At 44.8% G+C, this 72089-nt stretch overlaps 3 protein-coding genes across 11 annotated transcripts in view; 2 read left to right on the top strand and 1 right to left on the bottom strand.

Moving 5' to 3' along the window:
* The window catches only part of LOC147009888 (uncharacterized), a 46553-nt gene extending 44951 nt beyond the window's left edge, over nt 1-1602 (top strand). For all 3 annotated transcript variants that reach the window (XM_085861517.1, XM_085861518.1, XM_085861519.1), the window contains one exon: nt 163-1602. In XM_085861517.1, the coding sequence (XP_085717643.1) occupies nt 163-243 (81 nt within the window). In that variant the 3' untranslated portion in view covers nt 244-1602. The remainder of the gene's footprint in view (nt 1-162) is intronic.
* Nucleotides 1603-13617: 12015 nt separating this feature from the next.
* On the top strand, nt 13618-26853 carry MED30 (mediator complex subunit 30). 7 transcript variants are annotated; one of them, XM_085862491.1, is made up of 6 exons: nt 13663-13755; nt 15991-16036; nt 23669-23737; nt 24681-24830; nt 25127-25231; nt 25589-26853. In XM_085862491.1, coding segments are annotated over exons 1-6 (468 nt in total). In that variant the 5' UTR covers nt 13663-13753; the 3' UTR covers nt 25685-26853. The 7 variants fall into 7 exon arrangements, with proteins under 7 accessions (XP_085718610.1, XP_085718614.1, XP_085718612.1 ...); XM_085862489.1 differs by having other exon boundaries at nt 24678-24830; XM_085862487.1 differs by having other exon boundaries at nt 13670-13755; nt 23669-23892; nt 24678-24830.
* Nucleotides 25978-57598, bottom strand: LOC147009886 (exostosin-1-like). The gene is made up of 11 exons (XM_085862483.1): nt 56325-57598; nt 35862-35955; nt 35559-35666; nt 34891-35010; nt 34570-34702; nt 34184-34302; nt 33667-33756; nt 32398-32487; nt 29990-30150; nt 29448-29619; nt 25978-28963 (listed from the first exon to the last, which is right to left on the bottom strand). The coding sequence occupies exons 1-11, from the start codon at nt 57317-57319 to the stop codon at nt 28778-28780; spliced, it is 2268 nt and encodes a 755-aa protein (XP_085718609.1). The 5' UTR covers nt 57320-57598; the 3' UTR covers nt 25978-28777.
* Nucleotides 57599-72089: the final 14491 nt, after the last annotated feature.

Below are 72089 nucleotides of genomic sequence, written 5' to 3'. Positions count from 1 at the left end.
CGATCCGTCAAAAACTGTATGACTAGTTTGCAATTATATAGCGACCACCCATGTCACCTACCGGCTTGTACTCATCTGAGTTGCTTCTGGCCATTTACTACTGTGTAATTATATTACAAAGAAATCGCTTTTTTAATACATAAAATTTTCTTTCTTTTCCAGGCAAGACATCGGGTAAAGAACTGCAAGAACGGAGGAATTATATTTATCATCATGTATACCCAAAGGATCGATGGTCGATGAAACTGATGACAGGCTGTCGAAAAGCCATGGATAACAGTTGCGTTTTGAGCCGGATTATGGAAAAGACTTTCCAAAAAAAGACATTTATTGCTTGAACACACATGACTTTGTGGATATGGTGGACTTTTTCCTTTGATAATTTCTGAACTTATGGACCTAGCGTTTTACTTTGAACAAAGCAAAGGCTCATGGAGGAGTAAAACGATGGAAAATGAGCGGGTGAGCACTCAGGACAGAAGGGAACAAGCTGACAATTGATGGACATTGCAGGCGTGATATGGATGAAAAGGTGACATGGCAGGAGGTTAGTGGGAATATAAAGGATCTTCAATAGACATGGGAGAGTGAGTGCATGACATGAAGGTGAGCTGCAACTGCGAAGCAGTGGAGGGAGGAATGTGATTGGACAGACACAGGGAGGTAGGAAAAAGAAGACAGACACAAGGAGGTAGATTCCTGAGGTGGGGAAAACGAGAGGGACAAACAAATGCAGGTAAGGAGAAGCCTGCATTTTGAAATGATGACAAGGAAGGGTTAATGTTGAGATTTGCTCAGTTTCAGGTTGAATTTCCTGAGTTATCATGTGGATTATCATGAATGGAGGCTAGACTATTGGAACTGATGGTTTGCTACGTGAATGAAATAGTCTGTTACTTTACGAAACAGACATTCACACCTATACCGATAATATTCACCCTTGACCTGTCAGGGTAGTGCCAAGACAGGTAGCTTTGAGTTGCGGCAAGTTATTTCTGACTGGAAACAACTGGGATTCAAAAGTTCGTATTCAGAAAATGTATGTTTGTCATGAATAATTATTACTTATTGCGGTTGTCAATCAACCAACATGTATCGTGCACCACTCAAGGTAATTGTACATATGAAATTGTCAACATAATGCACTGTGGTGGCAGGATAGCTGAGACCTACGTGTACTCACCTCTGAGCCGGCTCATCTGGGATCAAATCTCGACGTAGCTATAAACGCTTACCCTGGTGTTTTGCAGGCAGCGTGAGGCCTCAATGTGTGTGCCGTCCTTTGGATGGGTGATAAACTGGGTGTCCCATCTGCCACAATTCTTTGGTGGACGTTAAAGATCCTTTGCAAAGAGCAAGCAAGATATTGCCGGCATCCTGGCCAAATGACTAATTCCTACCCGAAACGACAAGAGGAACAGGATTCGCCACAATGCTGCTTCCCCAGCAAAGATGCCACTCACAGCCATGTGCTGCATACAAAAGAAGAATATAATCCATCCTATAACGCTGTTTATACGTACGGCTGTATTTATTGCAACATTTTTCTACCAATTTATTTTTATGTATTGTCGAATTTATAAAGTGGGCTCAAGTTTTTAATTTTATCTTTGTGTCTAGCTTTCTTTAGAGGTTAAGGCTCTTGGAATAGATGAACAGCATAAGGTGGAAAGTTGATGAATCAACAGGAGCAGGGGAACAGATGGACGAAGGAAACACAAAAACATACATATACACGTACACACGAGGGAAAGATTAGATGAGATGAGAGGCAGGTTAACGAAGGGGACAGGTTCAGCGAGGATAGAGGAGTTCACGAGTGGGGTATGAAGACAAAATGAGCTGGTGATGGACCGCTTTATGGACACTGGCAGTACTAAAAGTGCCTGGGTTTCCTCGTCTTCGATCTAAACCTGATGGAATAGGACTTAGCTATAAAATGCTGTCCTGATGTTTTGTAGGCAGGAAGTTGTAACAGGTGCAAGCCTTCAGAAGGGGAATGAAGTGGTTCACCCCATCCGGTAGCATTCACTTCTGAATTTTAAAGACACTTATTTAAAAATCATTTTAAAATCGAACCATCGAGTCTACAATGCCATTTGTAACTGAGAATACATACTGAATAAAGCAAGAAAGCAAGACGAGAGCAAGGTTGAATGCCCCTCCTGGTGGACAGCTTCTCTCTCATCTGTTGTTTCCAAGGAACACTCAGTTCGTCCTTGTTACATACCCAACCTGTCCACAAAATTTCATCCGGATCCGTCCACAACTTTTTGAGATATCCTGTACACAGACAAACAGACAGAAAGGGCTGAAAACACCGCCTCCGGTGGCAGAGGTGAAAAAAACAAAAACAAATATATATGTATATATTTTCTTGTACTGCAATTGTTTGCCGCATTGTGAAAAAGCTTGATGGGCAAATGGCACAAGCAGAAACTTCCTGTGAACGGCAGAGTGAGAGGTTTCGAAGGCCATCTGTGTGATTTGAATCTCGCCGCAGGAAGCTGAGTCTCAGGGTCTGCATCTTGCTCATTGTAGGCAGATCGGTGGCCTTTCACTTTTATAGTGGCTCTGGTCTGGCTTCTGCTACCCTCTCACCACTTCGGCTAGCAAAAACCCTTCCAGCTTCACGTGGATTCCAACCACAAACTATTCTCTTGTTAGTCTTCCCAAGTCTAAACTCAACGCTCACTTCCATTCACTCATACCACTCATTTCTTGCCTGTGTAACTGCCCTCCTGAGTGTGTTGTCTCAAGTTCTCCCCGACGGGATTTCAGGTTAGCTGCCCATCATAACCTCATGTTCTCTCCCATTTCTAGTCCTGAGTTCTGCTACAGCTGCTGAGCCGTTGTTCTCACCCTTCTCTTACAATACTCCTCTCTTTGTGTTTTGGCACACCAATTTGATGTGTATGTGTGTGTTTTACAGGCTGTGTTTAGATGCATGCAGAGCATGCTTTCATTAACTGCTTAAATGCAGTCACATATGGCTCTTAATTCCCCCAAAACGGCGATATTGTTATGGAATGCCAATAATGTATTCACTCTCACCTGACTTCTGCAACTATGCTCGGTACCTGGATACCTGAAGTCTTTCCCCACTGCTTGTTCTGCAGGTTTCTGTATATTTACATTCAAAGCCAAACAGCACAGTCGAAACACGTAACAACATGTTTTTCCTGGGCAATCCCCATATTACATATTAAAAATGGTGGCATTCCCTTCAAAATACACTTTTTAAAATTGTATCTGAACAAAACTCCATTTGGGATGGCATGATAGCCGAGAGGTATGCACACTCACCTCTGAGCTGTCGAGGCTGAGTTAAAATCTCGACCCAGCTACAAACTGCCATCGCAGTGTTTTACATGCAGAGCAAGGGAGGGATCAATGTGTACCCCGTCCCTCGGATGGACGTCAAACTGGGCGTCCACCTGCCGGCTTTAGTTTGTGGATGTCAAAGGTCCCACGGTGTCCTTTCGTGAATGGTAGGCGAGTTATTGCCATGTGCAGCTCAGCGTGCTTGTGTTCACCAGTGCGCTTGCAGCTGTGATCCGAGAATGAAGGTCCTGCAGGTTTTCCACCTTGGTGTTGTAGACAACATCTTTGACAAATCTCCACAGAAAAAAAAATCAAGGGGGTTAATGCTGGGCATCGTGGGGGCCCGGCGGTTGGTCCATCTCGGCCAATCCAGCGACCTGGAAAATTTTCATTCAGGACGGCTCGAATGACTAAGTCCCAATGAGGGGGAGCACCGTCCTGTTGAAAAATCATATCGGGTTGCAGGTCTTCACTCTGTGGGAAGGCGAATCCTTCCAACATGTTCATGTAAATTGTTGAGGTCACTGTTTCCTCCACAAAGAAAAACAGACCCACCAAGCAGTCATGGGGAAGGCCACACCACACATTGACCTTTGGACTATCACGTATGTGTTCAACGACCACGTGGGGGATTTCTGAGCCACAGATACTCACATTGTGCCGGTTGACTTTCCTTGATACAAGAAAGCAAGCTTGGTCTGTGGACATGACCTTTTTTAGGTAATCTTCATTATGCTCTATGCGACTGAGCATTTCCAAGTCAAACTCCTTGTGTTTGTGTCCGTCATTTGGTTTGAGTTCTTGCAGAATCTGCATCTTATAGGGATAAAGCTTCGGTCTTTTATGCAAAATCCTGTGTACAATGGTGATTGGTTGTCCCAAATCTCTGGATGGACATCAAATAGATTTTCTGGGACTTTGGTGAAATGATTCACCGACTCGTTCAATGTCTGCTGCACTTGTACTTGGTCGACCGGTACTTTTCTGTTTCTGACAACTTCCAGTCTCCGTAAACCTCTTGTACCACTCTCTGAGATTAGTCCACAATGGCAGATTCCTTCCACACCTTGTATGGAAATTACGCTGAACTTGTGTGTCGGATCTCGTCTCGATGAACCATTTGATGCATTGAGCTTTCTCCTGTGGAGTCGCCATTTTATTTTACATTCAGCCACCAGACCTGAAATGTAGAAAACACAATGAATTTCTGTATCATACAAAACAAAGGCTATCATTGTATCATTTGTGGTAGTAAATATATTAACAACCAAAATTGTCCACGTCTTTTTGGAATTCATGATTCTAACTCTCGAAACTCGAAACAGCAATTCATATTTCACGCTCATGATTCAAAAAAGAAACTGATTGTTGCTTTGGAATTTTTTAAAATCTTTTTTTCAGGATTAAAGGACAATTTCTCAAAAAAATTACATTTTTGCATTTTTCACAAAATTATATCTTTCCTTTAATTCAAGATAAATTCATGTTTTACACTTTGAAAGATTAAAACAGAGAGTTAATCAGCAGATTCCGAGCCAAACATGCAACTACAAAACAAGGATGGATTAAACGACAAAGGTTGATTGTTTAAAAAAAATTAAAAATTTGCAAAACAACTATTTTTTTAAAAATTGCTAAAAAAAATTCAAAAGTAGATAAACGACTTTGGTGTGTGTGTGTGTGTGTGTGTGTGTGTGTGTGTGTGTGTGTGTGTGTGTGTGTGTGTGTGTGTGTGTGTGTATATATATATATATATATATATATATATATATATATATATATATATATGTATATATATATATATATATATATATATATATATATATATATGTATATATATATATATATATATATATATATATATATATATATATATATATATATATATATATATATATATATATATATATATATATATATATATATATATATATATATATATATATATATATATACACACACATACACACATACACACACAATCTTAGAACCCATGAAGATGAAACTTTCCACTATTTCCACATGATCTTCACAGTTGAGAAGATATAAAATCTTATTTTTTAGTTTTAAAGAAAGAACAGCTTTTTCGTTTTCCTTCTTCACTGTCTGCAGCAGTATCATCAAGTCTTTATTTTCTGCCAATATCAGCATACTTTAAATTGTTGATACATCTTCCTCCAATCCTGACTCCAACCTCTTTGTCACCCAAGTTTGATTTCCTCATGATGTACTCAATATACAAATTTAACAAGCAAGGGGAAAGAATGCACACCTCTGTCTGACCCCTTTTCCAATTCAAAACTATTCTGTCTCTCCATACCCTGTTCTTACTGTTGGCTTCTTGTTTTGTGTACTGGTTTCTTTATCAGACATATCAGGTGATCCAAAATCCTTATTTCTCCCAGCATAATCAATGTGGGAGCGTTGATAGCAGAGGGGGTAGTGATCATATTCAGGAAAGTATTTGGGGGAAGTGATCAGATTCAGGATACTTGCATAGATTGGGCAAAAGATTGGCAGGTGTGTCCTCTTCATCGATAAAATAAAACCAATGGATTCCCAAGGCCTTCAAGTCTCGGCGTTCGGCTTTACAGCTCGGTTTGTTTTTAAAGTATGGGTTTTTTTTTCTTTTTCTCTTCCATTGTATACACTGTCGAGGCTCGTATGAGAGCTGACACAAAGAAATGCACAACAAGCGGAGCAGGAGATAAGAGGGGCAGGAGAGGGAAGGAAAAAACAGTGGGGAACAGAGACATGAGGAGATCTGTGGAATGGAGAGGGATGGGATAGTGTACACAGAGTAAACAAGATGGACACGACAGGGACTTTCAGGAAAGAAAGCAGGGAATTTGAAGGGGGTGGGGGTTTGGGGTGGATTAGCGGGGATAGAAAAGATCATAGCTTAGGATGGGGGAAGATAAGAGATGGTCGTGAACAGCTGTTTTGAAGACCTGGAGGGAAGAGTGGGATTGAAGAGAGGTTGGGAGTTTGTTCCAAAGGCGGGGAAAAAAGAGGAATGAAAGAGTGAAGGTGAGCAGTGATGCTTGATTTTGGTAGTTTTAACAGAAGGGGGTTGCTGGCAGACCTTGAGCACCCTGAGGAAAAATGGGAGGGGGATGTATCTCAGACAGAGCAGGGGGGCGAGGCTAGAGAGGAGACGGTAGAAGACAGAAAGACCACTGACCTGCCTGCGGTGAAAGAGTGAGAGACCCAAAGACTCAGCCTCATCACAGGAGATACCAATGATCCTAAATGCCTTGGTTTCCACAGCATGAAGCCGAGAAAGGTGAGAGGCAGGAACACCAGCCCAGAGGGGAGAACAGTACTCCATCAGGCTGCGGACGAAAGCTTTGTGTGTGGTCAGGAGCTCAGCTCTGCCAAGGAGCTCAGGTGTGTCTTGCATGTTATGTTACAGCTTAATCTTACTTAAATGAGACAATTAAAATGAACAAAAACTCACTCTGCCATGCTGCACACTGGGCTGGTATCGCTTTGGGAACTGAAGTTGCGGCTTTCTGCTGTTACAGGGTTGAAAACGCAGTTCCCTCACACCTCAAGGACAGTCCCCGTGCACAAGGCACACGCTGCAAACCCCTTATTTTCCCCTCATTTTCTTGGAAAAAAAGTTTGCCTTATGCATGGGGATTAATGGTACACTGAACCGCCCCATGTCTTACCTTAAAATAGCTTGAATTTGAAGAAAGGTTCAAGTTTTGGCAAGCTGATGAGACCAGATGAACATGTGCTGCGTCTCATACTCAGTGTTCCACTGAGGAACCTCAACCACATGTGAGTGCATACAACGGTAAAAGCACACGTCATGAACTGCAGAAGTAAACTTATACTGACGCTCTTAGGCCTTGTCGAAATGGGGCAAAAAGATATCTTTGCCCCAACTTTTTATGATTGGTGGGGCGACTGCTGCCCCCACAGAATCGATGCCCATGAGTAGGGGATAAATTAGAAATCTGAAGAGGTGGTTTTCACACTGTAAAATAATTTAGTGAGGCCCCATCTAAATTACTGTACTGTGTGCCGTTTTGGTCACCACAGCTCATGAAGGACATAGCTCCCACCGGGAGGGTTCATTCAGCGCAGGACTACGAGATTAATTTTGGGCTTAGCGAGCTCGACTCAGCTATGAGGAGCAGCTGAAAGGGACAAGACTTTATACATTAGAAAGGAGGCGGTTACGAGGAGATATGATAGAGATGTTTAAGTTGATGAATGGTAGAGGCAAAATAAGTGCAGATGAATTATTCATCAGAGTTGACAGTGATATGACCAGGGGCCATAGCCTGACAGTAAAGAAGACGAGAGTTAAGACAGCAGTAAGCTAGGGGCCTTTTACTCAGAGAGTAGTTATGCATGGAATGGTCTCCCTGGAAAGGTAGTGGCAGCAGAAACAGAAGATAAGTTTAAATTGGAATTAGATAGGTACCTGGAAATATTGGAGAAAGAGGGGTATAGGGATGTTGGCAGGATTTTTATGTATCTCGAGTATGGATTGTGTACATCTGTGTGTCGTGTTGTGTCTGTTGACGTCTCGTCAATGGGTGGTGTGTGATTGATTTGTTTCTCCCCGAAGAACCGCCTTTGCCAACTTCCCCCCCAACCCTGGAAAAAACTACAAAAAAACATTTTGCCTTTTTTATACAAATTGGTTCGGTGTTGATATGGCAGAGGCATGATGGGCCGATTGGGTCTAATTCTCTTGTGTGTCCTTGTAACTGAATGGACAGGCCTGACGTTCAACTGGAGCCCGTTTGAGCAGGAATGTCATTTGTTCAGGGTGTCGACAATACCTCACCTCGTCTTCCCGGTAAACATGTGGGATCTTTGACATGACCAATCAAGTATACAGCATAATGAGCTTAACGTCCATCAGAGGTACAGCACACTTTGGGATATCTGTGAATCATCAATCCAACAATTCATAGTCGAGTCAGGAATCAAACCCACACCAGACAGTTCAAAGGTAAGTCCTCTGCAACTAATGGGAAGTAATAGCACCGTCGTGTTGGACCCAGGTGAAATTGCAACCACCCTCATAAAATTCCTGAACATGTGATTCCCATTAAACAATGTTCTCCAAAAGAATCCAACTCCAAAAAGTTTTCCCCAAGAATGATGTGTTGAGTCTTTCGATATCGCAAATACTCTGCATGTTGTTTGGATCATTTCAAATCGTGTTAAAGAAAAACAAACACGACTTACATTGTTATTGGAAACCAATAAAACTGTTTGTTTGTTTCCATGTTGCCATGGAGATAACCTAAATCAGACATTTGTCATAGTTCCACAAACTTTACTCTGCCCATTGCCGTAGATGTAGTCACGTGGTTTTGGGGAACTGACACCTCCACTGTTGCACGTCATAGGTCGCTTTAGTTATTTACACTGCACATTACATACATAATATAATTACATACACAACAAAACACGAGTCACCAGTGCACTTTCACCTGAAATACAAGGGCAACAGTAAACCATGGACAAGCACATATGGGACTAGAACCTGGTCCCTGTTCCTGCATCGTGAACCAGGGATTCATAATGGAACATGAGCAGGCCAATTACATTTGATTTTTTTTTTTGTGAACAAAGTCAATTGGCCAGTGGAAGAATGAGAACACTGAACGGAGGAGGATGCAACAGAACAAAAGGAACATTAGAGAGAGGGGCTGGGGGAGAGAGAGAGGGAGAGGGAGAGACTGGGTGGAAAGGGGCACCAACAGCTGGTTTGAGGAGCAAAATAGAGGGAGACAGAGAAACAATTGGGATGTGGGGAAGAATGAGGGGTGGATGGGGACATGCCAGATGGACAAGAGGGATACAGAAGCAAACTCTCAGGAAGAAAACTGGACAATTGGAAGGATGTGTACTTAGGGTCGGCTTAGGGAAGGGAGTGTGGTTTGGGAGGGAGGGAGGGGGGGTAGCAAGGGTAGAAAATATCATGGTTTTGGATGCGGATGATCTGAGATGGTGGTGAACAGCTGTCTTGAAGACCTGAGGGAAGAATTTGATTGAAGACAATATCGAAGTTGGTTCCACAAGTGGGGGAAAAGAGGAATGAATAAGTGGAGGTGAGCAGTGATCCTGGATTTCGGTAGTTTCACCAGGAGGGGGTTGTTGGTGGACCGTGTACACGCTGCAGAAACCTGGGGGTAGGGAGGACAAGGCACGGAAAGAGCAGAGGGTGCAAGACCAGTAAGGAGGTGGTATAATACAGAGACCACCGACTTTTATGTGACGGCAAAGTGATAAACTCAGCTTTATCGTGGGAGATTCCAATAATCTTGAAGGCCTTGGTTTCCACAGTGTCAAGCCGAGTAAGATGTGAGGCAGGGGAGCAAGCCCAGAGGGGAGAGCAGTACTCCATCAACCTGTGGATGAAAGCCTTGTCGGTGGACAGGAGCATTTGTACGATGGAGGATGCCCATTCGGAAGCTGTCTTTGGAAGCCAACTTTGAAATGTGGTTTGAAAAGATCATGGCTGATAGTTCTGTTCTGTTCTTGCGTATGGCAGCTTGGCTGCCGGGTAGCTATCATTTATTGGAAGTGCAGCTGTGCCAGTGATGCTGTGCCCCTCTACCAGGGAATTGGTACTAATTTCACCGACCTCGGAAGGATGACGGGCAGAGTCAACCCCACCTCGTGTTAATTCAACAGCCATCCATCATGACCATACTCTGTGTAGAGCGTTGGTGCTGCCTAAGCAGTCTCCTTGGCTATTGGACACAATCCTGGACAGGTCGCCACTCCGACACAGGATACCAGCAAGCTAGCACTCATTTTGCCGACCTCAGGATGACAGGCAGAGTCAACCCCACCTGGTATTAATTCAACAGCCGAGTGGGATTTGAACTCAGGATCCTCAGCAGCCCCGCCAGCAGCCAACGGGGCTCAAACTCAAGACCCTAAGCCAGCCACCCTAGCCACTAAGTCAACACTAGGCCTGTGGCTGACAGTGAGAGAGAGTGAGAGTGAGAGTGAGAGTGAGAGTGAGAGTGAGAGTGAGAGTGAGAGTGAGAGTGAGAGTGAGAGTGAGAGTGAGAGTGAGAGTGAGAGTGAGAGTGAGAGTGAGAGTGAGAGTGAGAGTGAGAGTGAGAGTGAGAGTGAGAGTGAGAGTGAGAGTGAGAGTGAGAGTGAGAGTGAGAGTGAGAGTGAGAGTGAGAGTGAGAGTGAGAGTGAGAGTGAGAGAGAGAGTGAGAGAGAGAGAGAGAGAGAGAGTGAGAGCCAGAGAGAGACAGAGAGTGAGAGCGAGAGAGAGAGAGAGAGAGAGAGAGAGAGAGAGAGAGAGAGAGAGAGAGAGAGAGAGAGAGAGAGAGAGAGAGAGAGAGAGAGAGAGAGAGAGAGAGAGAGAGAGAGAGAGAGAGAGAGAGAGAGAGAGAGAGAGAGAGAGAGAGAGAGAGAGAGAGAGAGAGAGAGAGAGAGAGAGAGAGAGAGAGAGAGAGAGAGAGAGAGAGAGAGAGAGAGAGAGAGAGAGAGAGAGAGAGAGAGAGAGATTTGTTAGGATTGAAAAACATATTCCAAGTGTTGAGCAATTAACTGCTGTTCGAGGAGCATGCTGCAGCGTCAAGGTAGAGATCATCACGTGATCAAGTGAGCACGACGTGAACTCAAACTCAAGACCCCAAGTCCTAAGATCTTCAGCCTGCCACCTTAATCGTTACGAATGGCTTTACGATTTTACAAATGATACAGACTTCATTCCGAATGATTAAAAAAAAAAAAAAGAATTTCCAGAGAGGAATTGGTGCCAAAAGCTTGCAGTGTGTTTCTCGCCATCTGGCGGAATCTTTTTACAATCATCTCTCGAAAATTCCAGCAATCTCTGCCTCTGTCTGTCTGTGACCGCTGTTTCTCGACAACCACTGGTCCGATCTGATTGAAACTTGCCAGGTATATTGCTGGGGACCCGAGGATGTGCCTTTTCAAGGTTTGATATTGTTGCGAATTCGCGCCCGCCGGCGTGCGGACGGCCACATGACTGAAATCGTGGCACGTCGCCCACCGGACGGACAATTCAGTCGTGACCCTCTCGGACCAACGCCGGGAGCTAGTCACGGGTGGGGGTTTAACCTCACCACGATCGTGCCAATTGCCCACCCGCGCAGGATAGGGTTGCTCGCCAAATTCGATCGACCAAAGTACCTAATTCGCCAAAGTACCTGCGTGAATGGTCGACCGGGCGATCGCACCACGCCACAGGCCGATTCCGGACACGAACCGCTTAAGCGGTCCGTTCCGTGCTACAGTGATAACCGAGCGGTGTTATCATCGGCCTCGACGGTTCCGATTAATTATCGGGCATATGAAGCCCACTACGAACCCTTTACGTGAAGCAGGATGGAAGGTCAATAAAGAAAAGACGAAGCGAAACGGGAAAACAGTTCACACAATGCACATTTATTACACACGGAAAGCACACATATACAGCCAAACAGTCAAAATGCACATATAGCAGTTAAAACAAAAGAAACAATGACGCAGAGTTACTACCGAATATGCGTACACACGGCAACACTTATACAGTTCTACTTTACAGACGGCGCCAACAACATTCATTCGAAAGCAAAAGAAAAGGCCACCCTCATAGACAAGGGGGCAGACGGGGCCCGTGGGCCTTTATGGCGTGGGACTTGGCAGACCAAACGAGTCCCACGAGACCGTTGCAGGTTACCTGCACCCTCGCGGTGCGATGGTGGGCGAGCTCTCTCCGGCGCTCCTTGTACGAACGCGCAGGTCTGCGCGACACAGCTGGCAGAGCGGCACCTCCAGTCCGCGTCCCTCCGCGACGTCCGGACTCTACACCGACTGCAAGCTCCAACAAGTGGGTCGCTCTACGGACCGCTTCTCCAAGACCCAGACGGGCAGAAGACCATGAACCGCCGACTGACATTGACACTCTCACCGACCACCCTGACCTGACCTCTTCTTAGCGGCGCCTCCGTGCACCCTTTTATTTCCCTAGCACTCCGCCCCTCCCTTCGCGGCCCGCGGGGGGGGGGACATTCCACCAGAGAAAATCGGGGCGGGAGTTGAGTTCCAACCGTCATTCTTGTTTACCAGGTAAATCGGGGTGGGAGTTGTTGCTGTTCCCCTTTTGTGTTCGTGGAGATGTTGACCGTTGCTGGAAGAGTGGTGAGGATGGCATGGTTGTTGAGAGGCAGGTGTGGTTGTGGTTGTTGTGAAGCGGCGTTGTGGTTGGTGGTTGTTGTGTGATGGCGGTTGAGACGTGGTTGGTTCAACATAAAGATAGAACAGAAAAACGCCTAACTCAAAGCGTCACAGCCCGAATGAATCACATAAATTCCCTCTAGACAACGGATTTGGGGCTAATTACACATGTACTTAGAGATATCTCACCTACGGGCCCTTCATGGTGTAATGCGAATTTCCAAAGCCGTAACAATATTAATCGGACAACTGGTTCCCAAGTTATGGCTATTTATTTACCAAACCAATAACAGGACACGGTGCTATGACGTCACAATTCTTGTTCTTTATTTATTTATTATTATTAATTTTTTTTAATTTTTTTTTTTGCACGTACGGCACGCACTATAGAGGGGCAACTTAGCATAGCAATTGTTCATTTTGGGAGGAAAGCACCAAAATTTGGCACACTAGTAGCCTAACATATTATGAACAGATTTGGATATTGGGCCATCTCAAAATTTTTGATGGTAGTGGAAAATGGCTGCCACAGCCATCAGCAGCTGAATTTGAGATGACCCAATATCCAAATCTGTTCATAATATGATAGGCTACTAGTGTGCCAAATTTGGTGCTTTCCTCACAAAATGCACAATTGTTATTCTATATTTAGCTAAGTTGCCCCACTACTAGTACAATCAAACACCGTCCCTCCCTACACCTACACCTGCCATAAGATGAACCTTTCAACAACTTACATTACCACATAAATACATTATATATGACGACGAAATAAACATTAACTTCACACACGTTTCTTTCAGAATAATGTTAAAAAGACAATGCGTGTGTGAATCGAGTGAAAATGTGTATTTTTTTGTTGTTGATTACCCGACCTCAGACGTTCACACATTCCGACATTTGTTTTTGCATCCTGTTTCTCCGCAGTACGGACATATATATATATATATATATATATATATATATATATATATATATATATATATATATATATATATATATATATATATATATATATATCATAGTGATGTGACGCACTAAACATGAAATTAAAGTAGCACCAATAAATAAATCAATAAAATAACGATAACCATGACAACCAGCCATTAACGTTATCTCGCGAGAAGATGAATGTATCTCACGAGATTCATCACACGCTGAAATGTCGCGAGATTACAGCATTGTGCAACATGGAAGAAGGCTAATATCGCGAGATTAGACACGAACGAGTCAGCGTCTGCCGCAGATGTAAGTTTTACTTATGTTTTTTCACCGGTTCGTTCGTGCAGGTCATTGATTGAATCCAAAATTTGTACTGTCGTTACTCGGTGAGGTAAAGATAAAGGATACATTGAGACTTAAAAAAAAAACCATCCCGCTGTTTGCGCTCGTCCTGAATGAGGCACGTGCACCCACTTGATACCTGCTTCACCAGCACACGGTCTCGTGGCTTTAAAATCCACATTTTCTCCTCAAGGGTGTTCTTTCCGCACCAGTTATCGTCCTTTTTCTTTCAGCTTGGCTTCAGGTTTAGATGTGCTCGCCGCTCGGCCATTAAACATTCGAGGCCGGCGTTGCATGAGAAACTCGAACGGGCACTCGGTAGAGCGCATACCTTCGCCGCCGCAACTTTTTTCCGGGCACATTTGAAAAACGTCAATTTAAAACGTCCATGACGTCACAACCGTCTGTGGTGGAGTCTGCGGGCCTATGGGGAAGGGCATGGTGATGATGCATGGTGGGCGTGGTGATGAGAGGGGTGGCCGTGGACGTCCGATTGACGTCAAATTTGGTGTGTAACCTCCTTGAAGGCAGTCCAACAAAATGGAATGATAAACACTGAAAAGTTGAAAAATGACGTCATCTTTTGACGTCATTTTGACGCACTTCCAGGGACATCACGTCCAATCGGGGACTACCATTCTGAAAGCTCGTAGTTCACTGAACGTTGTAACGTTGGTTTCATGTCAATAGCTCTATTAGATCTGAAGCTATGCCTACAAGTATATTTTGACCTTGAGTGTGACCTTGACCTTGACTACAGAGTTAATTGGCAAAACCTGTACATCAATAAACAGATATTTTGGTACTGATCCTAATGCCTGGATTTGGGAGACTTTGCTTTATAAATTATATAGATATTTGAATGTAAAATATCAGGACATTTGAGCCACAATTGAAAAACGTCATGTTCAAACGTCAATGACGTCATAACGGTCAGTCCGATCGAAGTAAAATTTGGTGGGTGACGTCCTTTAGGTAAGTCCTACAAAACGGTATGATCAAAACTGATGAGATCGAAAATTGAAAATTGACGTCATCTTGTGACGTCATTTAGACGCACTTCCGATGACGTTACGTCAAATCCGACACTACATATCCGAAAGGTATCTCGTCATGGAACAATATGGCGGTGGTTTCATGTCGATAGCTGTATTATGAAGGAAGTTATGCTCAAAAGTGTTTTTGACCTTTTCATGACCTTGACCTTTGACCCGATCGCTCCCAAAATCTAATCAAATCGTCCTTGGATACTCACGAATCATCCCACCAAATTTCATGCAATTCAGTTTTATACTTTCTGAGTTATGCGAATAACAAACAAACACACATATTCACAAATAAGTAAATACACAGCGACCAAAACATAACCTTTCGCAGAATGCGAAGGTAACTAGAGGGGGAGCACTCGGAAGAGTCTGGCTCTGCCACCTCTGCCACCAATACTGCTGAGTCACTTAAGTGAACCTGATATCCTATTCATTGTAGGTCAAAACGGATCAGACTCTAGTGAACCACGATTGAATAAACTAAACTAGATTGACGTGCATGTAGAAATACCCAAAAAAATCGAAATTTTTTTTTTCTCTAACAATTTTTTTGGGGGGGTTGGAAATCACTTAGAACATGTAGAAATGCAAAAATAAAAAAAATTCAAATAAAATCGAAAAAATTTTTTTCTCTAACATTAATTTTTTTGGTTGGAAATCACTTAAAACATGTAGAAATGCAAAAACAAAATTCAAATAATTTTTCAAAATGGCCGCCATAGCGGCTATATTAGACTTTGGACCAAGTCCAAAATCTAATTGCATGGTCCTTGGACCATACCTAATCCTCCCACCAAGTTTCGTCGAAATCCGTCCAGGAGTTTTTCCGTAATACTGTTCACAAACAAACAAACAGACGGGTGAAAACAGTAACCTCCATCCATCTTCGATGGCGGAGGTTAACCAGGGGCTTCACCAATTATTTGCTTCGTTGTGAGGACAACGGGCATCGTGAGGGTAGAACTAACCTGTCTCACGTTTTGACGTCACAATGGCCGCTCAACCATCGCGAGGCAGTTATGTCTTTGATAACTTTTCTGACACCTCTTGAAAACCTCAAAAGTCTAAAAGATCGTCAGGCCATGCTTTCACTGTCTATACTTTCACTGAAAAAATCTACTTCAAGCAATCTTTTTGTGTTTATGCTTTACAGGTCAGTTGTGTCTACCTTGAGATTTGGAGCATCTTCCACCCGCAAGGTGATCCATTACGTAAAACCCCGACCTTTACCACGTGGACTTCATTAGGGGGGGGGGGTTCTGTTAGCAGGCAGCTCACTATCGCTTTACAAGCGAGTCGTTCCGTATCATCTGCTTTGCAAGACGCTCACCTAGCCGCTCGGCAAGTGGAGCAAGCGATGAAGAGAGGTGCTTCGTTATGTTCGCAAAATGGCTGCAATAGTCGGGTTCAAAACGATGTTCAGAAGCATTCCCCTGTTACGTATTCTTGAAATATTCTTGAAACTTGCATTTCATAATTCTTCAAGATATACAAACATCCAAAACCCCTTCCTGCCCCCCTTCAAAAAAAATGCACAGTCGTAGGGTCCAGAGATGAGCTTGGCGGAAGGAACCTCCTCCTAATCCCCCATTTCTTTATCTTTCTTTCCCTCTTTAGCTCCTCATACTCTGTAGCCTCTACTAAGGCAATACATTCGTTTTAGTCCATGAGCTAGACCCCAAAATTTCATGGATTGGTACCACCTGGGGGAGTAAAGGCCACGATGATTTTCTGAAAGTACATGTTCTATAGTTTCAGAAAATCCCATAAGCCAAGGCTGGATCCACAGCTTAATTGTAAAAATCGGCCTTTGAACGCAGGCGTGTGCGTTCGAATTTGTTGACAATTGAGGTCAAAATTTTGGGGTAGGGGAAATCAAAAATGCAATAACTCAATAAGTAGAAGGAATAATTTAACAAATGACCACTCATTTTTGCTAATCAAATGTTTTTAATTAAAATTAGTTTTATGCAAATTAGGTCATTCTCAAGGTCACCAGAGGTCAAAAGGTCATCACTTTTGGCGGGTGCCTAAAATCTGGATACCCATTTAAGAAATCACCATAAAAACATCCAAACATGGTATTTCCTGATTCAAAATGAGTCTTATTATAGCTGAAGGAGCTCAAAACCATTTAAAGAAAACAAAATGCGGTTATCCCTCTCAACAGAGATAGGACATGGAATAATTGCGGACATAAATTTCAAAAGAGGAAAAAATGTGCGATTTGGGGTGGAGAAAATGAAAAATGCAATAACTCTACTAATGTATAGAATTATGATCCAAAAGACCTTTTATTTTGCTGATTATTGTGGCTTCTGTTGCACAAACAATGTTTTATGCAAATTAGGTCATTACCAAGGTCACCAGAGGTCACTTTTGCATACAGCATGTGTCGCAGGTCATCATAGGTCATTGCTCAAAATACATGTATAATTTGCTAGTAGGACCAGTTTCAGTCAGGTGGTTTTTTTTTGTTTTTACTTTTGTTGCCAACTCCATCTACAGGTTTCTAAGTGAATTAATTGGTACTTTTGTTTTCTAGCTCATTAGCAAAAGAAACCACTTGACATTTTGACTTGACACCTGTCATTGTAATGTAAAGCAATGATTAAATAATTTCTGGTGTACAAGACATGAAAGCAATGATTGCTGGAATTATTCGGAGGATGTAGTCAAGGTAAGTGAGTTAACCTGGTGAAATAGATGTAGAAATGTCAACGCAGTTGAGATTAGGGCCAACTTCCTAGGTCAAGAACACATCCATGTACATTGTACATGTATTACAATGTACATTTCTCAGTCTCCAGTCTAAATCTTGCAGATTGCAGGATGTTAATTCAGGAATTTGATATCAATATGCCACAAGATTATGATGATTCTTCTCAGCATGCATCTTTTAACCCTTTAGGTGCCACACATAATTGAGCTTTTTACAGGTTTTCACAGATTCTGTCATTTTTGACCGTGGTTAGGTTTTTCCTCGAATGAGATATAAAAAGTTGAAGATGATGTGCTACAAGTGTTATTATTTTTGTTCCTTAGGTCTTTCTCGATAGGGTTACAGTAGAAAATTTACCACAATTGTGCAGATAATGGAAATTAAATTAACCCCTCCCGACTTGGACTATGACCAAAATCAATTAAATTCAATTTTGAGGCCCCTGTTGCTGTATTGGCAAGGAACCTGGGGGAATAGTTGGAAACACCATTATATAAGATAGCAAACTCACCTGATGAAGGTTTGTGAAGTTTTGCAAAAAATTGGGTGGGGGGGGGGGTGTCATTTTTCGTTTGTCCCAGAGGGGCACCTAAATATGAGGGCGGGCTTCGGTGATATGGAATGATGCATGCGTGGGCGGGTTAGGGTGATACGGTTCCTAAAGGGTTAACATTACATTTGATATAAAATCAATAAGATGCTTTTAAAATTACATCTCTATGAGGATGCTTCCTTTGGTTTTTCAGGGTCGCGAAGTGCATTTGAGCGAACCCTACTTCATGATGGATGAGGATGAACAGGGTGTTCCTGCTGAAAGACGAGCTGGTGCTGACCAGGGGAACATTGAAGTACAGAGGAAAAAGTTGTGCAAGTCTTGTATTTTTGATTGCAATGATCGTAACCCTGAACTCAGTTCACCAAAGGGTTGGGACTCGTGGACAAGACGTGTTCAAGCTGCTGAAATTAGGGATAATCATCATATTCTCATGATTGCTGCGAAAGCTGAATCTGGTCGTGTTCCAGAGGTGTTTTATCATAACCAGTGTCGAAATCGTTTCATTAAAAAGAGAGACTTGGATGACATAAGTGAGAGCAAGAATACAGAGGATCCACCTGACGCCACTGCTAAGCCAAAGATCTTTAATAGGAGAGAATCATCGGCTCCATTTGCATCTACTGTGTACGAACCTGTCTGCATATTCTGTCTGAAAAGTAGCAAATACTTGAAAGGGACAAATACAAGAGACCAACTGGTTAAATGTGTAGATCTCCATGCCAACGGGACAGTCAGAGAGGCAGCTATACGTAAAGAAGATGGTCGTATAATCGCAATCCTTTCAAGGGAATTAGTGGGCGCTGAAGGACACTATCATGGGCAGTGCTATCGTGCATTCACAAGGCCACGAAAGAAAGTGACAACTGATGACAATAACAATTGTACAACGGAAACTGAGCCTGATCCTGATGTAATTTATGGCAGAGCTGAAAAAAGGACTTATGAAGAACTGTTTAAGTATATCAGCAATGATCTGTTTCAGAAACCTAATGTTGTTAGACTTACTGAACTAACAAAGAAACTGACAGATACCTTGTTATCTATGGGTGTAACTGAGGTAAAAAGTTCCACAAAAAAACATATTCAGAGAAAACTTGTTGCTGAGTTTGGTGAAAGCCGACACATGAATCCTGATGATAAAGGTAAAATCTTAGTGTTCCCAGATAATCTTTCACTAGGTGAGGTTATTAAGGAAAATGTAAGGTTGAAAGAAGAACTGCAGGTTTTCAAAGAGAACATGAGTCATCCTTGACTTGCAATTGCACTGTTTTCCACTTATATTTTGGTAGATGTGTGAAAGTTGCGAGCCTCGTAATATGCACTTTTTTCATGGGTTGGGGTTAAAATAAATGTTGTACATATATTGGCCTGACTTACTGTCCCAGGAATAAAACGTTTCGCTTGTCAATTTTATGATTTGTGGTTTACAGAACATGTGGAAAACGCTCAATGGCTAGGTTCATGGTAATCCCAAGACTATAACATTTTGACCTCTGATGACCTTGATAAAAGTATTATGAGCATAACATACATTCCAAGTGATAGAACTATTTACACAACAGAATAAGTGGTCAGTTTTGACTCACTAAATTCCATGTTTGTCATTTTTACGGTGATTTCTTCAATGGGTATCCATATTTTAGGTACCTGCCACAATGATTACCTTTTGACCTCTGGTGACCTTGGTAATGACCTAATTTGCATAAAACATTATTTGTGCAACAGAATCCACAATTCTCAGCAAGATAAGTGGTCATTTGGCTAATAATTCTATATAATAGTAGTGTAATTGCATTTTTCATTTTCCCCATCCCAAATCGCAAATATTTTCATCTTTTGATATATATATAATATGTCTGCAATTATTCCACGTCCTACCTCGGTTGATAGGTATAACCTCATATTGTTTCCTTTAAATGGTTTTGAGCTCCTTCAGCTTTCATAAGACCCATTTTGAATCAGGAAATACCATGTTTGGATATTTTTACGGTAATTTATTAAATGGGTATCCAGATTTTAGGCACCCACCAAAAATGGTGACCTTCTGACGTCTGGTGACCTTGAGAATGACCTAATTTGCATAAAAATAATTATAATAAATAAAACTTTTGATTAGCAAAAATATGAGTGGTTATTTGTTTAATTATTCCTTCTACTTATTGAGATATTGCATTTTTGATTTCCCTACCCCAAAATTTTGTCCTCGAATTCGAACGCACATGCCAACATTCAAAGGCCGATTTTTACAATTAAGCTGTGGATCCAGCCTTGGCTTATGGGATTTTCTGAAACTATATACCTAGTACTTTCAGAAAATCATAGTGGCATTTACTCCCCCCAGGTGGTACCAATATCTTGTCGAGCTCATGGACTATTTGGGGAAGTTGTCACAAGAGGATCGAGTAAAACTGAAAACGACGGCCCGGACAGCATTTGCTCGAGTACCACAATGGCATTGTTTCTATGGAGACTGCCATGTTTTTAAGCTGTGCCGAGCGCTCCGTTCCGTTGGCGTGCTTGTTTGAGCAGTTTCTCTTTGTGAATTTCAAAGCAAAGTATATTTGATTAGCAAGGTACCTGTGCTATGCAGTATGCACAGGAGGGCTTGGACAGCCGGTTCGTGAAGGACCTTGGGGGGGGGGGTGGGGGAAATGGCAAAACTACAAATGCCGAATTCATGAATGGCACAGGTGGAACACTTCACAAAATTTCCTCATTCTGCTTGGAACTCAACCTCTCAATATTTTCATTTCACACATAATTATCATTGCCATCACAAATTTTAAACTACATTATTAATATAACAAAATACAATGTTACAAACACGTGAAGTAAACGAAGAGAGACGTCATTCTGACGTTACATCCGGATCGAGAGCAGCTTTGTACGAATCGAAACTCAAAATCATAATTCGATTGAGTTATTTATTAAACCTCCCACCCACCTGAGGACAATGGATGGGACCCCAAAATTTCCACAGAAGGTTTGGCAAGGCTAGCCTCAAAACTGAGGGAGTAGTTCGGGGACGATGGACGGACGGACAGCCAGACATTCCTGCTTTATCTATCTATAATTCCAGCAGTGTGTGTGTGTGTGTGTGTGTGTGTGTGTGTGTGTGTGTGTGTGTGTGTGTGTGTGTGTGTGTGTGTGTGTGTGTGTGTGTGTGTCTGTGACCGCTGTTTCTCGACAACCACTGCTCCGATCTCATTGAAACTTGCCACGTATATTGCTGGGGCCCTGTGGATGTGCATTTTCAAGGTTTGATATTAATCAGACAAGTGGTTCCCAAGTTATGGCCATTTATTTACCAAACCAATGACAGGACACGGTGCTACGACATCACGATTGACGTCCCAATTTTTTTTTTTTTGCACTTACGGCCACGCACATACGGGCACGCGAGAGCAAAGGAACAGCCTGTGTGGTTGTTGTTTCTGGCATGCGGTTTGAATTTTTTTTTTTTTTTTAGTACATGGTGCTATGACGTCACGATTGACGTCACAATTCTTTTCTTTTTTTTGCACGCACATACGAGCACACACGTACGGGCCCGCGCATACGGGCACGCACATATGGGACAAGTGGTTCCCAAGTTATGGCCATTTATTTACCAAACCAATGACAGGACACGGTGTAATGATGTCACAATTTTTTTTATTTTTTTTTTTGCACGTACGGCCACGCACTAGTATTTACAATAAGCAAAAACACTTACTCAGTTCTACTTAAAGACGGGCCCACACACAAAAATAAAATAAACCCCAGAGTCTTTATTTGACCCTCGCAGCCGTGAAGAGAGACAAGCTGGGGGTCAGAGTTTGTGGGTACCTGGTCGTCAAAGGAAAAGGAGTACTCTGTAATGCGGCACCTGCCAACAGGTCGTCGGTTTGATCCCTGTCGCACGTGTGGGACTCGTGGCTCGTGGCGGCGCTTGCGTGGTGAATAGTCGGGGTCCACAGAACTCCTCTCCCCGTAACAGCCTACGTGAAGAACGAACCAGACTGCTCACAGCCACCGTGAAAACTCCTCTCCACTGAGGATGGTGTCGTAACTTTTATGGACCTCCCTCAGCGGGGAGGGGCCTTGGAGAAACTGACGTCACTGTTCGCCCCGATTGGACGGGGCTTCCATGGGTCCGCCATTTCTGGGCGGGATCTCGGTCATACCGGGAAGCCTGCCCACTCCACACGTGCGGACTCGCCCAACAGGTACATCACAAAGATTTTGCCTTGAAACAGCGAGTTGCCGGTTGGGCGGGTGAAGCGCTTGTTCAGTGGTGTTGTCGGTTTGTTTGTTGGATGGTCTTAGATGGTTTGTTGGATTGTCTTCGATGGTTTGTTGGATTGTCTTCGATGGTTTGTTGGATGTTTAGTTGGATGTAAAGATTTAATAACCTACCTAAAAGAAGTCGCAACGCACGTTTTTGATTCTCCCATTAGACAAAAGGAAAGGGATCTGACTACACATGTACTTAACGGGATAACTGACTTTTGGGACCTGTATGTTGAATCCAGATCTGTAACAATATTATATATATTTATATATATATATATATATATATATATATATATATATATATATATATATATATATATATATATATATATATATATATATATATATATGTACGTGCCCATAAAAAAAAATTCAAACCGCGTGCAACAAACAACCACACAGGCCGTTTCTTCGCTCTCGAGTGCCCGTACGTGCGTGGCCCGGAAGTTCGAATATTATTCGCAATTTAGTTTTAATACCCAATTATTCAATTAGCGCCAACGTATTTTACCTTTTCGCAATGTCGTGGCAAGGAAAAACAAAAAGAGAAGGGAGAAAAAAAATTTACTTCCTGGTTTGGAGCATACCAGCAATCTGTTACCGAAATTTATACACAGTCTAATATGAAAACGATCATAACTTGGGGCATTGTTTATCTATAAATGCGCATAAGAAATCGAGAAATTATTGGAATACACGAAGTCATCATTATCTGGAAGTCCGTACGTTGTAACCCATAATGGATCCGGAAGTCCGTACGTTGTAATCCGTAATGGCGAATGCGGCTGAGCTTCCCTTCCCCATCGGCCACGCCCACGCAACAACGTGTCTTCTCATCGGTTTGGTAATAGCCATAACTTGGGAAGCACTTGTCCGATTAATATCAAACCTTGAAAAGGCACATCCTCAGGTCCCCAGCAATATACCTGGCAAGTTTCAATTAGATCGGACCAGCGATTGTCGAGAAACAGCGGTCACACACACACACACACACACACACACACACACACACACACACACACACACACACACACACACACACACACACACACACACACACACACACACACACACACACACTGCTGGAAATATATGTGTATATATATATATGTGTATATATATATATATATATATATATATATATATATATATATATATATATATATATATATATATATATATATATATATATATATATATTCCTAAAAGGTGATGCTTCAGTTTGATATGTCAATTCTCAATGTATTGTTTTTATTTTAATACTGTGACTATTTTCAGGTGTTCTGTGCTTGGGTTTGCATTGAATGGCAGCGTCCAATCCAACTGCTCAGGGTGTGCTGCTTCCTGGTACGGGCACAACTGGTTACCCAACAGGTGTTCCAATCGTAACTGGTCCCCCGAGGGAGGTTAACACGGCATCCTTGTGCCGCATTGGGCAAGATACGATGCAGGACATTGTAACAAGGACAACCGAGGTTTTCCAGATTCTTCGTGGGATGCAGGTGTTTGTCTGTATGTTTTCTTATCTTCGTGCCACTTAAGGCTGTGTATTGATTAAAATTCCAATCGCATATTTCTCTCTCAAGTTGTCCAGTAAATTGTGATTCTTGCAAAAAAAATCCCTCCTTATTCTCTGTTGGGCAAAGTCTTTCTTTGGCACACCTGAACTCTTATCCACCTACAAGGCCTTCATCCGTAGCTTGATGGAGTACTGCTCTCCCCATCTGGGTTGACGCCCCTGCCTTACACTTTGCTTGGCTTAACGCTGCGGAAACAAAGGCCTTCAAGATTGTTGTAATCTCCTGTGATTAAGCCAAGTCGATGGGCCTTTCACTTTTGCCATCGCAGATCAGTTGATGGTCATTGTCGTATACCATCTCTTTTCTGGTCTTGCACCTTGTCCATTTGGTGCATTTTGACGTTTCCCCACCTTGCGGTTGTATTTGTAGGGGTGGGGTGTGGGAAGTGGGTATACGTACAATGGCATGGGAAGAATCGTGTGGACATGCTTAGGTGAGCAAGAGGAAGTGATCGACAACACATTTGAAAGACTGAAGTGAAGGAAGAGATTATGGGCACAGAGAGACTTCTCAAATTGGGAATATGGGGACAAATGAATGCGGGTGGGCAATCAGCTTGGATTTGAGGTCTGTCATTTACATTCCTTTTCCTGAGAGTGCAAATGACTGTTTAATTGGACACAGTTGTTTTCTCTTGCATCAGAAGTTTATATAGTTTTTTGGAAATAGGACCTGTACTCCCCGAACCCTTTTGCACCATTCCCTAGCAGCTTCCCAACGGGGGTTCGTACAGCGTCGCTGTGCATAGTGAACGTCAAGCAAAATTGCAGGAACACCTCCGTCAGCTTACGGTGCTCTTCCGCAAACTGCGGCTCGTCTTCGACAAGTGCCGTGAGAAAGCCGGGCCAGGAGAACCAGAGGTTGAGTATGGCAATGGCGTATACGATTATATATTTAATGCTTGGCATGTGTTGTCAACCCCTTTCCCCTTCAGAACAGTTTACTCCAGTTGGTGACTTAAGGAGTTTATTGTAAAATGTCATATCAGCTTCCTTTTCCTACTTCTGTTACTTATACAATCTCCATGAGCCTTAACCTGTTGGGAAAAGGAGGGAGGAAGGATATTACTTAAAAAAAAAAAACCTCTCTGGCAGTCTGAAAGTTGTCTTGCGTGAAAGCCATTTTCATGATGCAACCTAACAGTTGTGACGTGCAGGTGCCGCTGTTGCATATCCCTTTTGTGGATGAGGAAGGAACGAAGCAGGAGAAAACGAACCCTGCATTGATCAGCGCCAATGAGGAAAGGCGGGAGCTCATAGAGGTAAGGACGTAAGATTGTCTTGTGGAATGATGTGTGCAATGTTCATTGAAAATAAATGAATAAATAAACTTTGCATCCAGCTTTCAACATTCCACCACCACCACTAAAATCCTAAATGGATCAGACTCGTACTTTCATGTATCCAACCGTAATATGATGTCCATCACCATCCTCATTGGACATAATCGCAGGTCAAGTATCAAGTGAGGAAGTGGAATGTGCCATTTTTAGTATGACCGAGCAGATGCTCCGTCATCATGCTGAGTTTGGCCCCCATTTTTTATTTAACTCAACTTGACAACTATGTCAACTGTAGGTGTTACCATGTTATTGAAACCCTCAGTTTCATTTTTGCAGAAACTCCGGCAGAAGAACCAACAGCTGAAGCAGGTGATAGACACGCTGCGAAATCTCATCTGGGACATCAATTTGATGATGTCTGCACGGAGCTAGTACTGTTTTCCTTCTACACATTTAGTGCTGGAATCGTATCTTTTACATTCGTAACTTGAGGACTGGTATAACGAAGAACAAACAGAATACCCCTCGTCCTCGAAGGTCATTAACGAACAAGATGGTACTTTGAGACGAATGTGGGATCCTGAATTGGAACCCACAGCTGCTGCAGTGCCCCTCCTGATCTCACCACGAGGCCACCGCTGTGCCACAAACCCTGTAACGGGGGGGGGGGGGGAGGGGGATTTACAGGACCTGCAGTTTCACGATACAGACACAAGATCCTCCAATGAAAATCCTGTTGTTTTATTCAAGATATGAAATTTGAGAAATGAGGCATGATAGAACATAGTATTAACTACTGCAATTAAAGAAAAAAAAAACCCATTTAAGGCTTGCATACACTGATTTTTAACAAAGGTTTAAAAAGCAAGTCTTTCTCATTTGAAATGAACCCTTTGGCAGTTAACGTAAAGAGTTACCCAACAATAATTTGCTTTTGATCTGCTTCATGATTTGTAGTGGAGAGAGGGTGGCTTGTGTATAAGCAATTTTTTTTTCTCCCCCCATTTTATATGTTTAGATTTGTCTTGGGCGACGCTGCTTTCAATTTCCTTTCAGATGAGACTGGGTAACGGACAGATGGATACTGTATCCACGAATAAGTTATTTGTACAAACTAAAGGATCATTCTGCAAGCGAGACAAGGCCCAGCGGTGTGTTATTGGATGGGGGTTGTGCAACTTATCGTTTAAAAGCTTCAAGTTTGTTTCATCATCTCAAGTAGTGTCTGCTTTTGGGCCTCATCGTGAAAGCCGTGCAATAATTTCATTCAGAAGAGAAGTCCTTCAAGTGTTTGAACAAATAGCTGCCTTTCAAAGCTCAAGCAAAAAATATTTCCTTCAGGTGCTGATAAATTGAAACTAAGGTTAGAGAGAGAGAGATTTTAACCAAAAGTCAAGGCTATAACATCGGTTCTTCTGCTAAGAATACATTGACAATGGGAGAGTCAGATTCAACACATAAAACCTTGCACTTCGGAACGAGCTTGATCGGGTTCAAAATCAACAGGAAAGTGCACTTTAAGAAACAGACTGAAAACATTTGTACAAAACTTGGTTTAAGGCAAAAAAAAAAAAAAAAAAAAAACCCCCAAAAAACAAAAACACTTAAACTTCATGAGACATTGTTCCTGAAATGCTGAAACTGCTTCTGTAGCGTCTTGTACAAATTTAGACATACAATCGAGGGTTAACCTGAGCTCGATTATATGTACACGGTGAACAATAAATTTTTTAAATTTATTTCTCGCAATGGAAATGCCCAACTGGTTTCACGATAGCGACGATGCGTTTCCTTGCAAAATTTACATAATGCTGTCAAAACCTCCGATAGGTTTATTACTCGTACCAATCTGCATCACATGATTACCTCTGCCACCAAAGGTGAAGGCGATTACGTTTTCACCATTTTCTGTCTGTCTATGTGCAGGATATCTCAAAAAGTTGTGGATGGATCCGGATGAAATTTGGTGGGCTGGTTCGGTGTGTGATACGGACGAACTGATTAGATTTTGGTGAAGATCCGGATCTGGATACGAGAATTATTTCATTTTTTAAGTGATTCTTCACCATTGAGAGATAGGGTCAAAAACGACAAAGTACTGTATAGCATGATATTTCAAAAATGTAATGAGCCCGATATGTTCTTGTGGATCAGGCATTGCATGGCGGAGGTATGCACTCTACCGAGTGCCCTTCTAGTTGATCATGTAATGTTTTGCAACAGGAAAAAACATTGCATTAAATAGTTGATCGTCCCTTTCTAGGTGCAAACCCCCCAAAAGACGAAGCGATTCTAAACTAAAACCTTAAGTGAAAGTTGGTATGACAAGTCAAATCCAATAGTTCTTCTGATGCTCTAACCATCATTTTCAAGTGCCGAGGACGCCACCTCATTGCTCATCCAATTCATAGCAACTTGAGAAAAAGTTATAACTAATCCATGGGACCATTCTCCTTTAAAAGAGGTTAGGTGTTGCCAAAGCGCTCTCTCACAGCAGGGAAAATATGGTGAATGCTTTGCCATTGCTTTCCGGTTCAGAATACAATTTGATCCTGCAAGGGAAGGGGGGGGGTGAGAGGGGAGGGAGGGCACATCACAGGAACGAAGGTTCCATCAAGACCACCCCCTCCCCATCCAAAAAATAATTCTTGGTAAGCGATTGTTTTTGTCTTGTTTGTTGCCCCACAAAAGAAAACCGATTATCCTGCAATGTTTGAGCAGTCTTAATTTCCTGCTATGCAGACCTAAGGGTCCACTAGGGAAGCAAGCCCTAAATTCTACAAATGAACAATACATTTCCATGAGGAAACAAAGTAATTTTCATGAGGCATGCGTGCTCTCGAGGTTAACGTTACGTAAGAATAAAAGTCAATAAAACCTGAAACGTATCTTGATGGCTGGCCTGCAGACTTTATCTTGTTCTTGGCGATGCGTGTTCCAAACATCAGTGTGCCTCATTTACGGGTACTGGTGATCAAACAAGTTTCAATTCAAAATATTTTCACAGGATTACGCATTGGCTCAGAAATCCTAGGGAAAGTCCCATCTTTCTGGTGACGCCAGCGCCATAAGGAGATCAAAAGGGGAGGGGGGGGGGAGGGTTCAACCGTTTTGCATTGCACGACCCCCCCCCCCCCCGAATACAAAAATAATCACCAATTTGTACTGGGGTTGGTGGGGGTGGTCACTCAAAGGCTAAGTTCAGTGGTTTACGCAGTCTGGCCGATGACCATCGCCGGATGTCTTAACAGCCCCAGTGAAGATGAGTGGGATACTGATTTGGTAGCAATACCACCAAACTGAACTTCTGGAATGAACACATCCTCAAAACAAAATATACAACATATAGGCACACTGGCACAGGTTAAAAGTACCAACTACATCCGAAGATGCATCAGAAAAACAAAAGCGTCAGTGCTCAGTTCCAGATTCGGGACTGTTCGATTGAGGGGTGTCGAGAACCGCAAAAGTCCAGCGCTTGCAACTCGACCTTTTTGAACATCTGGCATGTGCTGCCCGGGTGATTCACAGCCGCTCAATGTCACGGTACTTCTTCCGCAAGACAGACACCTGGTCCTTAAAAAGCAGTGGGTCGAGGCGTGTGCGGGAATGGCGCAGTGGCATGAAACCGAAGGTTGACGCAAAGGCGTCTGTGCAGCTCTGTCGCTGTGCGAAGTGTCCAGGGTCGGCCCAGCGCGATGTCCGCGTGCCCTGGAGGATCAGGATTTTAATTAGAGATATTTATTGTGAGAATACCCTTCAATTGGAGTTGCATTTCTTTGCTGACAAGTGCCAGACAGAACAATTGTGGACAAACATATCCACTTTTTGCAATGGAGCGAGGAATGTGATTGGGTGGTTTTAGGCAGGACATGAACTGGGTAGTTTGTTTGCACCTTTACAGGAGCAGACCCGGGCCGAAATTTAGAAATCTGGCCCAGCTTCCAATTCATAATGGCCTCATCTTAAATACGCACCAGTGACTGCTGGCAAAGATGTCAAAACCAAAGGACCATTTAACAAACGAGTGCGAGTAAGCAGGGCAGCTGCTCCACCCATAGTAAACAAAGCATTGCCATGTGAAATTCCAGGGTGACGGTTTATTTAATAGTGTGATGTGCCATTGCACGCCAATAGGAATTCGAACGAGACGTTAAGCCCCAATGCCAAGAGAGACAAAGAATGAAGACCTCACCGGCTGCATCATGGCATCCTTGTATTGCTTCTTGTGTGTGACCTTGATGGGAGGACGTTGCGTCACAATGGAAACCAGGAAGTTCATAAGGATGTCCTCGCAGTTAGATAACGAGTCCACCATTGTTCGCAGTTCCCTCGGTGCGACATACGTGTAGAGATGATGGTAATACCTGAAAAAGGGTACAGAGTGTGTGAACAGGAAATAATCAGCTGATCACTTGTAAGAACAGTGCATGCCCGTGTGTTGCTCGTGGCACTTGGATGCCATGCTAAATTAAGGTAGTGAATGATGAAACCAATTTGTGGATCACGCTTATGTTGTTCGAAAGTGAAACCAAAGGAAAATTCTTAAGATCTGACCGTTTTTCACTTTACACGCTTGTATGAGAGAAAGATATTGCCACCATAAAGCTGGAAATTCCCTTTTACTGAATTTTCCAATTTGTGTGAACAACCATGGATAGTCTACGACTATTCGAAACACTCGACATACCGTACCATCTTTATATTCACATTGTGGATCGTGTTTTCTCAGATTACCGATGGTAAAATGCTGCTCCTGTGAGAACCATAGAATACTCATTCGTCCATTTGGATGTGTAACCCCAGCGCTCTCTTGCTGCATCCCAAAAATGGCTACGGGCAGGATAGCCCACAATCCGATCCGGAAAGCTGAGCCACACAGAGAAGGCAAAGTCCACCTGGGTTTGGGACAAGGAAGTTGTCAAAAACTGAGGGCAAGCTGCGATTTAGCTTTCACAAGTTCACATGCAAAGGTGACATGCAAGGAAATGTTCTGTCCATGGTATACAAATTGTAGCCCCATTCCATAAAACTATATTTGCTTAATATCTATAGTCTGCGTTTCATTCATTCATTCCTGTGTAGCACGTAGCTGCTGATCTACAACATTGGCAAGAGTGCGACTGCCACTGATGCAATGACGTGTCAAGCCTGGTGTTGGCTTTGTTGGTATCTTACGGTCCTGATTTTGAGCCCTGTTGTCCGCTGAATTAATATCAGGTGCGGTTGACTCAGCCTGTCATCCTTCTGAGGTCAGTGAAATGAGTACCAGTGTACTGGTATAGGGGCACAGAATCAGCGGCACAGTCGTGCCCCAACAAAAATGATAGCTACCCAGCAGCCAAGCTGCCACATGCAAGAAAAAGAAGTGTGCCATGTAGGTTAAAGCAGGAATTCGTTATTTGTTCCAGGGTGCTGGCGATAACTTGCCTACTCTTTGTGAAGGACACCGTGGGGTCTTTAGCTTCTATCAACTAAACCTAGCAGACTGCTTCATGGTCATCCCAAGGAGGGTGCACTCAGTGATGTAGTGTTCTCACCCACCCACTGCAACCAACCACTATCTGCCTGTGAAGCACCGGCCCTTCAGTTTAAAGTTGGGCCGTAAATCAAACCCCGGCTCGACAGCTCAAAGCCAAGTGTTCTACCTCTGTGCTATCATGTCGGCGTTGTGTCCTGTTTTCCTTTGAGGACCCAAGACATGTCATACTCATACAATTAATTAACGCATTTGGAAAGTATAATGTATATATTAAAGTGTCTGGATTTCTCCGTATGTCTGTTGCGCTCATTTCACTGGGACGGCATGACATCTCATGCTCGACTCGGCCTCCACGGACATGCACATCATCCCGGCCACCATTCAGTCACTTCGCTGATGGCAGTTGAACACCATAACCCAAATATCTGACTTTCTGATGTCGCCAGGTGTTGGGATGATGGATTTAGATTTAGGAAGGCAAGCTAATACTCAAGCAGTACGGCAAGTAGGTATGCTACAAGGGCATGAAGCCAAATGAAAATTTGGTCCAATGGATCAAGGGGCCCACACAACAGTGATATAGAAATATTGTTCAACAAACTATATAATCTGACTTCAATGAAGGAGGAAATATAAATAAAATTATCTCATAATTACTACATCCCATAATGGCACAGATGAATTTTAACAGGGAATCACTGGGTTATTGGATTAGATGAAACCCATCATTTAATTAATAATCTACAAACTTTCCTCGAACACTTTCCTAAATTTCCATGACTGTCAACTGTTATACTTGACCTTCAACAGAGAATGTAAATACATGTAATAGTGGCAAAAGGCAGGGAGACCGAGTTAATTCGAGCAAAGTCTTTCCAGAGTTTTCACGTGAAAACACAAAGGCACATCCGGGTTCTCCGAGCTCGGTTGCCCGGAACGGTGATGGCGGACAAGCTTTCTAATGTGGCCATCAGATTTGTATGCAGTCTTGTTGGTGGATATGTCTATGCTTTGGACGCATCATGCATGCAGAAAACGAATGTCCGGAGAAATCAACCTGGGTGTGGTTGACGGAAGAAGAGGAAGAGGCAGACCTTGTACATTCTGGATGGATGGGGTAAAGGATGCAACCAAGCTGTCTCTACCAGAGCTTTGGGAAGAGAGTGCAGGATCGGGATATTTGAAGAAATCTGATCATGAATGTCACCAGAAGACAAACAGAGACTTGACAAAACTAGGCAACTAGATTACCAGAATTATGTTGCTTTTGTCCTCCAACTACTTCCGTACGTGGCCGATAGACAAACGGCAATTCATTAAATGATCCAACACGATTGTTATTACAGGGCTCAGTGGGTGGGTGAGTCTTGTTTTTCTCACCACACAAGAGATCCTTAAACCATGCCTCGTTTTCACAGTGGCCACATTTCTCAAGATAAGCAGCTTTAGATTGGAACATTACTTCAATGAGATTAAAAGGTCAGCTCCTTGTATTAAATTCTTATTGGATAAAAGACAGAGGGCAATAAATACTAACTTTAGTCTCCGCAGAAGGATGCTGATGCAGTGCCCCATTGATGCCCCCGCACTTAAAGATTTGGTCAGATATGGTGGCAATCAAACGGATACACAAAACTCAGAGGCTAAAGGTGTACAGAATTACCTCGTCAGTAGACAGTACAGAATCCTCATCGAGGTTCAGGATGGCATCGGTCAGCACAGCCTCATATGGTGAGAATCGAGCACTCATTGACTAAGGAGGGAGGGAAAGGAGGAAGATAAGAAAGAAGAACAACCATATGTTTAATATTTACAAGAGCGAAGTCGATGGCACGTCATCGCAAATCTCCACGCTTCCCACTGAAAGCAAAATTGAAATATGGCAAAAAGTTCCATCAGGAATGAACCAATATCAAATTTTGAATTCAAACATTTTTTTTTCCCGTTTTAACCCCTTTAACCACAAATTGGCAATGCCTGGGTTAAATAATAGTAATAGTGGTGATCATAACTACCAAGTTTGGTGAATTTCTGCACAACAGTTTCAGAAATAACATGACGGACGGACTCAGACAGACACAGAGGCGATCACAATATCCCCCAGTTTTTTTTTTTTTCAAAAAGCATGGAGATAAGTCCTTTTAAATTATATCCGGTTAGGTCTTATGTACAGTGTCATTGCCTCCACCACTGAAGGTGGACAGAGGTTATGTATTCACCCGTTTGTGAGCAGGATATCTCAAAAGGTTATGGATTCGGATGAAACTTGGTGGACAGGCTGGGTGTGTATCAAAGATGAATTGATTTTGATGATCTGGATACGATAATTTTAAAAGTGAGAGATCGGGCCAAAACCAATATGCAGCATGATATTTCAAAACGTTTTGGACGGGTCATGACAAAACTAAGTGGACGAGTTGGTTAGGTGACAAGAACAAGCCAATTTGATTTTGGTTCAGGTCCGGATCCAGATCCAGATCCATTCTGGCCTTTCAGTGGGAAAACAAAATGTAAATTGTTCAGCCTGGTGGAGGTATGCGCTCTACCGAGTGCGGGTCCAGTTGTTAATGAAGTTTATCTGTGAAACGACGACCTGTTTTGGAGTGCAGGGTGATTATGAAAGAAGGTTGTGGAGAAATCGACGAGGAAGACGTTAAATGAATGACTTCCCTTACAAGGAACTTCAACACGGGAGGAGTCCATTAGGCCCATCAAGCCCCTGCAGCAGCTGCTTATTGGTGCTCTATCCTTTTAAAATGCTGAGCATCAAGCAAGGAAGCAGCATGTACCATTTTTAATGTTTGGTATGACTTAGCCAGGGTTAGGTTAGAATCACCGACCTACCAGATTCAGAGCAGGCACTCGAGTCATTACACCACCACGTCCAGTTAAAAGGAATAAGTTCAAATCGACGCAAAATGAGTGAATGCACCTTGTTCTTAGCTTCAATCACTGTTAATGTAGTCGGATTGATCATCCAACGGGAGGGAGGAGGTTTGTCACACGTCCAGATCAAAACAATCTGCAACAATAAGGAACTGTAAGGGTTACAGAAAATAAATAAAAACATACATTCTGCACATAAAACGTGATTTAGTAGCAGATGCATTGGTTGGAAAATACAGACTGCATTGGTGCTCTCTCTCTAGAGTGCAGCCTGTGGCTGCTGGTTGCATCATTGGTTGGGACACGGCTATGCCGCTGATGCAGTCTCCCTCTTACCAGTGCACTGGTACTCATTTTGCCGACCTCGGAAGGATTATAGGCTGAGTCAAACCTCCTGGTGTATTAATTCAGCGGTCCAACGGGGCTTGAACTCAGGACCCTGGGATCCCAAGCCGCCACCCAAACCACTAAGCCAACACCAGGCTTGCATTGGTGCTGATCTGTGCTATCACTATCCCATCAGTCGAGGAACTTGCAGGTATTTTTGCAAAAGCAACACACACCTTGGCGCAGAACTTTGATCGAGCAACAGCCTGAATGAGTCTCAGCAACGGCTGGGACTGGGATACCACTGGAGAGATGACGTGAATGAGACCTGTGAACATTTTAGTCGGTCGGGTACCTGTGGATAAGACAATGTTAGTGTTGCAAGAAAATAAGTTGGGAAGATCACAAAGTTTAATCTGATCAGACGCCGTTGGAATTTTACTCCAGATAACCAACTTCACAATAGTTGTGGGGGGGGGGGAGACAATTACGACGGAAGTGGAACTCAGAACTGGACAGTTCGTAGGGAGTAGCCTCTTAAACTGAAAATCACATAAGAATGAAAAGATAATGAGGGTGAAGCAATTGCAACGATGCTCAATCAATTGTCACCAAAACCTACCGAGATAAGTGTAGTAGAATGGAAACCTTCCAGGGTCTGTAGAGAATTCTGGACGCGAATAGAGACCTCCTGGAGGGAGGTTCCATAACAGAAAGTTTCGCGAGGATTGTGAGAAGATCCGATCCCGGATGATCTAAAAAAAAAAAAAATACCAAAATTATAAATAATAATAAAGGTAACAGAGGGGCATAAGAAGAAGATGCAAGTAAGATTTTTTGGGGTGGGTGGGGAACACACTTTCTTTGCATAACATAGAGGATGAAAAAAAAAGTCAGGAAGGAGGGAAAGAATAGATTGATAAAAAAATTATATATATACTACCTCTAATGTTGTAAGAACTATCTTGTCGATGGAGGAGAAATATGAACTCCAAAGAAATTGGGTTTGCTGTCGGAGAGCCAGGATTTGATTGCTATCAACAGATCTGACAATAGTTGGTATCTGGAGAAAGCAGAGAACAAGGAAGTCACCTCATGCACATTCTGGGAAACATTGACCTCAGCTTTGTGAAATCTCACCAGAAATTCGCTTATCCAGGCTTTAATCTCTGCTACATCTCTTTTGTGAACTCGTAATGCATAGTCTGAGACTCCGGTAATGGCAAAACCACACTTGTTCATTCATTCATTCATCCACTGCGTACGCAGCTTGCGGCTGCTGGTTGCATCATTACCGAGAGCATGGATGTGCCACCAATGCAATGCCCCTGTAGGTTAGAGCAGAAATTTGGAATTTGTTCAGGGTGCCGGCGATGGCTCGCCTCCTCTTTGCGAAGGACACCGTGGAATCTTTAACATCCACCAAGTAATGCCAGCAGATGGGATGCCCAGTTGAACACACATTCAAAGGATGGAACATACATATAATCGATGTCTCGGGTTGCATGGATGACAGCTTATAGCTGGTTCGGGATTCCAACGCAGGCTATAAATCTCAGAAGCGAGTATGAAAACCTGTAGGCCATCCTGCCAGCCCACCACACTCGTTACCTGCAGCAACAGCCTCTCGTCTGCTACGACTGCACCTCTCTTCCAGTCGATAACCTCAGAAAAAGGCAATTGCCAGCCGTTGCTCAGGATGACTGGAATGCAAGCAGCCTGTGGGAGAAGCTGTCCCTTAATGAAATCCAACATCAAGACAGCAATATTATGCAGACAATTGGAAAAGCAATATTGTAACGATGATTGTACGCAAACACATTATCGTAAACATGCCTGCAAACAACACAGAAAAGGAAAATACAAAGTGATAAGGGAGAATCAAGAACATTCACTTCAATATGGTAGCCAAACCTGCAGCGCTTCCAGGAAGCGAAACGAGCCAAGACGTCGCCCCCTTGGCACCAAGCAGAAGGAGGCATTGTGGAGAAGATCACCATACTCGTACCTAGGTCAGAATGCAATAAGCAGAGTCAACTCAAAAAGTTGAAATCTCACACCTGAACCTGCCCTTTTCCTGGTATTGATATTGTTGCGGGCCGGGGTCCGGTAGCGAGAGCGACCGCTAGGTGGGGGAAGTTACGTCGTCTCCCACCAGACTCCCAGAATTGTAGGCCGTCGCTCATGGATAATTCCGTGAGGCGGTGGGTTGCTTAACCGACCGTGGACGCCCATACCTCCACCGCATAGCGTAGGGTCTTTTTGTCGAGAACCAATTTACCTAATTAACGACGCAGTGTCGTCTACCGGGGAACCACGCCCTCGGTACGCCTTGCCCGAACCGGATCACTCTACCAACTACGGTAGAGTACCAACTACAAACTCCGGATCGGATGCAGCCGAGCGGAACTACCAAGGACGTACCGGCTTGAACAGATTATCGGGGATAAAGACTCGGCTAAACTTAGATCCGAACCATGCTGGACCAATGATGGAAAAGACAAAAACGAACTGGGAACATTTCTACAATAATTTATTTACAATAAAGCGAGGAAAATATGTGGTACAGGAAACAGATTTATTGGGGATGTTATGCAGGGGAAGATGAGAGAAAGATGTAGTGCGACAATTTTACAGCAACTTACAAAGGAGACACAGAGCACACTTGTCGCGCGAATAAAACAGGCAATATTTACAATGATTAAATAAAAACACTTATGCAATTCTACGTAAAGACGGCACCACACACTCAGACAAAAATAAACCCAGATGTATGGCCAAGAACCTTTTGCAGTCAGAGAGGGAGGTGAGCTGAGATCGCAGTTTTCGGGTAGCTGAATGTTTGAGGGAAGGGATGCTCCGTGGTGCAGCACCTGTCAATGGTCGTGCGGCTTGGTCCACGGCCGCCCGCGTGGAGACAGTGTCTGCGAAGGAGCCCGAGTCGAGTAGAGCGGAGTCCAAGGTGGGGATCAGGGCTGCAGACAGGACCCTACGAGAATCCCGGTCAAGGTCGGGTCGAGGTCTTCCCAGCTCTCTCACACTCGAAACGAACGACCCCCAAAGAGCGCAACCACTCCACGACCTTCCTCCTTTCTTTCGCTATCAGTCGACTAACTGTCTCACTCCAACGCTCCGCTCAAGACGACTCACTTTCCAGACTACTCTGAACGAATGGTGTCGTAATTTATAGCGGGGAGGGGCCTCCCCCTCAGCAGGGAGGGGCCTTGGTGAAGCCGACATCACTGTTCGCTATGATTGGACGGGGCTTCCATGGGGCCGCCCTTTTTTGGCAGGTGTCTGCCATACCGGGAAGCCCGCCCACTCCGCATGTCCGGACTCACCAAAAAGGTGCTACACAAAGATTCTGCCTCGGAAAGCGAGTCGCCGGTTAGGCGAGTAGGCGAACACGCGCTTGTTCAGCCCATGCGAGAGTAGCAAGCGAGATGAAGGTGCAAGCAGGCAGAGGGTACCGTGGGTCGTTGTGGATGGGATATAATGATTTATTAATCCAACTAAAAAAAACATCGCAACGCACCCCAGTGTTTTCCCACTTCACACAAGGTAGGGATCTATCTGCACATATACTGAACGGAATAACTGACCGGGACAACTGTATGTTTGTATGCATACAGTTCCTAGAACCGTAACAATATCTACTCAGCACATTTGCTGGCCCAACCATGCAAAAAGCAGAATTATTGAAACCATAATTAACTAGAGTTCAGAGAACACCGAACCCCACACAATCTTGAAGGGGGAAATAAATAAATAAATAAAAAGGACATGGACAGGGTCTGCGAACGGCAAATTTGATTGGTCGAGATTATGCAAAATGCCGTAATATTTTGTCCAGGTACTGCAAAAAGAAAGATTGTTGAAAGTGCTATAAAGGCGATTTGTGTACTTTAGTGTTCAAGTATATCATGCAATTGAAATAAAATAAACATTTTAAAGGTTGTCGAATTTTTATTTTTATTTTCCAGAAGGTTACCACCATTGATGCAGCATCTTTAATACCACCTTATTTAACACGTTCGTTACATTCATTCTTTGTGCTTGTTGTTTGTGTCTTTTACGATGTCCATAAAAACAGTAAATTTCTTGTTTGGAATTATTTTTGTTTGACTGCCAGAAAGTAAAAAAAAATTAACTTCTCTGAGCATGTGCGATCGGGATGAATTCAGAGCCAAAGTGCTTTTTGTTGTTATTTGTATACCTTGTCGAGGCTCATGTGAGAGCTAACACACAACGCACAACAAGGGGGGCATGGGACAAAAGGGGCGGGAGAGCGAAGGACAAAACAGTGGGGAACAGAGACATTAGGAGATCCGTGGAAGGGAGAGGGATGGGGTGGGGAACACAGGGTATACATGATGGACATTACAGGGACTTTCAGGAAGGAAAGCAGGGAATTTGAAGGAGGTGGGTTTGGGGTGGATTAACGGGGTAGAAAAGATCGTGGTTTTGGATGGGAGAAGATAAGACGTGGTGGTAAACAGCTGTTTTGAAGGCCTCGAGGGAAGAATGGGATTGAAGAGAGTGAGGTAGTTTATTCCAAAGGCAGGAAAAAAAAGAGGAATGAAAGAGTGAAGGTGGGCAGTGATTCGTGATATTGGTAGTTTTACCAGAAGGGGGTTGTTGGCAGACCTTGAGTGTTCTGCGGAAATATGGGGGGGGGGGGCGAGACCGGAGAGGAGATGGTAGAAGACAGAAAGACCACCAACCTGCCTGTGATGTGATGTGATGTGATGTGAGAGTGAGAGGCCCAAAGACTTAGCCTCACCACGCGAGATACCAATAATCCGAAATGCCTTAGTTTCCACAGCGTAAAGCTGACAAAGGTGAGAGGCAGGAGCACCAGCTCAGAGGGAAGAGCAGGACTCCATCAGGCTGCGGACGAAAGCTTTATACGTGGTCAGGAGCTCAGGTGGGCCGAGGAAGGACTTTGCACGACGGAGGATTCCCAGTCGGCAAATGGCTTTGGAGGCCAGGTTGGAAATGTGGCTTTCCCAGAAAAGATCATAGCAGACTGTGAGACCCAGAAGCTTGAATGAAAGGACTCCTTCCAGAGGATTGTTGAGAAAGTGGATGGGGGTTCCAAGCAGTCCTTTCAGAGAGACATAGTGAGAGTGTGAGATTTGTCAGGATTGAAAAACATGTTCCACGTGTTGGATATATTTTTTGTTCCACGTGTTGGATATATGTTTGAGATTTTATCCAGATCTACAGAGAGCGAAGAAGCTGTGGCTTGTCGGTTGGAGGGATGACAGATGATACAGCAGAGGGTGGAGTCATCAGCAGAGATAAAGAGGATTTTCCAGAGAGTGGGAGAGATCATTGATGAAAACCAGAAAGAACAGGGCCCAGAACACTGCCTTGAGGAACTCCAGCCTGGACAGGAAGAGGGGATGAAAGAACTCTATTTTGGGCCACACGTTGACTGTGACAGGAGAGGAAGTCTGCGAGCCATGAGTGGAGATGGCCTTGGATACCATAGGAAGAGAGTTTGGTGAGCAGGGCAGGGTGCCAGACCATGTCAAAAGCACGCGATATGTCGAGGGATCTGGCTCCGATTTCATGTCCGGCATTGAGTACCTCCATCCATTGTTGGGAGAGCAGAAGCAGCATGTCCAGGGTAGAGTGACCTGGTTTGAAATCAAATTGATGATCGGAAATCAAGCCATTGGAGAAGAGGAAGGATTTAACGTCTGAAGCGATGATGGATTCCATAACCTTGCTGATGATTGGGAGAAGGCTGATTGGTCTGTAATTGCAGGGATCTGTTTTTGCACCTTTTTATGCAGAACAGTAATGTTTGCTGATTTCCAAGCAGATAGTAGATGATCTTGAGCAAATGAGAGGGTGAATAGAACAGAGGAGGACATTGGGACCATACTCTGTGCAGAGCATTGGTGGTGCTTAAGCAGTCTCCTTGGCTATTGGGCACAATCCTGGGCAGGTCGCCACTCCGACACAGTATACCAGCAGGCTGGCACTCATTTTGCAGACCTCAGAAGGATGACAGGCCGAGTTAACCCCACCTGGTATTAATTCAACAGTGAGCAGGATTTGAACTCAGGACCCTAGATTCCAAAGCCCATCACCCCGAACCATTAAGTTTTCATCAGGCATAATAGAACAGAGAGACGGTGAGCAAGAGCAGAGGAGCAGGTTTTAGGACACGTGAGCTAATGCCGTCTGGTCCGGTTGCAGAATCTGAGTCAAGGTTTGACAGCAAGCTCTCCACTTTGTCAGGAGAAAAGAACACAGAGTCCATGAACAGCAGGGTGCGACTGGGTAAGTTGGGTACAGAAAGCAAAGTACTGCTAAACTACAGGTTTGTTTTCCGATTTGTGCTCAAAATACAACATTGAATTGAAATCAAGTTGTCCCTCAATCAAAAACTGATGTTTGTCGACAGACAAAGTAAACCAATTGCTACACCTCGCTTTTCACTTCGCACACGCGAGGTATGTGGACACCCTTTGGACACATGGACAACTGCTCTGCAGTAGCCAGCCAAAAAAGTAATAGGATCTAAACATACATGTTGATTTATTATAATGCATCACATGGTGCTTCAGATCATGAACTATGGCCATTCAATGTTGTGAAAAATATTGGGACTGTAAGGAAATATCCACACCCTTACCCTGCTGCAGCCCCCCCCCCCCACCTCCGCCCCCACCCCAACCCATATGTTGCCACAGAGTGTTAGTTCTGCTGAAGCACGGAATACACTGCGGAGGGGAGGTGTGAGATGGTACAAGCAATTTCAAGGCAAGGAATACCTGCCCACTGCTGAGTAGCCATGGGGATCTAACCCACACCTGGCACAGACTATAACACCAGGCTTCACCCACTCAGCCTTTGAGGAGCTCAAAAGAAGCAGGCAAGGTTATTCATTCACAATGGTTTATTCATTTCAGTGTTGGGCTTTTGGCAAATAATGACATGGTTGACACCATCACGAGCAGTTTCCCTCAGATTTTGGTATACGTCAGGTTGAGTCGCACACCATTCTGTAAAAAAGTCCCTTAAACCTGATCTATCAATACCACACATCTTATTTCAACTCTGACATGACCGGTTGAGTTTCATGCCCTGAAGACGTCACCCAAAGTTGACTAATGAAGGCTCAATGCGTCAAAGACGTCATAAACCAAACTCGTTGAAGGTCAGTCAGCTCTTTACCTCAAGGCATCTTGATTGTGATTAGTATATATTGTTGTTGGTACACCTGCAGTGAAGACAAGCACACAACTTTGGTCAGAGATTAATCCCAGGTGCCAGACAGAACCGATATCTCAACATCTCTTGATATACCCTGAGGCCGCACACACTCGGTCTTGGACTCTATGGTGAGGTACCTTCGTGAAAAAAAAAATAATCGGACAAAAGCACCATTTTTTTTTTCACCAAAGAACCGCATCAACTTACGAACTATGAAAAAGTCATGCTCCAAAAAAAAAAAAATTGGCTTGCCGGAAGGGTCTTTTATGACGTCATTATGTTTAATTGTAGCACTTGTATGGACTGGATTCTAGGGAGGATGTCGGAGAGATCAAGTTGCGGTGCGTCATTTGGGAATGTCAAGATCTCGGACCTTGACTTTGCAGATGATGCAGTCATCTTTGCGGAGACTTTAGACATCCTCTTGGGGGCCCTCGAGGTGCTGAATGAGGAGTCGGAGCCGTTGGGATTACGGGTTTCTTGGGTCAAAACTAAGATCCAGGCTTTCGGTGACATCTTGGATGCTGCTGTCCTGTCTGTGTCTGTTTGTGGTGAGGATGTTGAGGTCGTGGAGAGATTCACTTACCTTGGCAGTGATATTCATGTCTCTGCTGGCTGCGAGTCAGAGGTCAATAGACGTCTGGGTCGGGCCTGGGGAGTCATGGATTCACTGGATCACGGGGTGTGGCGCTGCCGGTACCTGTGCGGGAGGACGAAAGTCCGAGTCTTCAGGTCCTTGGTACTTCCAGTCTTGCTCTATGGGAGCGAGACTTGGACTCTGACCAAGGATCTGAGACGGAGACTTAATTCCTTTGGTACCAGGTCTCTTTGGAGAATCCTTGGCTATCGCTGGTCGGATTTTGTGTCCAACGAGCGGTTGCTGAGAGAGACTCGGATGAGATTTGTTACCTGCATAGTCCGTGAGCGTCAGTTGCGGCTGTATGGACATGTGGCTCATTTTCCTGACTCTGATCCTGCTCACCAGATTCTCTCAGCGAGGGAGTCTCATGAGTGGAGGAGGCCAGTGGGTCGACCACGTGCCTCATGGTTGCAACAGGTTGACCATCATCTCAAGGAGATGGGGATGGGCCTGGCATCTGCCTGGGGGATGGCCAGACGGAGGCCCCTGGAGTACCGGCGGAAAGTGGACGCAGCGATGTGCTGTTCTGGCACATGCTCCCATACCTGACCTGACCTGATGTTTAATTACATAATAATACAAACAAATTAGGAAAATATGATCACAGAATGCAATGGTTAGATTTTAAGTTGCTACAGGTATGTTGTCCAGGTCAAGGAATATGTTGTTAATCATTGCTTGTAATCAAAACTGACCAATTAGGTGCTATGATGTCATCATCTCTGTATGAAAAATCTTGGTGATTATATAATGCAATATTCTCGTGAAACAGATGAGACAAATAATAAAAGTGTGCTATTATTACAATATCTATTACACCTCACATTGGAAGTCTGGTATTACCATTAGGATACATTAATATGTGACTAATGTATAACTGTGTGGGGCTGCTCAGGAAGCACTTTATAACTGTTTTTAGATCCTCGTGGAGGATCTCTAAGTCTTACTCACGTTATTGTTCTTGTGGACTTTTTTGTTTCACAGCCTACAGTTTTCATCGAAACTTCCTGAAACTTGGCGTATATATGTAAAAATATCCTGCGCAGACAGTAGCCATCTCCGATTTTGAAAATTCCTCCGAGAAAAAAAAGTTATGACGTCAAAATATCTCCGCTAATGGAAATCGCCGAAAAAAAATTATCTGTGAAACTCGGCAAGCTTTTTGAATTCTGTTTGCGGGAATCGAACAGGGCATTAGCAGAGATGAATTACCGCACATATGATACATCACTATGACGTCACATCAATTTTTATGACGTCATTCCTATTTTTTGTTTCACAACCCAGAGTTTTCATCGGATCTTCGTGAAACTTGCCATGTATATGCAGAAAGCTCACGCGCAGGCAGGAACCATCTCCGATTTTGGAAATTCTTTCTAGAAAAAAGTTGACGTCATAATATCGCCGCTAATGGAAATCGCCTATACCATTATCTCCGAAACTAGGCACGCTGTTTGAATTTTGTTTGCAGGAATCAAGCCGATCATTAGCACAGATAATTTATGGCAAACCTGATACATCACAATGACGTCATATTAGTTTTTATGATGTCATCATTAAGAGGACGAGGATCTTAGCTCATTCGAGCTTGTTTTTAATAAAAATTTCATTACAGTAGCTTTATTTACTTCATTGCAATGGTGATGGAGGAAAATGTCTTAAATATCACATCATAGCATTTCATGGTGCAATTTTGATACTGACTTAGTTTATACATGGTAAATAATAGGTGATTACATCATTATGACATCAGAAAGCATCCTTCCCATTGTCCATTTCTTTGGAGCATGACTTCTTTTTTAAATCACAAGTCCCATGCGCAGCTCTGGTGCAAAAATGGCGCTTTTGTCCACCGTGTAGCGATCCTTGTCCTTTTTGTCGCGAAGGTACGGCACTACTTGGAGGACATTACATGACTACATACTGGCTTTTAGTCTTTCTTTTTCACCTGTCTTTACTAGCTTCTAACTTTTTCTTGATTTTCTTCTTCCTCCTTTTGCCGGTGAAGGTGTATTCAAATCCCTTGCAATCATGATGTACTGTGGTTTTAAGACAGTGGGTATTTATTTTACCAGTAACTAACCATTTGTCCTGCTGAAGAGACCTTTTGGTCTCTGATGTGGCCGAGTGGTTATGGAACGTGGTGGATCAATACCACGTTCTTGTAAGCAGCTTGGAGATCACATGGATGGGAGTTCACCTGTTTGTGCCGAGAGTCACAAAAGCTGGTTTGAGCATATAGAGATTAGTGGATGTGTGTTGAAGCCTCCAAGCGATTCGGATACTGCTAATGAGGAACAATTATTTGAACAAGATGCCTTTTTGATGGAATCTGCATCTCCCATTCCTGAAGGTACCTCAAACAACAATCTTTTCATTGCACTTTTCCTCTGCATCATCGGTGGGAGGTTTGACCTCCATGCTCGCTCCCCTTTCTGCTCAGATAGTTTTGTATGCCATGATGGGTCATTCATCCGATTGCAGTGACAACCCATGGAACTGACGAACCGACAACCAGCACCTTACGCGTGAAACTACATTCATTTATGAGCAGATTAAAGCCTTTTCTTTGTTAAAGGCTCAGTGGTAGCATATCTGCGCTTTCTGCTTATCGGACCGATATGGGAGTTTTGCTTCCTTTTCCCTACGTTGCTGTTGCATGCTGGTAGAAACCTCACTCCATATTGTTTGGGGTTGTGATTTTACACAGAATGCTTACAATATTCGTTGCAAAAAAAGGGCTTCTTGAGAAGCTTCTCCAAAAAAAATGGCTCCAACTAGAGCAAAGTCGATGACAGACCATCACACATCCTCATGCTTCTCACCAAAAGCAGAGTTGAAAAAGTGGTAAAAATTTCCATCAGGAATGACCCAATATTAAATTTTGAGTTGGACATTTTTTTTCCACCCCATTTTGACCCATGACCCAACGGGCCCAAATCCCCCCCCCCAAAAAAAAAAAATCGGTACATTTCATGCATCCACAATGTTGATGGCATACACAGAGTTTCATTAAAAGTGTGCCCGTAATTGAATTTTTAACTCCACCACCCAAGGTGGAGGTGGCTATGTTTTCACCCCCTTCTGTCTGTCTGTTTTTGTTTGTTACTTACGAAATCTAAAGATTTCATAAGTATTGTTACGGTTGTGGAAATTCGCATTACACCATAAAGGGTCCTCAGGCGAGATATATCGGTAAGTTCATGTGTAGTTAGCCCAAACTCGTTGTATAGAGGGAATATATGTGATCCATTTGGGCTGCGACGCTTCAGTTAGCCGTTTTTCTTTGGCTATTGTTAATTTGGTGCAAGAACAACAACGAACATCGCCACAACCAACATCTCACGATCATGCCATTCACTACACGACGCCACCTTCCACAACTACGCTACCACATCTTCGCCACTCGCCATTCAACGAGCACCGTGCAAGAACAAAAACCAACAACGCCTGTGGGGTTTTCCCGCCTAATTTCCCCGCCTGATGCTTCCGCCTGAATCCCCCCCACTACGCTTGGTGTGAAGGGGAGGGGTGCGGCAGCTCGCTCCCGATTGGTGGAAGCACGGCGTGAGGCGGTCGGAGTGGGGGCACGCCCCCTTCGAGAGCTTTCTGGAAATGCCTCGAAGGGAGGTGGAGACAGAAATGGGGCGGGGCAATGGGGCGGAGCCGGTCCGTACAAAAGGCGTGGGCGTGGAGAGGCTCGCGTGCGAGGAGGCTCTTGGTTCGTTCAAGCGATTGACAAAAGGCGTGGACGTGAAGGCCGACGAGAACGTCGTTCCCTTTCCTGTTTCCTTGTCCCTGAAGGGGAATTGTGGAGAGTTGTGGTGATTGTCCCTGGTCAGAGGTTCTGTTCGTTCATCTGAGCTGTCGAGCGGACCACACGAGCGACGCGCCGCACGAGTTTGCGGACCACGCCGGAGGGACTCGGAGTTACGGTCGCCAAGGACTCGACGCGCTCAGGGAAGTCACGACTTCCATTTCTTTTGGGTTTTGTGTAAATGTGTGTGTGTGGCGCCAGTCTTGAAAAGTAGAACTGTTTAAGTGTTGTTATAATTATATTCGGTTGTAGCTCTTCATTGTGTCCTTGCTTTTATATGTACATCACTGTATGGCTGTGAATACGTGCTTGTCTGTGTGTGTGAATAAAGTGTGCTTGTCCAATTGTTCCCCGTCTAACTGCGTCCTTTCCTTTGTTGAATCTCCATCTTGCTTCACGTAAGGCATTAATAGTGGGTTTTAAAACACCCGGTAATTAATCGGAACCGTCAAGGCCAACGATAACTCCGCTCGGTTATCCCTGTAATACGGAACGAACCACGAAAGCGGTTCGCGTCCGGAGTCGACCTGTGGCATGGTCCCATCCCTCGGCAGATTACCCGCACGGGTACTTAGGTATATCGACATTCGGCGATTCACCCTATTCCGCGCGGGTAGATTGCGGACTGGGTGATGGTGGGGTTAAACCCCCACCCGTGACTGGTTTCTGGTGGTAGTCCCAGGAGGGTCACGACTGAATTGTCCGTCTGGTGGGCGACGCACTCGAGCAGATGCGACGTTGAGTCACGTAAAAGGTTTTCCGTGTGCGCGCTGACGGTGTTTTCGATAAACATGGTGTTTTAAAGTCATTTTTTTTTATCCCAATAAAGGTTATCGTCACATGCCTGACTCGCTAAGCTGTCGGATTATGTAAAGATTGTTGGTGGATGGCCGAATATTACGGTTTTGTGACTTTGATAAAATAATATCAAATAATTGCATGGAGAAATGGAGATTTTTTGCTTCGGTCGACGTTACGAGTTAGTTTTAACTCGGATCACAATTCTGTTTTCACTTTTAGTAACGGTTAAGTATGCTTAACACTCGGTTGTCGAAATTCTGGTAAAAATCGGATATTTTATGAGAGGTTTGGTACAGAATCATCGTAGAAACTTCTGGTTTGCGTCGCTACCTTCTCTCGAGACAGCTTTTATTCGACAATGTCAGAGGCCAAGTTGACGATTTCGTAAGTACCAGTCTATGACTGCTTGTTTGTTTGTTTGCAGGATATCGCAAAAAGTTGTGGACGGATTCGGATGAAACTTGGTGGACATGTTGGGTGTGTGACAAGGAAATATTGACTCACTTTTGGTGAAGATCCGAATCTGGGATCTGGATACGAGAATTATTTAATTTTTAAAGTGATTCTTCACCATTGAGAGATGGGGCCAAAAACGATATATAGCATGATATTTCAAAAATGTATTGGGCCAGATATGTTTTCGTGGATCAGGCACAACGTGGCGGAGGTATGTGCTCCACCGAGTGTCCTTCCAATTCGTTATTTGACCTTTTGATCCCACTCCAGGGGAAGTGCCAAAAATGATACTGCTCTTGCATCTTCCTGCCATGTGGTGATCATAACGACCAAGTTTGGGAAATTTCTGCACAACCATTTAAGAGGAGATAGTGTGATGGACCGATAGAGCAGATTTCAATAGCCCCCAGTTTTTTTTTTCTTTCAAAAAGCATGAGGATAATGAAAGTTGAATTAAAGCTCAAATTCATTCAACTTCTCTAACATGGGGCAAGCACAAAAACATTGTTTAAAATGGACCAATATTTAATGCAAGCAAATACCACCAGTCGCTTCGCTGATGGGGATACTAAAGGGGGGAGGGAGACAAAAATGAAGAGGAGAGGTTGAGGAGCGAGGAGGGGTGGAGGAGCGAGGAGGGGTGGAGGAGCGAGGAGGGGTGGAGGAGCGAGGAGGGGTGGAGGAGCGAGGAGGGGTGGAGGAGCGAGGAGGGGTGGAGGAGCGAGGAGGGGAAGACATTGTAAAGTGAAAGCAAGGGAAGGCAAACGTGCGGTCGAGCATTAATGATTCATAACGTTTCATCAAAATGATTTTGGATAGAATTACGGTGAATATGGAAACAAAATAATGTCAAATGCATTTTCTACCAGCCATACTATTGTTGCGGTTCTCGGAACTGCATACATACAACAGATAGGTGTCCCAAGACAGTTATTCCATTATTATACGTGTAGATAGCCCCTTTCCTTTTGTTTAGCGGGACAACAAGGAGTGCGTTGCGATGATCTAATAGCTCGGGTTGCTTCAATCATTTTTTTTTTCCTTCATTTCATCCCTACTCTTCTTCTTTTCTGATTATTCCTGAGGTAAATCAGCCACGTGCACCTTCGCTGTAAGGTGGGGCCTCGTGAAGGCCAGCGCGTGCAGCACTATGGTGGGAAAACTGCAGCGCCGAGTCATGTGGTGTGCTTGTTGGTGCTGGACTATTGACTCGAGCTTCCGATGGTCTGGGGAGAATTGCCGATTGCATTAGAAAGGCATGCAAGTAAATACCTTTTAAGAGGCTGCACAGATAGTGTTTTTCACGGCACGGTAAACATGACCAGCACGACGCCCACGCTGCACGGGACGCGTATGGAGTCCAATAAAGCCGACTCCCCGCCATGTTGGGCAGGATACGAGTGTGTGGGTAGAAGCGGCTTGATCCTTTTTAACCTCAATATCCGACGCATATTGGTGTTCGCCCCACGCACACGCTAGCGGAGTCATGTGAACGCGAGCGCTGGCCACGTGCATAATGGCGGAACCACGTGCACTGTATGGAATGTGCTCGAAAGCAGTCACGTACGCCGCTCGAGAAACGTGCATGGATTTATCCACGGCGATGTACCTTCGGTCCTCGCTGGCAGCGGTGGATTCTGCACGGATGGTAAACGTCTTCTCGTATCCGCGGCCAGTGAGGCTGCGATCGAGCCAGGGAATGTACAGTGTGGGCTACGTTGGCGTGTGCGTGGAACGAGCACGTTGATCGACGCTGGTCAAATGAATGCACGGGCATGCGGGACCCTCGACCGGGGGTTTTTGCGGGATGATTCGCGTGCCAATTTCGGTGTGGGCGATTCATGTCATCTCGTGGCTTTGGAGCGCAATATTGCTGCTGTTTGAGATGGCCTTGCCGGAAACGAAGTGAGGCGGTTTCCGGCCCAAGCTGGAGGGCCACGTGAGGGGTCGGGGCCATTCGGAGCACCCGATTCGGGTGATGATGTTTGGATTCGGCATGGCCCCTCCCCCCCGAGCTGCAGGCCCTATAAAAGGTCGGCGCAGTCCCTCTTGCCCAGTCGGTTTGTGTTTCCTGCTCCTCATCTCCACCCACGCCTCGCCTAGTTGACACCGTCACGACCCACCTCCTGCTCCGAGACTCCACCTCCCCGACCCCACCCGCTTACCACTCCACCCTTGCCCTCTGGACTACGCCCATTCTCCACTCAAGCTCCTCCTTCACGAACAGTCTCCACACGTGCGGCTTGGGCCAGAGACAACGCACTCAGTCGGGTACCGCACCCCGGAGCACCCCCCCCGAAACGTATTGGTGGCACGTCGTGTTATCGGGCGCACAGGCACCGGGATCATAGCCTCAACCCCCCCCCCCCTCCCTGGTTACAAAACTCCCTCTTCATCGTGTTTTCTGTCTGTGTGTGTGTGCTGGTGCCTGTCTGCTTTAGTAAGACTGCAGAAGATTGTTATTATTTTCGCGATGTCTGCTCTGTGTCCCCTTTTGTAAGTTGCCTGTTTATTATCGCACCACGCTTCTTTCTATCCCTGCATTACACATAAGAATAAATCTTCACTATGCCACATATCTTTCCTCACCTGCTTGTAAATAAATTATTATTATTCGGAATGTTACCTGCTCGTTTTTGTCTGTTTTTATATTGATCCAGCATGGTCCGAATCCTAGCTTAGCCGGGACTTTATTCCCAACGATTCGTTCCTTTCAGCCGGTACGTCCTTGGCAGTGTCGCTCAGCTGCATCCGATCCGGAAAAGTGATCCGATCCGGTAGAGTGATCCGGTTCGGACAAGGCGTACCGAGGGCGTGTTCCCCGGTAATTAAATCACGTGATTAATTAGGTAACCCGATTAACTCATAGATGGGAGGACCCTACCCTAGGCCACGCGGATGAGTTATTGGCGTCCATGGTCGGTTAAGCGACCAGCTGCGTCACGGAATTATCCATGTGCGATGGCCTACAATTCTGGGGAGTCTGGTGGGAATCGACATAGCTTCCCCCGCCTAGTGGTTTTCTCACCTGACTCCCCGGCCAGCAATACTATAAACAGAGCCGGGAGACAAACACTGCTCGGACGCGTCTGGAGCCAAGCTGTCCAGAGACAGAGAGAGTGGGGAGGGCAGAGTAAGAGAGTTAGGGGGTCATTCCATGTCAAATCATCAAAGAATCTGCCGTCATCTCTCAGATTTTTGTAAAACTTTGGGAACCAATTGGGACCCATGAAAAACGGCAAGAACTCAAATATTTTTGCTAACAGCCTCTTAATTAGTGAGATACAGACTAACGAACTTTGGACTAATTAGCACGACTAATAATGAATTTGTCTGGGCAACATTTTCCTACCTCCAATCACAAAAAAGTTATCACAAAATATAATATATTTTTTGGGGATTCACGATTGAAGTTTATATTTTGTGATAACTTTTTTGTGGTTGGAGGTAGGAAAATGTTGCCCTGACAAATTCATAGGGCATGAAAATACCTTTAAAATGACACCAAAACCAGCTCTCTAGGTGTTATACTTTTAGAGATATGGCCATTTGAATTCGCGACGTCGTGCTAATTAGTCCAAAGTTCGTTAGTCTGTATCTCATTAATTAAGAGGCTGTTAGCAAAAATATTTGAGTTCTTGCCGTTTTTCATGGGTCCCAATTGGTTCCCAAAGTTTTCCAAAAATCTGAGAGATGACGGCAGATTCTTTGATGATTTGACATGGAATGACCCTAGGGTAGAGGAGTTTGCAAAGAGAACATGCAAGTTGTGCTTTATGAACAAAACACTGCGCTCGCGCACGCACACGCGCACGCACACAATCGGCAAATTTTCAGGATTCGGCAGGTTGCAATTAATGTGATTACCAACTATAGTACACACTGCATACAACCCAAAAACCTTGAGTAGCTTTCACTGAAAAACAACATTGCATTTATATGGGCAATTCAGCGATATATTCACAAACATTAATCTTTATAAACAGCTGCACGTGATGGGTGGGGGGGGGGGGGAATTGTCCTCAATAATTTCGAAAATACGTTAATACGGCAAATGGCCCGGAAACTCGGCATTATTGCAGGAAACACGACGGAGCACGAAGCACTCGCTCAGGATGACGTAGTGCAGTACCGCTGTCGACAATGGGCACTCAGCAAGTGGCTTCAGCACTCAAATTAAATGGTCGATAAGGAAAGGTTGGCCGGGCTGTCGCTGCATATCGTATCGGATCCCTTTAACTTTGAAGCCGTTTTTCCACTGTGCATGCAGCAGTTCATGAAATAAAATGAATTTGTTCAAATAAAGACTTTATCCACAAAAGAGTTGCAGCTTAATGCAGAACAACCCTGGAGACATCGCAAAGTTCAATCGCCCATGAAATAAACATTGCAGATAATCTGCCATCTTCCCTGCTGTCTGTGTACGCGTCACGTGATAAATCGGTTCACGCAAATGTTATAACTTTATTTTAAAATTTCTGTTTTTCATCAGATTTGTTTTGATACCCTGCAGAGCACCTCGCAAAACCTCTGAAAAAAATATAGACACAGATCTGGCAGACGCTATGGATAGGCAGTCCCTCTGTGGGACTGGGCATGAGGTCGAACAGTGAATGCATTAAATAATTTTGTGCAATGAAACTGGTTAATTTTGGTACGTTTCTAAATTCTTTGTTCACTCAATATAATTCTCCAAATAGTAGAAAAAGACAAGTTTAATGCTTTGGAAATTTCATATTTTCTTGTATATCTATGGAGGAGGAGGGAACATAGCCCTGCTTAGTTAATGTAAATAGGTATATCGGCTTAATTATAAAGCTCGTTATTTATTTAAATTATCCGATTTGACAACAGATTCCGACAGTTATTTAATCTGGACGATATCCGATCCTCAAAACCAAAACAATATTTTGATGATGTACTTTAGTCCATGATTTTCCAATCATGGAAAATCATATCATATAATGCATGAAATCGCTCCAAGCTCCTAATTTGAAAACTTATAGCACTTCCAAAAGTGATGTATACAGCGATTTGTAGGTATGATGAACAGACCTTCGATAATATGAGTGAGGAAAGTGAAGAATTTTTTTTTTAATTTATTAAGAAATTGTGGCCTGATCCAAGTCAAGGCATGGTTACGCAGGCCAAAAAGCATGGTGGCTTCAGACCCCAGTGAGGTTACCCAGGAAATGCCTTAATATCCCATATTTAGCGGTGACGAGGAGGCGCCTGATAAAGGATATAGTTAAATTAGGCCGTTAATTATCTTCAAAAGGGGTGTTTTAATCAACACCAACACACAGTTTTCATTCTCGCACTTCCTTGGAGTTTTCTTTTCATGTGTATGCAAATTTCTAGCTGCTTGGTTTTATGGTTTTGGAGTTATGGAGGAGACACACCCACATACATTGACATTTATTAGTATAGAAAGCCCTTTCGAAGGTCACACTGTTGTGTTTGGGCAAATTATTAAATTTATCCTCCATATCATTCTCAAGTTGCTTTTGAAAACGGCAGACTCAACCCTGGGATCATCAATTGAACCAAAATAGAAATCGGTTCCTTCTTGACTCGCGCTGAAGCAGTACAAAATTTTGGCTTCAAATGATCCGATTTAACGACTGGAAAAATAAAAATAAAAATAAAAATAAAAAGGGACAACTAAATAGCAGTGAGACTTACTAATGCCTTTCTTGGCTGGACCTTCCATCCATTTCTTCAAGTCTGGCAGTTTCATGCCACTTAGAGTGAAATTGTAACAATGTTATGCTGGCCAGTTGAGCATTCCCATCTGAAGCCATCACTCATGTCAGAATCCCAAGTTCAAATCCCCCAAATGGTATTGGTTTGACTGCCTACTCAATCATGCCTCCATCAGCCCGAGATGAACAGAAAGATCATAAATGAAATAGGTGTTAACGAGAATAGCACTCAGTAGAGCGCATCCCTCCACCATACTGGGCAGTTTACATTATGTATCCAATCGGCTTGTTCTTGTAACCTAACCAACTCATCCACCAAGTTTTGTCATAATTCATCCACAATTTTTTTTAAATATCATGCTATATGTATTAGTTTTTTGGCCCCATCTCTCAATGGTGAAGAATTGTTGAAAAAAAAATTCAAAATTTCTCATATCCAGATTCGGATTTTCACCAAAAATGAATCAATCCTTGTTAGACACCCAATCTGTCCATAACTTTTTGAGATATATTGCTCAAAGACAGAAAAACAAACACAAGCAGAGGCAGGGGTGTAACCAACCTCTGGCCACCTTTGTTAATAACAGATTTACAAACAAACAAGCATGTTCGACCACATATCACTCTGGCAGGATTTGCACTCCGGCCAGCACAAAACACTTCACTCCGCAAAACACACTGTAGTGTGTGTCGGGGTGGCGCTGTCCACCAAACGGTGGTCTCCTCTGGTTAACCTGAGGCGGTCCCTTCAGGTGGGTGCCAGGACTGTCTATACCTGAGACATGGGGATGGGCAGGCATCTGCCTGGGGGATGGCCAGACGGAGGTCCTTGGAGTTCCGGCTGAAAGTGGATGCAGTGACGCATGCTCTGTACATATGTATGTATGTATGTATGTATGTATGTATGTCTGTCTCTCTGATATTTAACCATGGAGCTGAGAGGATAGCCGAGAGATATGCACACTTGCCTCTAAGCTGCCTAATCTGGGCTTGAATCCCTATCCCAGCTATAAAATGTCATCCAGTGTTTCACAGGCAGGGCGATTCATCATTGTGCGTACAATCGCTCGGATGGACGTTAAGCGGACGTAAAACAGACGTCATGTCTGCTAGCACTCGTTGGTGGATATGAAAGATCCCATGATGTCCTTCGTGAAGAGCAGGCACACGAGCTATTGCTGGTACCCTAAACAAATTCCAAATTCCTGCTTTAACCTACAGGGGACACTGCATCAGCAGCACAGCTGCACCTCCAAGTCAATGATGCTACCCTGTAGCCTTTTGCTGCATACGAAAGATCTTCTTGCATATGGCAGCTTGGCTGCTGGGTATTTACAAGGATTCACAAGGAATTAAGGCGCATGAGGAGGCCATTCGGCCCATCATGCCTGCGCCACACCAACACCAGATATTTAATAAATCCATCGATACCCCTTTCTTTCATGTGCAGCCTTATGGCTGCTACACTGGTACTGATTTTGCCGACCTCGGAAGGATGACAGGTGAATCAACCCCCTGGTGTTACTTCAGCGGCCAACGGGGATTGAACTCAGGACCCGAGGAACCCAAGCCACCACCCTAACCACCAAGCCAACACCAGGCTGATACGAAAGATGAAGGAGATAAAACCATGAACAAATTTCCACATTCAAAAACAATCATTTTGATTCCCTGTGCAAATTGCATTGACTGTCCATGCAAAACAAATGAACATTGCCATCTGATTTTACAGACATTGAAACAGTCTAGAAGAGTGATTAACGTAGTCTGAGATCAAAGTTTTGGGAAGACGTAAAATCAAGTCGGAGTTTTGAAATTCAAACAACAACAAAAAACAAAGAAGATCTGATGCTACAGGTCCCTCACATTTTGGGTGGTATGACGAATAGATCTGTGTTATGTGAAAACCAAATACTGAACATCTATTTAAACATCGTGAACACAGAAGCACATGGACGGATGATCAGTCGGTCGGATGGAACTCATTTTAATGTTCCTCCCCCCCCACCACCCCATCTAAAACCTTATCGGAGGGGCGGGGACCACAAAAAAAAAACCTTTAAAAAAAAAAAAAAGAGTAATTCGACTGAGCGCAGTCGACGGGTATGCCCCCGCTCTCCTACACAAACACTTGAGTATTGACATATTTAACCCTTGACCTTTATCATATCTGGCCCAAAATCTAATCAGTTAATTGCCCTGTCTAACTTTACCTTTGTACCAAGTTTGATGAAATTCTGTCCAATATTTCTTGAGTTAGGGCGTAAACAGTAAAATTTCAGAGTTTGACTTTGACCCTTGACCTTTATCACATCTGGCCCAAAATCTAATCACTTAATTGTCCTGTCTTACTTTACCTTTTTACCAAGTTTGATGAAATTCTACAATTTGCTTCTTGAGTCATCGCGTAAACGAAAATCCGGACGGACGAACGGCCAACCCAGAAACATAATGCCTCCGGCAGCCTTGGTGCGGAGGCATAAAAAGTTTGATAACCCCAATGATATACCAAAAACTATTTGGGAATGGTGTGATCAAGTCCTTTTTACAAAAAAAAAGCCAGGGCCCAAAAGAAGAAGATAAACAAACAGGTTAAAACTTTTAAGTGACTAGCATTTTATTACTAGTACAAGTAGAAGTGAGGTATGATAATAATCAGCATTGCTGTAATCGAGATTTGAAGGTTCTATTAATTTACGAGTGAATTATATTTAAAAAATAAAAATAAAATTGGAACAATGATCGACTTTTTTCGCTGCCACAGAAGTTAAAACGGCCACATCTTTCCGCGAGTTGACAGGATAGCTCACTTACCTGTGAACCATCGAGTTTGGGTTCGATTTCCGACTCGACTATAAATTACAATCTTGGTGCGTCACAAACAAGGTATTGCACGAGTACGTTAATCATCCTTTCGACAGGCCGTTAAGCTGGCTGTCTGATCTGTTAGCATACATCGGCGGATGTTCGAGATCTGACTAATTGGGCAGGCCATTAAGCTGGCTGTCCGATCTGTTAGCATTCTTTGGTGGATGTTCAAGATCTGACGAATTGGGCAGGCCATTAAGCTGGCTGTCCGATTTGTTAGCATTCTTTGGTGGATGTTCGAGCTCTGACTTCATCTTCCTCTTTTGTACGAGGTACATAGCTACAGGTTTCAATGCAGTGCCTCCTGTAGGTTCGTGCAGGAATTTGTCATTTGTTCATTGTGCCGGTGAAAGCTCACCTGGTTTTCGAGGACGCCGTGGGATCTTTAACATCCATCAACTAGTGCTGGCGGATGGGACACCAGTTTAACGTCCATCCGAGGAATGGCACACACATGGAATGAAAAGCTTAGAGACGGGTAAGGATTAAAATCCAGATGAGAGATCTTAGAGGTGAGTACGCTGTATGCGTACGTCTTGGCCATCCTACCTCGCCAGATGGCACATCCACCCCCATGCCCAGCCCCCCCCCCAACAAAAACAAAAATGCTGAAATGACAACTTTCCACAATTTAATTCAGTGTGCACATTCTAACTGGGACATATTTTTGGCCACAAGCGACACAAGCACCGACTGGTCCTCCGCCGGCCGGAGTTAACTCGGACACCTGCGATGAGGACCTTGCACAGACGGCCAACACGTTATCCATCATCCTTAAACGGCGCAAGGTGATTCACCACCATTTATTCACCACCACCGGGTAAAAAAACAACAATTCGAAACAAAACTGAACCTACCTATCATATTGTGCATTGTCCTCCTCACAACGTGGATCTCGATGCCTCCACCAGTCCTTTCCATGTCGACAGGTGGTCAGAAGGAGAACATCACGACCGTTGTGAAGGTGATGGAGGGCATTCCTCACCTCCGATCCTATCCCCGTTAAGTACCTTTTCCCCTTGAACGCCAAGAGATAGTGCCGGCTGGGAGGGAAATCATTGGACATCAATGCACCTGGAAGACCTCCACGAACAGGATGATCTCGCGAAAAGAGCGGCAACGAGACGTCAAAACGTGGTCGGAATATGTCATTGGAGATGCTCGCTTTCGCCACCATGGCGTAACCCGGGTCCAAGCCGAGGTCTTCGCTGTAGTCGGGCCACGTACCCGAGTAGAGGTTGAACAAGAGATGGTTGTGGCCTCCGTTCCAAAATGGAAGGGATGGAAGCTTGGAGCGCAAGCCGTGCATATAACTCGATGAGAGCCGATCTCGATCCAGCATGTCGAGGCTCGGTACCAGGAGGCACGCCCGCCGTGGGTTGGCCGTGTAGTACGGCGACGCACGGATGACCGAGAGGACCTTCTCATAGCTTTCTGAAACTCGCTCACCCTTGCCACGTGGATACACGTACACCGTGAAACCGTGCGCCAAACAGGGAGAATGGTTGAAGCAGGTTTCCATCCGGCACGACTGACGATCTCGCAGGAGGGGTCTTCGCTCGGCGTGCCTGGCCTTCGGTCCAACGTGAGCACCTTCCTCGGGTGCCTCCAACTCATTGACTCCTCGGTTTCTTTTGTCGATCGACGACGACGATGACGACACCAGGCCGACAGCCATCCGTGGGAACTTGTCAGCACCCTGCCAGCGTGGCCATTTCCTCGTGGGTCGTCGCAAAGTTTCCCTCCCGAAGGGCGTGTTCGCTCCGTGAAGGGCGCCGATGGTCAACAGCACGAGCGTTGCCCAGGCAACAGCGGCCGCCAAGAGCAGCGAATACCTCGTGGTAGCCCGCATGTGAATGGCCAAAACCCGAAGAACCCCGAAGTCCTCGCTCGAGAACCTTAATTCAAGGGCTGCAAACAAACAACGTCAGGCCACAGACAGGTGGGGACCTTCACGTGCGACGCCTTCTCCGTCTTCGCCACCTCCGCCACCATCATCGTCGTCGTCGTCGTCGTCGTTCTTCCAACTCATCGCAACGACGTGTGGAGAGGCCAGGACCTCGCGGAACGATCCACAGTAGAAGACATTATGACTCACAGGAAGCTTCTCCGACAGACACGACTCTGATATTCCTGCCGGTAACGATACTTTTCATGAACAAATTTACCCCCAGGGTAGGTATATCCGTGCAAAAACTTGACGAAGATCACAATATCTGCCCCCGAGGCATATATACAAATAATAAATTATTCTCAGCTCGGTTCGCCCTTTGCCCCGAGTGCGGTCTTCCTTCCTTTCCGTGCATCATCCCACATTCCAGACATTCCATCCTCCTTTTCAACCTTTTGTGGCGCGAGATACCATTAAATATGTTATTACGACGAAGTGATCTGAATATCCCATTTGAAATATAGATATTTCTGAATCTCACTGTGTCTCAAAATATAATTACAGCGCATGGGTTCAGGGTCATTTCGATTCATGAAGTTAATTATGATCTGAAATTATGTGATACACACACATATATATATATATATATATATATATATATATATATATATATATATATATATATATATATGTATATATATATATATATGTATATATGAACATATATATATGTATATATCTATATGCTTATATATGCATATACTGTACATATGTATATACATATATACATGCATATATATATATATATATATATATATATATATATATATATATATATATTTACGAATTTGGAAGCCTTGTGCACACAGACAGACAGCAGTCCCCAAGTTTAGTTATCTCGATAAGTATGTGTTTATAGTTAGGGTCCCCTACCTGTGTCTAATGGGAAATACATGTGTGCGCTGCAGAGTTTCTTTTACAACAAATCTCTTTCACCTCACTTCGCACACCGACGCCATTGACCACGTTCATTCGACGATGGAGACGTGGGCAGAGATTTCCAACGCCTCAGATCGAGACTCCGCCCAGGAAGGCAGGGGTGTGCCCCTTGTCCAATCACGCCACAGAGAGCGACTTTCCCACGGCACCCCAGCCAATGAGGGTGAAGATCGTCTCCGATGGCGATTTTCTCACCCTGGAGGAAAAAGGAATAAAAAGGAACGCCAGGCTGGGAGGGTTGGTTGTCTTGGGGGTCGCGGGTCTTCGTGCTGGCTGGTTCGTCTGGTCCTGGGTCATCGTCATCTCTGATCTTCTCCTTGGTCTTGGTTGCTTGGTGCTTGGCTGGTTGGAGAGCGCGGTACCTGGTGCTTGGAGCGGCATCGTGCTGCGGGTTTAAGTCCCGCCGAGCCGGATCGTCAAGGGCCGCCCGAGGCGGGAAGTTTCAATCTAGCATCCTTACCTCCAGCTCACCTTCCCTCTGAGCTGGGGGTATCAATATAGGCCGCGGCCATCATTTATTTTGGGGGGGGGGGGTGTCTGTGTGTGGGCCCACCTTCAAGTAGAATTGTGTAAGTGCTTTATTTTGCTCATAGTACATTACATTTCTTATTCGGATAACCCTGCTCTTTGTGTACTTCCTTCCCTGATTATTTTTTTTTATAAATAAATTCCCCTTTTGTTAAATGTTCCAGCTCGTTTCTATGTTTCTTTCATTGGCTTGGCATGCTGTGTATTGAGAGATAGCGAGGGTAAATTGTTCATTTGGTCCGGCGCGGCTCTGGTAACTCCGCCCGGTTACATCGTATCCGAGTCGTTACCTGCAACTCAGATCGGACAGAGTCGGCCGAGGTTGTGGTTCCCTGGTAGTTAGACTGCGTGGGTATTTAGGTATATTGAAATTAGGCAATTAACCCTACGCCACGCCGTCGAAGTGTTGGTGACCACGGTCCTTTAAGAGTTTTAATGACCCATAGGCTCCGGAGTTATCCAGGGTGACGACCTATAAATTTCGGGTGATCGGTGGGAGACGGCTCTACTGCTCCACTTAGCGGTGCTCCACTCTACTGCTCATGGCGAATCTGCTGCCACAGGGCCGTTTGACATGAAACAGATGTTGGAGGTGTTGATGCGGAAAATGGATGACAAAATGGACGCGAATGTGCAGCGTATGGAAAGCATCGAAAACCGACTGAGAGGTGATATGCGAACACGGCGGGGTGAAATGCAGATCATGGGGTAAAGCCTGCAGGCGAGCTTGGACGAGGTGAAAGGCATAATGGTGCCTGTACGTGGGGGAACTATCGAGTCAAGAGGGAGTGTGGAATGTGTCTGGCTTGCGATGAAGACGGGTGAGGTCGGGATGACGAGCGACACCATGACAATTGATGGGGAGACGTGTAGGAGGGGACGACGGAAAAATTAAAAGAGATGACGGAGAAATTAACAGAGACAGAGATGCAGAAAATAAAGGAGACGTAGGAGGAAACAGCAGAGACGTGGGAGGTAGAACAAGCAGAGAATGAATTACACAAAAACGAAAGAGGAACCAGAGACGCAGAAATCAATAGAGGTGAACGAAATACAGGAAATAAAGACGAGCGCACACAGGTGGGGATAGAGGGGGACAATGAGGTTGAGCATGGGGAATGTTTCGTGACCCGGTGCGAGCATCAGGATAGCCGCCTTCAGGAAAAGAGGGAGATGGTAGGCTCCCTCGAGGCGGACTGCGACCAGGTAGGTCCTGTCGGGCCGAACGAGGGCGGGTGAATGATGTGAACGGGTACACGCGGAGCTTGGGGTGTATGGAAACCTCGGGATTTCTTGAGTTGACACGAATCCCCGATGTGATTGTCCCAGAGTGTGTGGTGAAGTGTATGAGTGGTACGAGTTTTTCGAAATGTGTGAGCAGTATGAGTGTCATGGTGTGCGTGAGTGCATGCGAGGAACTGGTACATGGACCGACACAGACGGTGGACGCGTTTATTGTGGAAATCGCGCCGGCTCCGCGGAACGTTGCGTCCAAAGTCCGTTCCTCGTTTTCGGAGCGGCCTGGGCAAGCGCGACTCAAGAAGCCGGCGCGTGAACCTCCCGTGTTTTGGAAGAGACCGTCGCGTGGACGGCCAAAATGGCGGCGAGTGTTGTTTGAATTCGGCAAACAGGAGTCCCCATGCGAGTGCGTGTGCGAGGCATGACGTGCTGCGTGCCGCGTGTTCCGTTCGCGGAACGCGCGGAGGGAGACCCCGGGACGACACGCTCGGGCGGGCCTGCATGGCAAGCCGTGCAGGTTCCGTGGGCGAGTGACGTCACCGGGGATTTCCCAGCGCGAGTTGCGGGTGAGCTGCACACGTTGGCTCGTGTGGGGAATCCCTCGAAAGCGAGCACTCGGTGCAATTGGCAGGGCGACGACAAGGCTGCAGGTATCGCTCGATGGAAGGGATGAACGGGCAAGCTGTAGACCGCCGCCTTGACGGTGCAAAAAAAATAAAAAAAAATCCTCGCTCCAAGTCCACGGCCTGGCAGAGATGTGCCAAGCATTCTACTTGGGCATAGGTGCATTAGTTTAGCGGGATGGGTTTAGCTTAGATAGACCGGCCTCATGTGGGCGTGAGCCGTCCTCCATGGGTCTCGTGGACGAGTTTGAGGGAATTTAGTTTAGATTTAGAATGGGAAATGGATTTTGGGAGACATGGACCGACATGGAATGTGTAGTGGGGACGTAGCTCAGCTATGTAGATTAAATGGAACGTGCATTAAAATAAGGGATGACGGGGAGCACGAGTTAGCTCGGGGGAACATAGGCAGAGTTTGGTGTGAATTTCAAATTTAAAAATGTGTTCAATGAATGAGTGTGGGTCAGCGGGCCCGAGTGTGTGAATGGAGCGAATGTGGAATGCATGGTGTGAATGAATGAGTGGGGGGAGGAGTGAATCCCACCCAAGTGATCTCGGGGTTAGTTTAATGTTAGTCAGTGGGTTAGTCAAATTTACCAAAAGGAGGTCGTTCTGTTGTTGGTGGTATATGAAGGCACGAAACCCATTTGGAGGGGTGCAAAAGTTCATTGACCGGTTGTGAGCGTGGCTGTTGAAAGGTGAGTATCGAGTAGAGGGCACCCCAGGCACCAGACTAGTTGGCCTGAGTAAGCCAAGGATCCAAGGGACCGGGATAGTGTAGTGGGCACGGGCGACTCTCGGAAAGGGACCCATAGCGCCAAAATGCCACGTTGGCATCGGAGGGGGGCAATGCCGGGAAGGGCAACCCCTCGCGTTCATAGGGAGTAGGTAGGCTCGGAGACAGCATCAGGGCCCGGGGGTGCCATAGTTAGAGTCCGGCAGGAGGGAAATCCCTGCCAAGTGAGCCACGCTTCCCAGCCATGAAATTGTGCAAGGGCACGAGTGAAAATTTGCGGGCAAGGCCAAAATTTATAATGGACACCAACACAGGCGATGGGAATCAAGGTTGTTGGTGTGAGGAGTGCTATGTTATGGTCACATCCGATCCATACTTAATACATACATATATATATATATATATATATATATATATATATATATTAGTTAAATGTAGGGATTCGAACCCACTTTTAAAATACACTGTAAATGCTTTGGTTTAACTCTCTGTCTTTTAGTGGCACGGTGTCCCAGCAAGTAAACTCACCAGATGCCCTCTAAAGACGCAGGCTGTGTTATTTCAGTGATAGCGTCCCGAGGAAAATGTTATCTGGATTCTCCACTCCTGGGCCTTTTGTTTCGGTTATAAAAGGGTCATAGCCTGTAAATGCTGTCAGGTAGTCCATCATTGGCACAGGGCTGCCCCCTAATGGTCAACCCACATTCCTTTGTCTGAGAAACGAATAGAGCTGGGTTCTTTAACCAAAGCCAGACCTGTTTTCCTCTTTGGATTATGTGAACTTAAAAGGGATTTCTGTTTGTCCTGCAACCATCCCACAGTGATAACACTTTTGGACGTGGGACATGGACGACTGTTAGGCTATAAAATAAGAGCTCTTGTCACACCAACTAGGGTTAGAGTATAACCAGACAGAGATTGGAATTAGAGACAGATTGTTCTTGTCACACCAACTAGGGTTAGAGTATATCCAGACATAGATTGGAATTAGAGATAGATTGTATATAAGGGAGAGTTTTTGAATGTAAAACTCAGTTTGGTTTTGGGAGCTCTCCATTGTCGGTTGGGCTGCCAACACCAACTCCGCTGACTGGCGTGTGGTCCTTCAATAAAGCTTCATTTTGGTGAATCCTCTTCTGTTGAATCTCTTCATACCTGGCCGGGGAACGGAGGCCTCACAGTTGACGACCCCAGAACGGGACCTCACAAGACTCTGAGGCTGTGGACCGGAGGAGCGCCGCTTGGTGTACAGCACTTACAAGGGTCTCAGTTAAAAGGTACGTGATGCGCAACACGTTGGGCACCTGCAAAGGATAAGCCCTAGTTTAGGTAAGAACTGTACACCCAGCGGAGAAAGTTCCTTTGAACGCAGCTTCAGGTTTTTGCTGAGGTGACGAACTAATAATGGTAATATATGAGGAGAATCAAATGCGGTTTTATTGATTGATTGCAAGGGGCTGTGAGGCCGTGTTTGTTGACCGGGAAAGGTGGTGGATAAGGATATCCAAGTGAAATAAGGAGAGACAAGTTAAAGTCTTGTGCTCTGTGGCAGGGGAGTACGGCCACTTGAAATCTTTAAGATCTGTGTTGTTGTATGAAGAGGATAACAAATATCCATGTGAAATAAAGAGAAGCAGAGTAAAATCTTGTTTTCTAAGGTGTTGTGTGAAGATAGACTAATAGGTTAAAGTCCTGTAAGGAGGCTTAAAGGCTGTTGATAAGAACGGGACCCCGGTTCCGTGCAATAAAAGGAGAAACGTTTTTTTTAAGCTATAAGGCGGTGGAAAAATATAAGAACATAAATATGGGGAATAGCTCTGTTAAATCTCGAGAGTTACCAAGAGGAACACCATTGAAAATCGTGGGGGAAAAACAAGGAATGGATAAAGCAGAGGGAGTGCAAGATTGGGTGAACTGGACGGCGGGAAGAAAGGATCCCTTCCTGTTGGCCGGATCCTTCGATCCAAAAGTATTGCACACAGTTAGCTCGGTGCTGACAGAGGGCAAAGCGGGAGGCCCGAGACAGAGAGAGAAACACTGGAGGGCGCTAGCCGCTTGGTTAACGGAGGCACAAGCTCAGACAGAAAATAAGCGTACGGGTCTCGAAGAAATTTTGAACCAACGAATGACACAAGAGGAAGCGAGACAGGAGCAATTGAAACAAGCACTAGCGCAGCTAGCATCAAAGAACGATAACATAGACGGGAAAATAACCATACGACCTGGGATAACAATATGAATTTACCCCGTCCTGGAGGAGGAAGGAGCGATGGGAGGGTCTGACATTAAACAGTTCCCCATGGTGCAAGTGGCGCACAACGATTGGGTCTGGAGATCGTGGACACCCCACGACATTAGGGGGGTAAAAGCCAGTATGGAAGAATGTTTGAAATCAACCCCAAGGAAAGCAATCAAAATACTGCATGACCAGATAAAAATGCATGTGGCAACTAGAACAGATATCGGGTTCATATGCACGGCTGTGCGACCCAGCTCGGTTTGGGGTGCCCGCGCAGTGGCTTGGGGAGTAAAACCAGAGAACGAGGTGGACAATACTTTGAACCGACCCGGCCTCAACGACGATGAGCGAGTAGCACAAACAGCATATAGAACCAGAGTAACTGAACTAATGGATCAACGAGCAACTGACATGGCCCCAAGAGTGATGGATTGGCAGGCAATCACAGAGGTTGTACAGGATATAAAGGAACTACCTAGCGCGAACAAAGCAAGATTGTATGAACAGATTGAACTACACTCGGGATATGAGGAGATGGGAGTAGTGCCCAGACAATTCCTAAACAATATGTTTGTGGAAGGGTTGTGTGACGAAATAAGGAGAGAAGTAAAAGCAACTCCAGATTGGAAAAACGCGGTACCCGCCACTCTACATGAAAGAGCAAGGCAAGCATGGCAGACTTTAAAAGAAGAAGACAGGAGGGGGAAAAGAACCGAGAGAGTCCTAGTAATGAAGAATCTGAGGACAAAGGACCGCCAGTATGAAGACCAGGAACGGAGTCCCTGCAGGGATAACCCGGACTGGGAACCAAGGCAGGAGAGGGGACAGGATCACCGAAGACCGTGGAACAGAAATAATGGCCCGCAGAGGGCAGGAGAATGTTATACGTGCGTACAATCAGGACACTGGAGCCGGGAGTGCCAAGCTGCACCCAGACAAAGGAATTGGGACCAACAGCTGCCACCAAACCGGGAAAGACCAACAGCGCCTCCTGTGGGAGAGGAGAGACGGGAGAAGAACTATTGACATAAGGATACCGTAGTGGCTCCGCAAAGGGAAACGAGAAACGTGAGAGAATTGACCACAATGGTTAATGTTGAAGGAAAACGGGTAACATTTCTAGTAGACACGGGGGCCACACGGTCGACACTAAAACGAGGAGAGAAAAAGAACCTGCCTCTTTCCGGCAACTCAGTAAGAGTACTGGGGGTCTCAGGATGGAGAGAAGATATCCCGATTTCAGATAAATTACGAATTGAAGTCGGCCACCTGAGATGAGAACATGCATTTTTGATCGCTAAACAGGCTCCGATGAATCTGTTGGGTCGAGATTTGTTGTGTAGAATGGGATGTACCATAACATGTAACAAAGACGGAGTTTTCGTAGATGCTCCGCAATGACACTCATGATGAATGAACTCGAACCAGTGGTGTATTGGTTGTGAATTGTGTCTCAGGAGGGTAGAAACCAGCTGGGAAGGGATTGGGAAAATGCAACAAGATTGTGAGATGTAGAAGAATGGTTGCTTAGCAACGACATTGATTTGGATGAAGTGGAATTGACTTTGCACTGCTCCGTCTACTACGATGAAACAGGGCAGGATTTTGAATACTCAGCCAAAGTGCATCGAGATTACACCGGTAAGCGCACACTGATGACAACCAATTTATGGATCGGAAAGGAAGGAGCAGCGGTGGAGGTAGAACTCGCCGCCGAAGAGCGCGAACTAATGAAGCATGGAGAAGGACTTACACCACACATCTCCATGGCAGTAAGTAAAGAACACAGCGCAGGAGAAATGGGGAAAATGATTACACGATTGAGATGTGCCCCGGAAGCAACAGAAAGGGGTAACGAAGGTCGGAAAACTTTACACACAATGAGGCGCGGGGATGGATGGAAAGTATGCTTACCTGATAAGATTTTGACCTGCGTATTAGAAAGGCATGAGATGAACAGCGAGAAGCCCTGCCGCCAGACAGACAGGCGAGCGGGGACCGAGGAAAGATTACAGGAAGTCAGGCCCGTAGCCAGGGCTCAGTATTAAGGGGGGCATATGAACTGGATGGGGGGGGCACAATTATTATATTTAATCTTTTTGATAACCCGTTATGCTATTGTATTCATGCAGCATTGACACATCTATACTGAGGTTGTCGTCGCATACTAACCAAATTGATCTCAGCTCGATTTAATATGTTCTGATGTTTTTGGCCTAAAATTATTCGAATGCAGCAGAGCCGCAACAAACTGGCACATTCACAATGCAGATATTCAATGATTAGACAATTGGCACCAATTCAGGTGAACTTATACAAGGTGTTGTTTGGAATTGGCATTAGAAAATTAATATACCAGAGAGACAATGACTAAACGGGGGAGGTTGGCACCAGAATCAGTGCACTTTGAAATAAGATACAGTAGGCTATGACCTGCGATCATCACGTTAAACTATCAACAGCAAATACGACCAGCCTGAAGACACCACAAGGTCCGCATTTAAAGCAGTCAATTACACAGAGGTAAGGTTATTCACAAAGCACTAGATATGGGATATGCAAAGCACCAAACACAACATTTAACTTAAACATCAGAAGTACAAAGCAGCCGACCACGGCGGGTGCTGACCACAACCACAACCACACACGCATCACCAGCAGTCACACACACAATCTGAACTCCTCGTATAGTTTTTATACCGCTGTACTCGCTGTCAGAAGAGCTGCAGGCGACGTGTCTCGGTGAGGAATCTTGTGAGGACCTTCTCCTTCCATTCATTCAGGCATTTACGTGTGAGGTCTCTCTCGAAGGCCAGCTGTACCAGTTGTGCCTTGCGTGCATGGCGCATGGACCGTCGATGGTCAGTGAAGACATTCCTCAATGTTGAGAATGAGTTTTCACACATGGCAATGGACGCACCAAATGTTAGTCCAAGTCTCATAGCAGTCACTACACTTGGCATGGCTTCCAGCGTTTTGTGGTATGTTGAGAGGAGTTTTTGTGTTGTCCATCTCTCGTTTGGCTGCTTTTCTGTCTGTGAGCGAATAAACAACTTTGCAACCACACACTCTGTTTCACTGATGGTTGACTTTGTTAATGTCATGATGTGCTGGAGCAAGTGGGGATCCAAAAACGTGCCATTTTCAGGATTCAAGGCAGCGAGTGAACGGGCGAGTTGTGTGTTGCGCTCACTGAAGCGCTGAGCGATCTCTCCAAGCACAGTGTCAATTGCGCTGTAAAAAACCCTCTGCAGTTCCGTCTTGTCATTGTCGTTGTTTTGTCCTGTAGCCTCCAAAACTACAAACTGTTCCAAGTTCTTATGCATTGTGCGTCTCCGTTTTAGTGGTGCAGGTGTAGAAGTGCGAGCATCGTTGGCCTTGTTCCACAGATCAGTGAACCCATCCTCAGAGCGGAGTTTCTTCACGCACTCTGTAACACTCGCCACCAGTTCCAACCCCGTTAGCAAGTCCATGTCCTCTGCTTGCAAGAGTCTGTTAGGGCCATCTAACAACATCAGCAGTTTTTGTACAAAGATAGCAATGAACATGAAGGCAGGCCCAGAGACTTCCCGCAAAAGCCCGATAGCCTCCATCCTCATCTCTGCACCGTAGGCACACTCTGCGTCAATCTCCGACAGTAAGGATGTGATATCCTTAGAAGATCCTATGATCACAGACACGGTGGCGAAATGTCCCGTCCACCTGTGATCAAGAAGTCGTTTTAACCGCTCACCTTCATACTGTGCAGCAACAGTGGGCTTTCTGAAGAATTTGTACAGGCAACAACAAACCTCGAGGAAATCAGTGACAGCTTTCTCTGCTGCCAGGGCATGGATAACTACCAGATGGAGTTGGTGATTTAAGCAGTGCACATAGGGGATTTCTCTTTCCAATATCTCTTGCAACAGCTTTTGCACCCCACCGTGCTTCCCAGCCATTACCGAAGCCCCGTCGTACACCTGACTTAATATTTTTGATGTGTCAAGTCCTGTTTTTGTCAGCTCTGCAATTATTAGGTCTGTCAATGTTTTTGCATCTCCAGCGTCGGCTGTAGCTATTGTGAGTAGACGCTCTGTTGCTTCATTTGATGCCGATACAAAGCGAATGATGATTGATATGTTCTCACATTCAGTGGGGTCCCTCGTCCCATCCACCTTGATGGTAAACCACGATGTGCCTACTTCTTCCACGATGGCATCCGTTACAACATTACTCAATGTGCAGATCAGTTCACTCTGCATTTCCGGACTAGTATAGCTTGCGTTTCGTGGGATATGCTTTATTATTTTGGCTAGCTCGGTGTCTTTTTTGAGTGTGTAGTTTAAAAGCGAGAGGAAGAGCCCACTGTGCCCGTTTGACATATCCTCAAAATGATCAAGGCTCCCTCTAAAAGGGAACTGATTTTCGGCGAGAAATCCCACATCTATAAGAGCAGACACATAGTACCGGTTTCTATTTAGGTGGTCAGCATTGAGGAGTGTGGAAATCTCCTTACCACAATCAATGCGCCTCTCATTCTCCTTCCACCTCAAAACACAAGTTAAACGTTCCTTTGAAGTTGTGTGTTTGTGAAACCCCCTGCCTTTCTCAACGGCATGTTTCCAATTCCGGTAGCCTCGCACTGTGAAAGTAGAGTCCACTGGGCCACGTGCGGTGTTAAACTTCCTACATGGATAGCAGAATGCTGCATCTGTTTGCACACTGTATTCCAGCCATTCATTAGTCTGGTACTACGAGGACACAAACGAGCGACTCTTGTTCTGCAACAGATGGCCAGGGTACCGCTGTAGAACAACTTGATTCGGTCTCTCACTTCCAAGATCATCGGGAAGCGGCTTGACAGTCACACCCGACCCCGAGGCCGCCGCAAGCATGGAAACTCGGCTGTCTGCACTGGGGCTACAGCCGCAGGGCTGATGTTACTGGCTTGGCCAGGTTGGCCAGCTTCTGTCGGTATTTCATCGACATGATAGTCTTTTCCTCCTCCTCCTCCTCCTCCTCCTCCTCCTCCTCCTCCTCCTCCTCCTCCAACCCCTCCCACAACATGTATTTCATCATCTTCTTCATTTTCGTCGGTTGCATTTTTTCCTTTTCTGAGCCATTTTCGTATATCCATCATCCACGTCTTTTTCTCCTGCTGCGAGCTCGTGCTCTGTGATTCGTCCCTCGTGACTCGCGTCACTAATCTCGCGACTCGCGAGATTTGACGGTTGACGGTTTTATTTATTAAATGATCCATCCATCAAAAACAGGTTTTATCTGCATAATTTCAAAGGTAAGCACGATTGCAAACACACATTTTTAATTTTGATTCTAAAATTACTTTTGTAAGATGGAGGGTTGACGGGTTGTGAAGGTCACGTGGTGCACATGCACTTCATCTTTAATTATGTAAATTTATGTCTTTTCCTGAATCATATTATGACTATATTACATTTATACCTAACTTACAACCAATCAGGTAACCTGCTCAATAGGGTCTCCATATCGAATACGCTGATTGCCTATTCCTAAAAACTAAATGATCCACGATATATATATATATATATATATATATATATATATATATATATATATATATATATATATATATATATATATGTATGTATATATATATATATATATATATATATATATGTATGTATATATATATATATATATATATATGTATGTATATATATATGTATGTATATATATATATATATATATATATATATATATATATATATATGTATGTATATATATATATATATATGTATATATATATACATACATATATATATATATATATATATATATATATATATATATGTATGTATATATATATACATATATATATATATATATATATATATATATATATATATATATATATATACATATACATATATATATATATATATATATATATATATATATATATATATATATATATATACATATATATATATATATATTGTCGCGGATTCGCGCCCGCCGGCGTGCTGACGGCCACGTAACTCGAATCGCGGCACGTCGCCCACCGGACGGACAATCCAGTCGTGACCCTCTCGGACTAACGCCGGGAACCAGTCACGGGTGGACCTTTCGGTCTCACCGCGATCGAGCCAATCGGCCCCCGCGTGGGATAGGGTTGCTCGCCAAATTCGACCTACCTAAGTACCCACACGGAGGGTAGACCGGGCGATCGCACCTCGCCGCAGGTCGACTTCGGACACGGGCCACTTAAGCGACCCGTTCCGTACTATCGGGATAACCGAGCGGTGTTATTCGTCGGCCTCGACGGTTCGATTAATTATCGGGCGTCTTAGCCCAGGACCAACCCTTTACGTGAAGCAAGATGGGGATTCAATGAAAGAAATGACGAAGCGAAGCGGGAAAACAGTTCAACAATAAGCACATTTATTTCGCGATGAACGGAAAGCACACATATACAATTCCACCAAAAGCACATGTAAAAGAAGAAGACAAAAAGCAAATGCAACAATGCAGATCTATCCGACTACCGGGCACACGGCAACACTTATACAATTTTACTTCACAGACGGCGCCGACAACACATATTCCCAAAGCAAAAGAAAAGAGAACCACCCTCCAGGATGAGGGGGTAGGCGGGCCTGGGGCCGAGACCGTGTCGGGCCTACCCGTCTGATGATGAGACGCGAAGTGGCGGTGGTGCCTCAACTCCGCGGGCCTCGCGGACAGTGTCTGGTAGGGGGTGGGAAGGGGGCCCCCTTTGTCGCACTATCTCAGCGCGGGGGGAAACAGGAGGGGGTTGCTGATGCTCGGGGAAAGGAGGATTTCACAAAATCTCGGGTCCCGCGACGAGCGTCTCCACCACAACCTCGGTCGCGCCGCCGGCCTCTCCCTCCGCAGTTCCCCGAATCCGACGTGAGCACCCCCTCAACCGCCTTCGCCACCGCCGCCTCTCCACAGCTCCGTCCTCTTCACTCCGACTCCGCGAACTCCTAACTGCCAACTGCTAACTGCGAACTGCTAACTGCGAACTGCTCTCTTCTCCACTTCCAACTCCGAACTCTTCCTCCTGCGAACTGCCCTCTTCTGACGAACGCAGTCGTTTTTTATAAGCCCCGTGGCTTCGCTCTTTCATCTTTGACCCTCTGCCTCCGACCTTTCACCTCGCTCCCCATTGGCCCGAGGAAAAGTGGGCGTGAATGCTTTTTGATCCATGAATTTGCATATAGCGACCGCCCTCCAACGCCCTGGAGGCGGGGCCAAACCGCCCCTCGCTCACCGATTGGACGGAACAAAAGTGGGCGTGAGTCGTTTTTGATCCGTTTTTCTGCGGTAAGTCCGCGATGCTTTTGAAAACGCTGCTCGGTGCGCGCCCTACACGAGTCCAGCATCGGTGCCCACGAGTGGCGCGAGATGACGGTGATGCGATGGTGGCGAGTTGTGACGGTAAAGGTCGTGGCAGTTGTGGTGAAGCGGCGTTATGGTTGGTGGTTGTTGTTGTGATGGCTGTTGAGACGTGGTTGGTGGTGGTAATAATGGCGGTTGGTCCAAAATAAAGATAGTAAAAGAAAAACGGCTATCCTGAAGAGTCGCAGCCCTCATGAATGACATTTATTCCCTCTAGACAACGGGTTTGGGCCTAACTACACATATACTTACCGAGATATCTCACCTTAGGGACCTGAATGGTGGTTTGCGAATTTGGTCAACCACAACACTACCCCTCCCCTTTTTACAGACTCGTCCCGAGTCGTCAAATTTTCGTGTGCCATCATGTGTAGTTTTCCCCTAGTACATTTTACCTACGGATCCCTGAGTGCGACATTCATGGTATTCGTGTCCCCAAAATAAATAACCTAAGGGCTGAGTAACTACCTAAACAAACTCACTCACACGGACGACTTAAATAAAATTGCCGGCGCTAAGACAAACATGCCGGGGGCGCACTCATATTTACAGTACATCTTAACCTTAACTTACAAATTTTACACTAAACCATGGCCCAGGATCACTGAACTCTGCAAAAAGAAAGCAGTTAGCAGGGAGCCAGGCTGCCCGCATGCAGTCTCTGGCTCAAACAATGCAGGTGACAGGGAACGTGGCCGGCTGCTCACACGCAGTCCAAGGCCTTCCCTTTTTAACTGAACGCAGTGAACCACAACGGTGCATGGGCTGCACAAACGTAGTCTCCGTGCCAGCTCAAGTGGCACACGCAATGAGCACAACGAATGGATGGATGAATGGTTTGAACTGAACGCAGTGAACCACAACGGTGCATGGGCTGCACAAATGCAGTCTCCGTGCCAGCTCAAGTGGCACACGCAATGAGCACAACGGATGGATGGATGGACACAAACACGGTGCACGGGCCGCCACTGCAGGCCCGTGTTG

This window comes from Eptatretus burgeri, chromosome 17 (genome assembly GCF_056783735.1).
Source record: "Eptatretus burgeri isolate ZD-2024b chromosome 17, Ebu_testis_v1, whole genome shotgun sequence".
Lineage (NCBI taxonomy): Eukaryota > Metazoa > Chordata > Myxini > Myxiniformes > Myxinidae > Eptatretus > Eptatretus burgeri.
This window is presented reverse-complemented; position numbering and strand designations above follow the sequence as displayed.

Bases quoted from the DNA above. Each gene is read 5' to 3' on its own strand.
- MED30 (XM_085862484.1), top strand. The intron at 16,037-18,305 runs GTGATCCATTAC...TTGGTTTTTCAG, and splicing joins GAGCATCTTCCACCCGCAAG to GGTCGCGAAGTGCATTTGAG.
- LOC147009886 (XM_085862483.1), bottom strand. From the start codon at position 57,319: ATGCGGGCTACCACGAGGTATTCGCTGCTCTTGGCGGCCGCTGTTGCC. The intron at 33,757-34,183 runs GTGTGTGTTGCT...TTATTGTTGCAG, and splicing joins GATCAAAGTTCTGCGCCAAG to ATTGTTTTGATCTGGACGTG. The intron at 29,620-29,989 runs GTAATCTGAGAA...ACCCTTTTTCAG, and splicing joins GGAGCAGCATTTTACCATCG to GTATTACCATCATCTCTACA.